We start from the raw sequence: 72,089 nt of genomic DNA, 5'->3' as shown, positions 1-72,089 counted from the left end.
GGATTACATACATGCATATGTGTGAATTTAGGTTCCAGAGAAGTGTGCAATCCACAACTAACTTCTGAAACACATAACTCTTTCTAATGATGACCACAGCTCGCTAAAAACTGCCTTAAACTTGTGTGCCTAGGAGTGGTATTGACACATCTACCTATTGTAACTCTATTTTGGAAGATCTATAAGATATCAATGTTGTGAAAAATGAGGTACAGATGACAGTGGGAACTATGAGAATGAATCAGCTACCTTCTAGAGTTTTCTGAAGGTCTGTGACAAGAAAAGCCTTGTAACCTACCCTTGAAGGCTCCCTCTCTACTCACTGGAGCTGCTGTGTACCATATCTAATTAAGCAATGAGTTAGTGCCATGAGTTTAGTGGAATACTCCACTTGGATGTTATCACTAAAATCATTCATCTTTGTTGGGGCATGAGTCACCATAGTCACAGATTGTGGCATCATACAGATTTCTCGTTGCTTACTCTTCAAGTCCATTGATTGAATTTGTGATATAATTGTTGTGTTTTGTTAGAGGACCATACTATACTAAATGTACTCCAAAGGGAAAAAAAAACAAACAAACAACAACACAAAAACCCCCCATAATGTAACCTCACTAAAAACATCAGTAAAAAAGTTTCTGAAGTGCATCTGCTTCCTAAAACAAAAGCGTAACATTCATTGCCAATATGACAAGAACAGTGTTGGAAACATTTGCTTCCAAACAATAGAAAAGGGAAAAAAGAAAACAATTCTCTCCATCCCATCCCCATCTCATAGAAGAGCTAAAAATCAACACTCTGTCACTGCGAGTAAGCAGGGTTGCTAAGAAGTCTGCCAAAAAACTACTCAGTCAAGAGTTTAAGAACACTTCCCTCTCACTAGTGACATTTACAGCAAATCCATGAGTTCAGAGCAAAACATGTGAAAATCATTTTCTGTAGCATCCCAAAAAATAGCTAATCCCTGAATGGCAGGAAGCTGAGCTGTAACTGGCAGACCTCTTAGCTGCTAAGTGATCAATTTAAAATCACTTTCTCAATCAAGGGAAAGCATTAATAAATTGTTGCAATAGTAATAATTGTTGCCTGCTATGTGGCCCATATTAATTGATGTGTCAAATTAATTAAATGAAACCCACCTACAGCATGCCAAACTGGTTTATTTTCTACAAAAACTTTTTGTTATTGAAGACTGACATTTCAGTCATTTTGTTTTGACCTTACATACACTAGATTAATCCAGAATAAGTAACAATAGTTGCTATGGACATAATAAAATAGAGTAGATAAGTAGAACCTGATTGACATAACCTTTTCTCCCTCAAGAAGAGAGAAAACATACTAATTTAGAGAAGAAAGTGAAAATGACATTATCAAAAGTGCTATGAAATATACAAAGCAAATTAATTAAAAATAGATGAGGGATAGGTTTTTCCTTTTTGTTTTTTGGTGGGGTTTTTTTTGTTTGTTTGTTTTGGGTTTTTGTGGGTTTTTTTATTTTTTTTTGTTTTTCGGGTTTTTTGTTGGTGGTGGTGGTGGTGGGGTTTTTTTTGTTTCCATTACAGTCATTCAACAGATTTGTTTGTAGTTTTTGATTATGGTTTTGGGTTTTTTGCTGCAGTAGGAGATAATGTTACTGGTACTCAACTGTTCACCCACAAAAAAAGGCATGCTGCTTTTGGTAAAATATGACATGCTGCACCTGGAAGAACCCACTGACAAATGAGGCTGTCATGCCCTTCATTTCCCACCCTTTCTTCCGTGACATGAAAGTGGTTCATTCCTGGATAGCACTCTGCAGTCCATCAGCTAAAGGTCTCCTTTTCTTCCCCACTTTCTGGATGGGATTATATACTCTTCAATGCCCTCTGTAAAATTATGGGGCTTGGTCTCACTAGTTATTGATATTTGTGAGACTTCTACCCTGGTTAAATGGTTTGTTTACTGGAATTTGATATTGCAGCTCATGAAGAAAATCATTCCGGCTCTGGTTTGGTGGAAGGATTAACATTTAACATCAGTGGTCTAAACTCACTTGTGAACAGTGAATCATTGCTTTTATAACAAGAATAGGCTTATTTTAATGGGATCGTAACAATCGCCAGTTTAATAATTACTCATTCAATTCAAAATATAATGGTTATATATAATTTTTTTGTAGGTAAAAAAGAAAAATCTGTAAGGAAATGTAATGATGTAAAATCAATCTCAAGTCTAATTTGCCTCTGAGTTACATCGGTGCAATCAACTGAAATTATTTCTACAGGGAGCTACTTTCAATAAAGAGTATCAATAAAGAATGCTTATAGACATTTTATATACCCATAAAAATTGTAAAGAATGTAAATATGAATATGTACAGCAACTCTGTTGGAGCTTATACCTACCTGGAGACTACACAGTGACTTTGGGGATAAAAGTGCTAGCTGACAAAATATAAAACATTGTGAAAACAAGAGATTTTGGCTAAGATACTCCACAAGTGTATTCAAACTTTGCTTCTTTTCTTTAAGTGCCCAGCGAGGTGCCCAACCTGACACCAAGATGCTGCACACATGGTGCAGCTAAGCATAACTGGTTCAAAGGTTAAACCAGACCTGCCAAGCAGATGTCAGTTTGCCAGTAGTGCCCTGGCTGCCTCCAGGGCAGCCAGCCCAGCAGCTGAGGACTGCAAACCCCTGAGGGTCTCCACTGAGGTCCTCTTGCACTGCCGTGCCACAGGCCTTTGTCTGGAAGAAATAAAAGTACCTGTTTTACCTCTAAGGAATCCACAAAGGAAATATGACCTTGATGAAATTAAAGAGATATTTTGCCTTTAACACTACTGAGCACATTATTTGATTTGTTTTTCACTAAGATTTATACCCATACTTTATGCCCACACTTTCCTCGTAGGGCTTTGAGCACATCAGCTGCATAACCTGATGCCTTTTTTTCTGTGCCTTTTTACACAACCATAATGATGTTATATGAGATTTTCTGCTGTAGTCTGTCATTTTGGTCAAAACTTTTTCTTTTTCTTTCATTGTTATGAGGACTCAGTAATGTCTATTTTGTTTATGGTAATAAGCACAGCACCCTTAGTGAATAGGAAAAAAACAAAAAATATTTGTGACCAAATTTTTCTCTTCATTCTAAAGTTCATTTTATCTTTTCCCTTACCTACTCTGTTGTCATATTATCTTTCATTCAATCAAACTTTACCAACTTACTGCTGTGAGCAAGTGCTAAGTTTTATATTTGGCAAGTACTAGGACTTTGGAAGAAGAGCACAGCTGGAGTGGATATAATGAAACAGCATTCTTCTGTACCAAAGTTATTTTGATGCTGATGAAAAAATCCAAACATACATAACAATATGGTGTATATTTATACCAGTTTAATGAGGCTCTATTCAAAAATCCAGCTGTGAAAATGTGATTAAGCTATATATGTAGTCTTCCAGTACTAGAAAGTAAATTCCTCATAGTGAAAACTGATTTCTCCACTTTTCAGTTTGTATCTTGTCACTTAATCATTTCCTGGAGAACATTCACAAGCATGTAAGCACACTTTGGAGTTTGAATATGCTGCATGGAAAGCATAGCAGCTACTAATAAGCAGCACTTCATCAGTAGGGGGCTGAGCATCCATATAATTCTAGTTCCTTAAATTCTTTGTTTATTTATTTATTTATTTATTTACTGGGGGAGGGGAGTACTCCAGTTTTCTGTCTTTATTTAATTTTTTTTCTTTCAATAGAAAATCTTTAAAGCTAATACTGAATTACTTCTGTAGGTGGTGCCAGAGATGTTTTGATGGTTTTGCTTGCTTAGATTTGACTGTGTTTTAAATACTTGAAACATTTGACTGGATGTCATATATTATAGTTTTGAATGTCTCCTTGCAATCTCTGAGTGTTTTTTGTCAGAAAATAAAAACAATTTTTATGCAATCTGGGAAGCAGTGGATGTCATTCATGTTCTCTGCACTGTGGTGGCATAGTGTACTTACAGAAGGAACCTAAATTTTTAAGCACCAGCATGGAATCTTTAGAAAAAGCCTCTAATATTCTAGGTTATCCAAATTTGGGGTTTATGTCAAAGTTAAACACAGACTTCTTCATGAATATAGCAATTTCACACATTCCATAGCTTGGGTTTTGTTTGGGGGTTTTCGTTTTTTTGATTGTGAGGTTTGGTTGGTTGGTTGGGGGTTTTTAACAGAGGAAAATGCTTTTCCTTGAATTCACATAGTAAGACACTGAAGGGTTGGGGGACTGCCTTAAGAACAAGAACAGATAGAGTCTGTAGATTCTATCATTATTTATTTGTATTATAACAGACTTGCTTGGGGCTCTGGGCATTGAGTTAGAAGAGTGACAAAGGATAAGATAATACCAACACATGATTGACAGGGAAGAGGAGCCAGAGGAAGCTGAAAGTAGCCACAGGAATCTGCAAAGGTAGAGAAGCCCGTGGCCCATGTGTTAAAAATGCTACAGGTAGTGGATCTCTCTCATCTCATGAGAGGACTCGGCACTGAACTGAGAGATCTGAGCTCCTTAAGCTATGCTTAAGAGGAGAGGACTTAGTTGTGCTGTGATGGAGTGACATTGTTTTCTAAATAGCTGCACAACTTTCAGGGGAGGTTTGGAGTGTATCTCCTTTCTTCACTCAGATCCCCATGGAACAAACTATTATTTGATGACTGAGGTCTTCTGTGGAAGAAGAGATGTTAAAATCCCCTCACTGATTTATATATCCAACCCCTACCCCAGGCAGTTCTGTCATTTTGTAGGATTGGTGCTCAAGTTTCCTACTTGGGAATTGTAGTAATTTTTCACTTTACAGAGTCATTGTGAAACTAATATATTAAATATTAATATAAAGCTTATTTAAGGAAGTTCTTATAAGTCACCTAGATAAACAAGAGTTAGGAAATGTATAATAGACCTGGAAAAGTAAAGTATGAGAAGAAAGAAGAAATGAAGACAGTCCTTTTTGTAAGCAGAAGAGAAAAAAAGGGGAGTGGGGAATAATGCCATATGTGAAAGAAACGTAAACTACACTTTCTCTACCTGGGAATGCAGGCTTGTAATTGGAGTTTTCTGGTTTTCCTTTAGAGGTAGGAAAAAAGAAATTCTTAGATTATAGTTTCCTCTGCACATTTGAATTAAACACCTTAATTCCCCCAAAACATGTCAGCAGGAACAAAGTCTGATGCTAAGAAGCTTTTTCATCAGGGAATGCTTTCTCTGTCTGAACATAGAATTGAAGATTGAAGTAGCATTTCCTATGGATGCTTGTTGCATATTTATTTTAATATTTCATCATTCACCTGGATATGATTTTGACTGTATTGACTTTGGCAACAGACAAGGAACACATCAGGCTCTACAATTTTATATATTTATTGCCTGTAATAGGATGATGAGATGGGAATAAATAATGAATAACCACAGGAATGCTAAACATAGACTACCAAACTGACTGCTTCACAATGGAGCTTTGTCACCCAGAGCATGTAAGTACATTAACAGTTTGTTCTCAGACACATCAGTGGAATAAGATATAAGTGAAAGGAAAGAATTACAGTAACAGCAGTCAAACAAAAGTAAGGAAATAGTAATCTGTTCGTTTTGCCACTGTGACACTGACATCAAAGTGTCTGATTCCAATTGTTTCAAAATGAGTATGTTGGAGTCTTCAGAGAAGAGATTGAAGCTAGTTATGCCATATTTTGTCTTTTCCATGACATGGTTCAGGAGCAAGGGGAAGCAATAGCGTTCCTGACACTGTGCTCTACATCAAGTTCATTCCTGTGAACCTGAAATAATTCTGGAATCTGTGAATTTATTTTCAAAGGTAAAACTTTCATTGCAGGACTTCAGCAGACAACAGCTCTGCCTTTATTGCCATTCTCCAGCAAAAAAGCTATAACCTCAGTCTCTCATTCCTCCCTTGTCTGATCCAGTAAAACACATTGACAAGATTCAATTATTTTCATCTGTAATTGGTACCAAATGTAAAATTTAGGCTTAAAGGCAGTCTGTCTGACCCCAAAAATCATATGTCCAGTAAGCCATTTATGTAAGAGAGGATCTCATAAAATCATCCAGGCTCGTCTCCTTATATCAGGGCTAACACTGAATTGGGGTTCCTCAAGACACTGTCCATGTAGGTATTGAAAATCTCCAAAGATGGAGACTATATAACCTTTCTAAGCAGCCTGTTCCAACGTTTTATTCCAAATTTAAAAATAAGAGGATTATATGACCTCTATCTCCTTAAACCACAGTTACAAAAGTCACCTTTTCTTCTCACTTCCTATTCACAGAGCATAGGCTTTAACATATAAAATTTGATATGACGTGAAGGCCATTGAGAGAGACACATTTGTTGCCCAAATTCTATATTTCAAAGTTCAGTGTTGATAGCTGTGACTGGAAGAAGACAATTCTTAGGAATATTTGTCTGTAAGCTGCTTGAGCAAGAAGGTTGGGCCAGATGACCCACTGTGGATCCTTCCAACCTGGCCCATTTGGGGATTTTGGGATTCTGTGATCAAAAGAATTTCAACTTCCTGATAGCCCAGAGACCACAGCACAGCTGCCACTGAGAATCCTGGTAAATGTTATTGGCTTGGTCTAGGTGCCATGGCACATGCATAGCTCTTCTGTCATACTTCTGTCACACACCCTGGAAGGTTACAGACTGGTCCGTGGCTCCCTGTTGCATCCTCCTCTTACTGAATATCAGAAGTTGTTCCCTGTTCAGTGGAGGAGTTGATGGCTACTGCTTGTTCCACCTGGCCTTGGGGTGGCTAGAATAGTTCTAGAAAATATGCCTTGATTTTCCTTTACATTGGAGGGACTATTAGCCTTTATAATTAAAAAATATTATTCTATTGCTATTAAATCATATGTATTTCACTTCAAATATATATTTCTATTTTCTTCACTTCAAAAACATATTTCTATTCATTCCATTCGCAAACGTCGTGGTTTGAAAGCAAAACAAATGAGAGGTTTCAAGTCAGAGATACAATTTAATAGGAAAAAAGGAAAGAAAGTAAAATAAAATGGATGCAATAATACAAAAGACCACTGACAGAGTCAGAATACAACTTGAGCGGAGTGATGGAAGCAGTCCAGATGAGGTGGTCTTCCGAAGCAGTGATCTTGTAGAAAGGTCTGGTAGCTCAGGTCCTCTGGGAATCCAGTGGGTAAGCGCCCCTCTGGTGTTCAGAGTCTCAGCTTATATCCAGGCTGGAATGCTTGGTTCCTCCCTCTGGGTGGAGCATCTCACAATGGGATGGTGAGTCATGTGATAAGGCCTGATGGGCCCATTAACAGGAGGTAGTCCAGGAGGGGGTTATTTATGAGTTGTGTGGCAAAGGTGCTGATGGGCCCATTAACAGAAGATAAGCTAGAGTGGAGGAGGCAGGGAGCACTGCCTCACCTGGTTTCAACAGTTCATGAAGATGGTGATAGAATATACTTCAACCCAGGACATTATCCACCCCTTATTCTATTACTATCTACATTATCTTAAATCAAAACCTTCCTTAAACTACACACACACACACACACACACACACACACATATACAATGAAAACTTACACACAGCTCTCACTTAAAATAAGGTCTCCTTGTCGTACACAGTGGGTTTCCCTATCTTTTTGCATCACTTACCAAGTGTAACCAGGTCTTTGAGCAAAGACAACTCTACAGATGAGTTTGCCCTTGCCTGAGGTGGGATTAATCCAAACAGTCTTTCCTAACATACCTCTCATGTGTACCACAGGGACCTTATCTCCATCTACTGTGTGCAAGGATTCAGACTGGGCAGGACAAGCTCAATTGATGGACCTCCGGGTATTGACCATCCAGGTGGCCTTTGCTAAGTTCAATTTTCAATTTTTGAAGGTCCCTCCGCCAAGTGCCTTAAGGGTAGTTTTAAGCAGTCTATTGCAGCGTTCCACCTTCCCGGCAGCTGGTGTATGATATGGGATATGGTATATCTATTCGATTTCGAATTCTCTGGCCCAAGTGCTTATGAGGCCATTCTTGAAATGAGTCCCGTTGTCTGACTCAGTTCTCTCAGGGGTGCCATGTCTCCACAGGACCTGCTTTTCTAGGCCCAAGATGGTGTTCTGGGCAGCAGCATGAGGCACAGGGTAGGTTTCCAGCCATCCAGTGGTTGCTTCTACTATGGTGAGCACGTAACGCTTGCCTTGGCGGGTTTGGGGAAGGGTGATGTAGTTAATTTGCCAGGCTTCCCCATACTTATACTTTGACCATCATCTACCATACTACAGAGGCTTCACTCTCTTGGCTTGTTTGATCCGGGCACAGGTCTCACAGTCATGGAGAGCCTGGGAGATGCTGTCCATAGTAATGTCCACACCTCGGTTACGAGCCTATCGATATGTTGCATCTCTTCCTTGATGACCAGAGGCATTATGAGCCCAAGGAGCTAGGAATAATTCTTCTTTGTGCTGCCAGTCTAGATCAACCTGTGATACTTTCACTTTGGCAGCTCGATCCACCTGCTCATTGTTATGATGTTCTTCATTAGCCTGACTCTTGGGTACGTGTGCATTCACGTATCGAACCTTCACAGCCAGCCTTTCTACTTGGGTGGCGATGTCCTGCCAAATCTCAGCAGCCCGGATGGGTTTTCCTCTGCACTGCCAGTTGGCCTTTCTCCAGCGGTCCAGCCATCCTCACAGAGCATTAACTACTATCTACGAGTCAGTGTAGAGATAGAGCCTCGGCTACTTCTCTTGTTCAGCAATATCCAAAGCCAGCTGGACAGCTTTAAGCTCTACGACCTGACTTGATCCACTTTTTCCTTTGGTAGCTTGTGCAACTCGTCGTGTGGGGCTCTATACAGCAGCATTCTATTTCTGGTTAGCACTTACAATTCGGCAGGAACCGTCGGTGAAAAGGGCATATCGTCTCTCACTCTCCGGTAGCTTGTTGTATGGTGGGGCTTCCTCGGCCCGTGTCACTTGCTCCTCTTCTTCTTCAGAGGATAATACAAAGGTCTCACCTTCAGGTAGTTTGTTATAATTTCCAGAATTTTAGGGTGATTCAGGTTTCTAATACGGGTGCGCTGTGTGATCAGGGCGATCTATTTTCTCCACGTGGTGTCGGTGGCGTGATGTGTGGTAGGAACCTTTCTCTTGAACATCCACCCCAGCACTGGTAGTCGAGGTGCCCGAAGCACCTGTGCTTCAGTACTAAGCACTTCTGAGGCGGCTTGGACTCTTTCATAAGTGGTTAAGATTTCCTTCTCTGTGGGAGTGTAGTTGGCTTCAGGTCTTCTTCTTCGGCTCCAGAATCTCAGTGGTCGTCCCCGAGTCTCACCCGGCACTTTCTGCCAAAGGCTCCATGACAGACCGTGGCTCCCGGCTGCAGAGTAAAGCACATTTTTCATCTCTGATCCCGTCCTGACTGGTCCAAGGGCTACCGCGTGAGCAATTTCCTGCTTGATCTGGGCGAAAGCTTGCTGCTGTTCTGGGCCCCAGTGGAAATCGTTCTTCTTGCGGGTAACCAGGTAGAGAGGGCTCACGATTTGGCTATACTCGGGAATGTGCATCCTCCAGAAGCCTATGGCACCTAGGAAAGCTTGTGTTTCTTTCTTGTTGGTCGGTGGAGACATTGCTGTGATCTTATTGATGACTTTGGTGGGAATTTGATGCCGTCTATCTTGCCACTTCACTCCCAGAAACTGGATCTCTCGAGCAGGTCCCTTGACTTTGCTCCTCTTGATGGCGAAGCCGGCCTTCAGGAGAATCTGAACAGTCTTCTCTCCCTTTTCAAAGACTTTTGTTGCTGTGTTTCCTCACACGATAATGTCGTCAATGTATTGCAGGTGTTTTGGAGCTTTACCCTTTTCCAGTGCAGCCTGGATCAGTCCATGGCAAATGGTGGGACTGTGCTTCTACTCCTGGGGCAGTCGGTTCCAGGTGTACTGCACGCCCCTCCAGGTGAAGGCAAACTGAGGCCTGCATTCTGCTGCTAGAGGAATGGAGAAAAAGGCATTTGCAATATCAATGGTCGCATACCATTTTGCTGCCTTGGATTCCAGCTCATACTGAAGCTCCAACATGTCTGGTACGGCAGCGCTCAGTGGTGGTGTGACTTCATTCAGGCCACGGTAATCCACTGTCAGTCTCCATTCTCCACTGGACTTACGCACGGGCCATATAGGGCTATTAAAGGGTGAACGAGCCTTGCTTACCACCCCTTGGCTCTCTAGCTCACGAATTATCTTATGGAGAGGGACTACAGAGTCTTTGTCGGTGCAATATTGCCGACGGTGCACTGTTGCTCTGGCGATCGGCACCTGTTGTTCTTCAACTTTCAGTAGTCCCACAGCAGAGGGGTCGTCTGAGAGTCCAGGCAAGGTACTCAGTTGTCTGATGCCTTCTGTCTCTAGAGCAGCTATGCCAAAAACCCAGCGGTATCCTTTTGGGTCTTTGAAATACCCATTTCTGAGATAGTCTATGCCCAAAATGCATGGGGCCTCTGGACCAGTCACAATGGGGTGTTTCTGCCATTCTTTCCCAATTAGACTTACTTTAGCTTTCAGTACAGTCAGCTCCTGGGATCCTCCTGTCACCCCAGAAATGGAAATGGGTTCCGCTCCCACATACCTTGACGGCATCAGAGTACACTGAGCACTGATATCAACTAGAGTCGTATATCTTTGTGGGTCAGATGTTCCAGGCCATCGGATCCACACAGTCCAGTAGATCCGATTGTCCCTTTCCTCTACCTGGCTAGAGGCAGGGCCCCCCTATTCCTGGTCATGGCATACATTGCTCTCTTCTTGTAAATATGTTTCTGAGGTTCCTTCAAGAGGATCAGTCATATCATCATTCCTGTACCGTCTGGAGTTCTGTGCACGAGAGACCGGAGCAAAATTGATTCTAGATGGGCTCTTTGTGGTAGGTGTTTCTCTTTTCAGTTCATGTACTCGGGCTGCTAAGGAGGAGGTGGGTTTTCCATCCTACTTCCTCATGTCTTCTCCATGCTCCCGAAGAAAAGACCAGAGGTTACTTCGGGGTGTGTATCTTCTCTCCCTGGCTGGAGGACGCTTGCTCCTAATGGCAGAGACTCTCATCGGCTTTGATGGGATATGGTAAATTTCTTCCTTAAGTTCTTTTTTCAGTTTCTGATGGCCTTCTTCAATCAAGCTCCAGACTTGCTCAGCCAGTCTTGTTTCCACAGGCGAGACATGGGTACGAACTGGGGCAGTGACAGTGTCCTCGTAAATTCTTAGTTTATTAGCTAAGACACCTACCCTGTCCTCACCTTCTCTCCACTGCAGTGTTGCCAGGTAATGTGAGTACATTTCTGGTCTAAGCCGTGCAAATCTCAACCACATCCGTGAAGTGCACTGGACATCATCTGGGTTTTTAGGAAATCTCTCATCTTCTGAAAAAATGATCTCTAACACAGCCAATTCTCTCAGGCATCGGATACCTTGTTTTATTGTGTTTCATTTTTTTTGGTACACTTGGAGGTCTTCTTTACAAAGGTATCTATTCTTCACACTTGTTAGCAGTTGCTGCCAGAGGCTGAGAGGTTCTTGGGTTTTCCTGATCTCCTGGTCAATGACTGCATCCCGGGACAGCGATTCCAGTTGCCTGGCCTCACTTTCATCCAAAACGGTGTCATTGGCTGCAGCGTCCCAGATGCGGAGCAGCCAGGTCAGGATGGACTCGTTGGTCTGGCGGGTGAATTCCCTTCGCCGGTCACGCAGCTCACCCAGAGATAGAGAGTGAGTGATGATTTCTGGCTCTGTCTCTTCTGCTGCGTGTGAAGGTCCTGCTGCACCCTCATCAGTCACTATGCGGACTGATTTGGTCCTTGATTTTCTTTTTCTGAACGGGGGCAACTGCTACTTGTTTAGGCTGTTCCGGTTCGGTGACGGTTTGTGTGGAGATGCTGATGGCACCTTTGGTCTCTTTCTCCTCTGTGACAGTCTGCATAGATGTGGACACTGTTGCCTCACTTTTGGCTTCTTTCTCCTCTGTGACGGTCTGTGTAGATGAGGACACTGTTGCCTTGCCTTTGGGTTTTTTTGCCTCTGTGACACTCTGTGTAGACACTGATGCTGTTGCTCTGCTTCTTTTTCCCTCTTCCTCTTCCTTCAGAACACGCTGTATCTCACCATGTCGTGTTTTGATTCTAAGCATGGTGCGGGCTGTGCAGAGAAGACAAAGCAGGACTAGCAACATCATGCTGTCCTTGGCATCCAGAGGGTACTCCATATTTTCAAAAACTGCTGTGACATGCTTGAAAAGCTGGAAAAAATCATTCTTCACCCCTCCCCATAGGGGCTGGGTGAGGTTGTTGAGGCCCCAGATGTAGCATCCTAGACCAGAACAAGAAAACAAAAGTGGGTGTATATTCTGAATGATGTTCATTGCCTTGGAGTTTATCAAGCAATGGACATAATAGACCACTAAAGCAATTTTAGTACCATACCCTGGTCTACGCAGGAGCATTAAGACTGGCAGATAGTGCCCCAGTTGTGGAAAAATATAGAGAGATAGATATAAGACACATGTAAGCATGTTGAGCATCATAGCGAACAGGTGTCTTCTTCAATACCAAATTGTAATTCTGACTTTTCTTAGTGCCTTGTGCCCCATGTTGGGCGCCAAAAAATGTAGTGGTTTGAAAGCAAAACAAATGAGAGGTTCCAAGGCAGAGATACAATTTAACAGGAAAAAAGGAAAGAAAGTAAAATAAAATAGATGCAATAATACAAAAGACCACTGACAGAGTCAGAATCCAACTTGAGCGGAGTGATGGAAGCAGTCCAGATGAGGTGGTCTTCCGAAGCAGTGATCTTGTAGAAAGGTCTGGTAGCTCAGGTCCTCTGGGAATCCAGTGGGTAAGCACCCCTCTGGTGTTCAGAGTCTCAGCTTATATCCAGGCTGGAATGCTTGGTTCCTCCCTCTGGGCGGAGCATCTCACAATGGGATGGTGAGTCATGTGATAAGGCCTGATGGGCCCATTAACAGGAGGTAGTCCAGGAGGGGGTTATCTGTGAGTCGTGTGGCAAAGGTGCTGATGGGCCCATTAACAGAAGATAAGCCAGAGTGGAGGAGGAAGGGAGCACTGCCTCACCTGGTTTCAACAGTTCATGAAGATGGTAATAGAATATACTTCAACCCAGGACAGCAATATATAGTACTGTATGTGTGTCTTTTAAGCATATGTGTAAAAATTCCACAAAAGAATGGTGCCAATTCTTCTTGCAAATTACCTTAATGGTTTCATGAGGATTGCACATCCTGTAGTTGTAACATGTCTCATACACCTATAATGCTGTGAGGTAATTACTTTTGCATAAATAGATCCAGAGTGAAAGCTAGTAGCAACATTGAGCAATGGCATTACTGTGGATGACCTATTAAAAGATACTGTGCAGAGAATGAAATGTCAACATAGTCTACCCTCAGAAGAATGTAAGTGATAACGAGTCTAGGAAATTAGCTTTCTTTATAGCAGTTAAATAGTTTGCAAATAGCATCTAAGGCACAATAGCGTGCTGCTACTTTACGTCTTTGCTTTCGCATTTGCTCTGCTGTGATGAGACAAGCCATTGTAGTTAGAGTGGTTTGCAGAAAACAGGGAAATGTCTATTTATGAGTTGCATTGTATAATACACACTTTATATTCTGGATGGCTGTAAGACTTGTGAAGCAATACTGTTCACACGGTTCCCTAAATAATTCTCTGTTGTGATGAGCTGACAGACTTAGTAGAGTGCATTACTTGAAAGAGTAAACATCAAGAAGCCTCCAGGGGTTCTCTCACTTCATTCATTTTGCATTATCCCATTTAGCAATTGTAGTTACATCTCTGCAGCCCTAATAACTGCTCAAGTGAAGTAATGTTATAGTTCTAAAAGACATGAACCTACTGGGCCAAACATAATCATATTCAAGTTCCAGTGATGGACATGCAGAGATGCTAAAATGTACATAACAGCAAGGGGATATGAGCTTGCCAAGTAATCAAAACAGACCAAAACTGACTCACTTCCTGATACAAACAGCTAAGACATGGGATTTTTAAAAACTGTATTCTGTACAAAATTATAAATAATTGCAATTCACATCAACTTACCCTGAAATGGAAGCTTTTCTGGCTTGGGATAGTTTTCTTTTAAGTTGATAGGGCCTTGAATTTCTAGTTTGTTTATTATTCAGACACAGTCTGAAAGGGTTCTTTTCTCATGTGCAGCTAGAAACAGAGGAGCAACACTGCATTCATTATTGGCACCCTCACTGAGGCAGAATCTCTAGAGAGGTTTGTTAAGTGCTGTGAGCCTGTGTGGCTCAGGAGAACTGGAACCAGAGTCCTTTCATCACTGTTGGCCCTGTAACACTTGACTCCACCTCAAAAATTTCCATTGCATTCAAATAGAATCAGAACTTCAACTGCAAGAGCAAGCTTATGGAGCTGAGCTCAAAATAGGGCCAAGACAGGACTGACTAATACATAAAGAGCACTGGATATTTTAAAGGAAGTTTACATGTATATAACTTGGGCTTATTTCTGTCTCTGTTCCTTTAGCTAAATCAGCTTTATCTGTAGGTTATCAGCTGTTCACAAGAATTTTATGTTGGAATCTTTCCTTTTATTCATTGGTGCTTAATCATGCCCAGCTGTCAGGTAAGGAAGGAGTAATCAGAGGAGGTTTGAAAAGGAAATCTGTAATCTTGGTGGAGAAACTTTGTTTGGAAAAGTCCCTGCAGTGGAGATGGCATATAAATGAGGCAAGGCAGAAGAAAGAATCACTGAGCCTGCAGTGCTGGATAAATAGGCTTCTGTAAATGTTAGGTTCATCTATCTAGACCACGAGTGTTCAACTCTTTATTTCGGAAAATATCACAGCAAGTCTTAAAGCATAGTTTGAACAACTTAACTTGCACCAGTTACTCCTCATCTCGTGTTTTCAAATCTGCAAATCAGATCCCGAAGCTCTGTCAGGCTGAATTAACCAATAGATCTGGCCCCACCCAACCTGCTGATCAGCACAGAGACTCACATATCCCGTGAGCTGGTCACTGCAGCTCTTGGCTGACCAATCATGAGATGAATTTTGTACTCTTTTATTTGTACCTTGCCTTACTCATTTGAGAAAGCACAGATCAAGGTTGAAATTAATGAAGTGAAACTGCACAAATCATGACACTTATTTTAATGGATTTAAGCTAGTATATTCACTTTAATTAAATTTATTATGGCCAGGTTTAGTGGGATGAGGTATCTGCTGATGTACCAATAGTACTGTATAGTTGAAAAAAAAAATAATTTATCCTTCTGAGGTTTTGTTAGTAACCTTAAGGGAAACTGTATAGAAAAAAGTAAGTTCTATTAAGAATAAAAGTCCATCTAAATGTGGACTCTGGAAACGTGCATTCAGAATAAAAACACTTCTTTGGATCAAACTGAAGTATTGTAACACAGGAAAAGAGTATTTTTACAATGTTAGATAAAAGCTAGGACACATGCACCTACAGTCTGCGCTTGAAGGATCAAACCCCAGAAATGTCAGCTTTGTTTCAAAGTAGGAGTATGAATGCATTCATGCAGATAAACTCAAATTCTTTGGCAAAGCCTCTCAGAGCACTGCTTTAGTATGAATAAATAAAAATAAGTCAAATGCATATTTAGAAGCTATGAAGGTGGTATCTTGGAAAAAAAAATAAATGAGAGGCAAATATCCTCAATTTTTAGTCCTGTTTTTAGTCACTGATATAGTCTTTGCCACTCCTATTTGTATGGAACTAGTTAACTGCAAATTGTCTTTCCTTTTAACTTATGTACATAAATAACTAAATATTTATTTCATACACTATAGCTCAAACAGTTAGAAAGGGATGTAAATAAAAATACCTTCTTATTCTGTCTAGTCTGTTATATTTAAGTAGTAGACTAAACTGGGGCTACAAAACGTGCTTTTTTGGAAGCTTCCGTCCTTTTGGGTGTACTATAATAGAGGAAGATAGATAAAAATACCCTCTAGTAAACCTAAATAATGTTCTCTTTTCTGAATGATGGGTTTTGACAATTTAGAGTCAGTCTTCAACCTATGCAAGTCTTATGATCATAGTAATTGGTTCTTCAAACTCAGAAGGCTACAGAAATGTTTATCAAGTCCTGATGATTAATTAATTTTTAAAGATTGTGATGAAATAACAAATTGATAATACAGTAGTATAAACCAGGGATCACTTTTTGTTTGTTGTAGAAGATTGATGAATTATTACATCATTCACAATACTTCTAAGCAAGATGCCCACATTCCAGGGTACAAAATAGTGGATAATCAGTGGATTATTTATCCTTTACTAAATGGATAAAATAATATGATGAATAGAGGAAGACTACAAAGTGCTGAGTTACTATGGTGATAAAGGTGACATAAGGACTTCTATAGAATGGTAGAAGATATAAAAGCACAGGGAATTTTTCTTTTTAAATATGCACTAGTCAAGCTTTCTGCTTTGTGTTAGCTTGCTCACATGCAGTCTCATATATTCCATTTTTTAATGTCCTTTGGGTAATTACTTATTTATTTCATACAAATCATCTAAGTAAACACAGGTTTAATATAACTAGTTACTGAAGTTTATATATCTCTTGGGCTTTTAGTGTTGTCTGATTAGATTAAAGAGAAGAAAAACATACCAAAAAATCCTAGTTTTCTCAAGTTTCCCCTTGACTCCTATAATTAAGTCAGTAGTGTGCATATTTAATAGCACTTTGCTTTTCTATGTCCTCATATATTCTTGAGTCAAATTTCATAGATGTATATTTTCATTAGATTAAAAGAAAAAGGGAAAATGTAGATTTTCACTGCATGTATTAAGCTCTTTCTGTTAAGACTGACATAAGAATAACCCGACGCCATATGGGACAAACAAATCTGGTTTTAAATACTAACTCAGGTTTGAATATTTATCCTGTATATACAATTGAATTGAATTCCTTCTCATATCCAGCATATCCTAAATTAGAGTGAGGTTATTCTCTGAGGTTGTGTATATCAGTAGTGGTGTCATAGTGCATGTACAATAAACTGGTTGTCAGAAAACTGGATCATGAAAAGCACATATAACACGTTATCTTCACTCATTCTACTGCAGCCTGCAGTCTTACTCAGCAGGTAAATATACCTGATCTGATTTTTCATCCTTCTCCCTCCATCCTGTAAAAAAATCAAATGAAGCAATTACTAATTTACCATTAAGTAATTCACCTGTTGTTCTCTCAGACCCTGTTTGATTCTCATTTCTCCTTTTTGCCATTACTCTTCAATCCCAGTTCTATAGTTTCCTCTTAAATTTTGTGTAGCTTTACATTTTCTCTTAGAAATTAGCTTTTAGAGATTATTACCACATGTTTTAAAATGTTCTAAGTGAAAACTTTTAGGCTTTTATTTATGTCCTTAAAGAATATTGCAACATTTGCATCTTGAATTTTTTTTCAATTAGTATTGCAAAAAAAGTTCCTGATCTTCCATATAGACTTAAGTAACTCTCTCTCTTGATTTTAATTAGAAAAAGTCTATTGCTGTACTGCCAATCAAGTGGCTGCTTAGAATATCAATAAAGTGTTATTATATTAGTAATACATACATTTTAAATGCAAAAATAATATTAAAATATTTATATTATTTTTGAACACGCTTAAATATGAAAGGTAAAATAATGTAAAAAACCGCTAATATTTTGTCTTGGGGTGACATTATGATGCTGAATTGTATTCCCATTTGTCTGTTTAGTCCAGAAATAAGCTCTATGCTTTTAAAATTAGATCTGAGAGTGAAGGGGGGGAGAAGGAGAAGCAGTGAAATGTCTGAGGTGACTGTGTTCAAAAACAGAGATAAGAGCTTTAGCTCTCTCTCAGTGTGTGTTGTCTGCAGCACAGACTGCAGGAGACAATTCTCCTTTGCTTTTAGTTAGTTTTTTAGCTAGCTGAGGCAGAGAAGTCCCCTGGTCTGTGGCTTTTCTTTTTCTTGGAACTGATCAGCATGCTCTGAGCCGAAAACCCAGAAGAACACTGGGACCTCACACCTGTGGCCCACCAGGGCTGGGCTGCTGCATTTTCCAGTGAAGGAGGGACTGATAAGAGACTGACTGAGCCAAGCTACAACCCACGACAAGGACTTTCTGAATTTACCATCTTTTCAGAACAATGAGAAGTTCCATTGTTTAATATTATTCATTTTTTCATGTTTGTGAGTACTTTCTTGTTAAATAAACAGTTTTTTCCACTTTTCTCAAAGGAGGTTTATCTCCCAAACAGGTGAGGGGAAGGGCCGCTGAATTTTGCCATTTAGGGAACATCCCTTTAGAAGTTCCCTTCCAAATTTGTCCCAAACCAGGACATATATAAATACAAGTACAGTCATTAAAATGTTATTTATGGTAAATATAATGATAATTCTATCATGGTGAAAAAAGAAAACATAAACACAGGTTTTTGTTCAGTTTGGATGAAGACATTGAAGACAAGCTTAGAGACAAAATATTTCTATGTCCTTTGCTTTTTCCCAAATTAGCATTATCATAGCTTTTTTTGATATTTCCTTTTTAGAATCTAAACATTGCAAAGAAAAATAGCAAGAGAGATAACTGAAAATTACAACATTTTATTCCCAAAATATGTATAGAAACCTGAATTTCAAATAGAGGAATTACAGAATTTATCAAATCCTCTTTCATTAAATTCTCTGCTCAAACCTAGAGTTGCAAAAACCTAATCTAGGAAGCTGTAGGTGGGTACATGATTCACAGTCCTAATAAATCAGATTTTCTTTGCACTTAGTTTGGGAACCAGTGCATTGCATCTCCTAACCTTGAGTGAATTTGAATATATCAGGCTTTCAGATGTACCTCAAACACTTGAAAACAAAAAGCATTTCCTTTCAAAGTTAAATCACTGCAGTATAGATCTCAAAATGGTTTTCAAAACCGATTATAACTCTGATAAATCAGAGCAATTTCAAGAGATTTTTTAAATGCTAAATTTTATATCACCTTAACAGTTTATGGCAGTGTTGTTGAAATATAATCTGTTATTAAGTGGATGGAAAGTAAACGGATGGGTTAAATGACTCACCGGAGCAAGTATGTAGTTTTGGGGTTTTTGCATGTGCCATAACCTTTTAACAAACAGTTCCACCACTGAGAATTTGTTGGGATAAGCAGTCTGGTTAGCCAACTGAGCTTCAGGCTTCTAGGCACTTATTACCTCTTTCTTTGATTAGATTTTGTTTTGTTTACTAGGTTAAACTTTTTAATATGGATTAGCAGTAAAAGAAAAAACGTAAACAAATCATGATGCTCATGAGATTGTGAGGGACAAACACATTCATCATTTAAAGGACACACAACCAGTAACGCAGCACAGTGTGTGACACATAAACGATAGGGAAAAATTACTGTTACATTTCACAAGGACACAGACGCCAACTTCTTGTTAAGATTTTGAAGCAGTAGCATATTAATTTGCTGTTATGTATTTATTAAAGCATGACTTGGTGTCTTCTTGACCTCAGTTACAATTATCTTTAAAATATTCACCTCTGCTGCATTCCTTGGGGACTCATAGATTTTTTACAGGTATTTAGTCATGCAGTTTTTATATTTATTTACCTTGATAATCTCATTCCATCTAATTCTGGTGATAGAGTTGAAGGAAAGAGGCACATGAGTAACCTCATGAAATCACAAATTCATAGAAAACATAGTCTGAAATGACGCCAAGAAATCATCTATTCCATATTCCTGCTGTCAGGCAGCCCTGTCTGAACTTGTTTTACTTGTTCACCCCAAAACTTCCAAAAATATGAGTTAATGTATTTCCTGTAGGATTTCCTAATTCAAGCAATTTTAAACAGTAGTTATATCTTGCTTGTAAAATACAAGATAGGGTAAGATTTTCAAGCACAGGAATTGTCACATCGTGGTTACTGCAAACAAAAGAATTACTGATATCCATTTTCTCCCCATACTGTAGATCTTATTGGTCAGACTACAATTCCAGTCTTACCTGGAATTCTCTATACTTCATAGATATGAAAGCCTTTCCTTATAAGTTACAGGATTTAATGCTGGATAACACACCTAGCAGCAATCAAGATACTGACTCCATTCAAATGCATGGTGGAGCTTGGTGAAGATATTGCAGTCAGCCTTACTGGGAAAACCATCAGAGAGGGCTGTCAAAGGCACTGAGAGCACCACTCCAATTACAGCAGTTACAACAGTGATGTTTTAGATACCCAAAGGTATTTCTTTGCCTAATAGTAATCAACCATGCCAAGGAGAATTTAGCTTTCATAACCTCCTGTGCATAATGTTTTTAAATACAAGCCCATGGTGCCCAACTCTTAAAATCCAAATTACCTTTAAAAATCAATAAATAATAGTAAATTAAAAATAAATTAAAAATAAATAAATAAATACATACATAAATAAAGGGCAATTGTGTAGAAACAGTACAGTGCAAGCTTCCAAAGACTCACTGATTTAAGGGGAAAAGTGAAAATCTGAGAGAGTTTCTTTATAGAGTATTTGCCTTTATTTGCTCTTTTAGGTATGTGAACTACTGAACAGTTGCCTTCAGTCCTTCTTTCCTGCCCCTGCAAAACATCCAAGATAGATGACAGATGGAGTAGTGGTATCAGGTAGGACTCTCATTCCTAAAGCAGGATTACGAAGATTCTTTCCCATTGGCTGTAAACCCAGGATTTTTTTGCACACAAAACAGTACATACAAAACCTAAAGGTTCAGACATTATTTTTCATTATGTGCCAGAGTGCCAGGCAAGTTCTTCAAAACGAGAAAAAGAACAAGCTATAGTCCCATAAGGTAATGCATCCTTCTATACTTCCAATACAATCAACAAGCACTGAGAGAGAGCTTTACTTCTTCTCTTGTGCTGAGTTTTGAAAATCTCTAGGCTGTAAGCTTCCTGGAAATGGATTAGCATCTGAAAAGCATGGGTGAGTGCAGAATGAGCCTTTTTCAACTGAAAAAATCCCACAGTAACTTTCCTAAATTCTCAGCTAGCTTAAATTAGTATGTCTATCACATAAAGGGTGATGCCAGATGCTCACAGGTAGGAGGCTTAGGTAGCTGGGTCTGCTCCCACACAGTGAATTTAAAATATAATAAGATTCTTTCACATTTATTACATTTTCAAACAGCCACGGAAACAAAATATTTTTCAAAAGTGGACGTACACTTTCAGTATTATTTTGAGCTTTCCAGCCAGGAATGTTTTCATCAGGCTGATTAAATTGCTTCCCAGCAAAACTATTCATCCCTTTAAAAAATTATACGTCCCATGATTATGAACTCCTGGGACTTGACTCTGACCATATGTGCAGGAAAGGCACAAGCTCCCTGGGCTGGATGCAGCCACAGTGGTGACAGCAGATCTGAGTGTGACACTGAGCATATGCCTTGCCTATAAGGCATATGCTGGGACTGTTCTCCCTTCCCTGCCCTGGTAAATCCATCATTACATTCAAGCCCTTTTACTTCCTGAGGAGTGGTCCAAATGGGTTGCCAGTATTCACACCAAGTACAGTGGCTTGCTGCAAAAGAAATGTTCAGTTATTTGTGAGGATATCCCATGCCTTATGCTTTAGGCTTTACATTTTCAGTGGCAACAGAGCTAATCCCCAAACCTTATTATGGAAAAAGTTCTCTTGAATTCAATAGTAGTTTTGCCTGGATTATTTTATAGCAATTGGTCTTATGTCCCCAGAGATACCATTAAACCTTACAGCACTTCTTCAACCAATTTTAGGGACAACAGCTGCAGCATGACACCCATCAGCAGAGAACCCTGGAGCTCCTCTCTGGTTCAAGGCATGCCACAGGTGTATAGCCATCCCTGCAAATGAATCTGCAGCTCTAAAAGGCCCTTCAGGGGTATGGCTAAACTTCTGCTGTAAAGAGATTGGATTCTCTGGCCCTAAGGACAAGTGACATGGAATGGCTTGCATCCATTTGGATAAAACTTTATCTCCCCCACAGCAGAGTAGCACTGCTCATACATCTCCCTGGAAGAGCCCAAGGCTATCCATGGGCTGAGCTCAAGCACTATGGGAAAATGATGCCTGCAACAGAACAAAATTATACCAAGTAGTGCATTAGCACTAAACACTGCAGATACCTGCTAGGCTAGCAACTGAGCCTAAGTCCTGTCTTTGTTTATCTCACCACACCAATACCACCAAAAAAGCCCAGTTTACTTGTACACACTCATGAAGATTCATTAGTAAGCTCCAGATTCATTCAGTTGAAGCTAAAAGCTAATTATGTGTGTTTATATAAAAGTTATATGTGACACTGAAGAGATTAAATATTCATTATGACAGCATGGAAGAGTTTCCTTTATGCCTAAATGAAGCCTTTAAAAATAAATGAACAATGTATTCTAAAAATTAAATACCTGTTTTCTCCAACCATGTCCCATAGCTTAGTTATGCAATTGGGAATGCTTCATTTTATTTTTGTGAATTGATTTCAGATGGCATTAATAAAATATTTCCTTTTACTGTAAATTATTAATAGAATTTGTTAACACTGACATGCACCTGAAAACTTACAACCATTCAATATACCACCTCACCAAGAAATCAACAAGATTATTTCCCAAATGGGCTAGTGACAGACACTTCTGCTAAAAATCTGCATTTTTAATTATACAATAATTCTAAATTCTTCCAGAACACTCCCCTCTCCCCAGAACCAGCCCAGTCACATGTATTTCTTTGACAGATGAGGTCTCTGGTTTTCATTGGATTAAATAGTGCTTGCAGGGAATACCACCGGCTGAAACAATAGCAGAGGCTGTTCCTTAATTTCACTTAGTCTGCAATACTTTCATTCATAAGTGTTGAATTGGAATTGCCAATATTAACTTACCAAAGGGCTGGCGGAAAAAGTTTATGTGCTATTTATCCTCAAGGGTCCAATTCAACCGCATCCCTGCAAAATGTCACTGATCCACTTCATCAGTTACTGAAGGCAGGTGTGGGAGCTTTACATTCCTCCTGATTGTACCAGACAAATAGACCTTCTCTTTTTTCCTTTATGTGGTAAACAGACTGCTCAAAAAATCATTTTTGTAAGTTTCTTTGCATTAAGTTCTTCTTCTATCATGCTTAACCACAGACTTAAGAAAAAGCTGGCCATTAAAAGATACATGCTGAGAGACCTTCTAGTAGCAAACTACAGAAATTGTTGAGAGTCTCAGCAACAAGGACAAAATACAGCTGAAAAACTTTAGAACTGGAAAAATCTTTAGAAACAGTTTAATTTCAGTGTTTTGTATTGAAAAGTGATACCGTAAGATTTTGTGACTTCAAAGTTATGAAGATATTTTCTCATCAGATAGGCAGATATTTTGTGAAGCATACATGCCTCCAAGGGCGAGTTCTGGTGACTATTTGCTTTTCATAGGGTAATGCTGCTTTACACATATTATTTAATAACAATTATTTCATATTCTGATTTTTTGCTCCAAGGTTTCAAAAGTAATGATTTCTATTCAAATGCTGATTACACTGCAAACAAAAATCTCTTGCAGTTAAATAAGCTGCTCCTACCAGCTGGAGAGTAACGAATATTTTCTTATAATGTATCATAATGCTTTTTCCTTCACCTCATCTACTGGAAAGATGACACATTCTGATGTCATTTTTATTCCTGTAATTTTAGCATCTAAAAGAAAGACATGTAGTTCAATTTTATCAGTGACACTTAATGGAAAGACAAAAATGCATTTCTACAGAGTAATTCCTGCCATCCTAGGACACATGGTCATTCTGTCATTTGGTGATTATCCTCCCTTATTTCTGATCTGCTGCACAAAAGTAATCTCAAGCGATGTGACAGGTATCATCTTTTTCCATTCCCAAATATTTTGTGCACACGATCCTGAACATGCAGTCTCTTCCCTGTGCCACAGGGGGTGTCCCTCAGGTGTGTACTGTAAGAGCAATGCAGCCAGTCTGGGCTCCTCAAACCAGCCATGGAAGTCTGCTCAGGAGGAACAGCTCTTGATGCAGCTCTGGACTCACTTATGTGACCCTGAGGAGGCAAGAACTGTGTTGCTGATGGAGCTTCTTTGGACAAGGGCAAGATGGTGCATTGCTTTCATGAATCTGAGAAAAAAAAGTTGGTTTAGCCCAATGATGGGGCAAGCTGACAATCACATGCAGGAGTTTCATTAGTTAAAATAACAGCCTCTGAAGAAAAGTAAATGTTAGGAAAGAGAAGATAAAAATGGGGAAAGGAAAAAAAATAAGCAGTGATTTATTGATGAGTGGCATTGATAAAATGGTGGGATTTTTCCCCATGAGCAGATAGGCAGGCTGTTCAACAGCAACTGTTAGAAGAAATCTACTGTTCATGGACTGGACGAGAGAGTTTTCACTACTGTGTATTTAAGCACTAGGGGGGTCATGTTAAAGAAACAAATTATGTGTGAAAAGCTCTGGCTAAAAGACTGGTAAGTCAAAGAAAAATTACTTTTATGAACATACTGTGAAAAGTACTATGTTCTACATCACAGTTGAACTGAGATCATAATGATCTCTTCTGGTTTTACAGTCATATGTGACATATAACTGCTTAAAATATGTCCAAACTATTTCTTGCAATTTACTGGGAGGAGAATTTCTATGTCTACTTCAATTCCGAGCAGTTTTAAATTCTTTTAAAAAATGTTTAGAACATGGAACTTAAGTTACTTCATTAAAAGATTTATGTACTTTTCAAAAAAAGCTTAGATTAGAAAAGCAGTTTGGAATGTTGGGTTTTTTTTTTTCCCCCAAAGCTGAATTTGAACATTTCTAGTTGCATTGTAGATACACATTTTTGTGAGGCAAAGTAACTGACACAGCCTGTTTCAAATCTTGATGTATAAGGTAATGAGAAGGATTCATTTCTAAGGGCTAGTGAAAGCAAAGCTGCTTATACTGTAAAAATATCTGCTTCTAGAAACTATAGAAAGAGTGCTTCCTAGGAAATTAGATGGGCACTCTTAACAGTACGAAAGAAACAGCATGCCATTGAAGTGTAGGTCCTCTTCCAAAATTATTTTGAGTGGGGGGGGAAGTAGCTATAAGAGTAAAATAGACCATCAACAGCAAAGGAAACAGTTCAAGTCTTATTAGTCTAATTTCCTTCCAGAAGGGAAAATCTAGAGTAAGCAGGGATATCAACTTTGAGAAGTTCAGTTGTCCATCTTAGTGAGCAGAAGGGAGTTCAATGGAGATCATTCTCTGACTACCCCTCTGATCTCTCTTTCATCCATCATTAACAACAAACACTGTTCTCAAAGTTGTTGCTGTAATTGCTTTTGAGGATCCGTTTCTGTGAAAGGGTCATAGCTGCAAAACACCCATCCCTGTGAGGTGCAGGCAGCAGATTGGTCTCAAGGTGTGAGCTGCCCACAGATGAACCTGGAAGAGGACACAGTAAGTTATAGCTGCTCAGATGGCTGGTATCCACTTACACAAAGCTATAATTCCTCAAAAATGTATTATATAATCTAGTTCACCCCTCTTTTGAATGGCTTTGTGAAAGATGCACAGAAAAGTGTAAAATATGGTTAAAAGTTTTTGTCCTGAACATTGAATTGTACATAGAGAAAAATAGGTACTAAGAAGTATTTCTCTTCAAAACTCTTTAAATATCTCAGTTTCTTCATTGTTAAGATCAAGAGACAAAACTTGTTCACAAATTCTGGCCTTTCTTTTACCAGATGTATCCCACAGGCAGACAAAAGAGCTGATGCAAAAAACTGAAGGGAGGACATGTCTCCAAGGAGAAAACATAACTGACCAAACTATTATTAAACTGCTTTTAACTGTTTTTCAATGAAAACAATAGGTATTTAAAATCTGTAAAACAGGAATAGTAACAGGCCAGGCTGTCTAATAAAATCTTTGGGGTTAGAGTAGGGTAAAAGATTTCCCCATAGCATAAAACATGGCAAAAGCAAATATGAAGGATGACTCTTCAGAGTCTTTGAATGCCCGAGAATTGAAGGTACCTGAGCCAGCAGCAAGCAGTGCTAACCCTTTACCTACTCACTGTGCAGCAGTTCAGACTTTCTAAGTGATGCATGTGCATCAGTGCAGGTCTGCTCTGAGGATATTAAACCTGCCTTTGAGTCAATGCCTGGGGAGTGAACATAGCCCTGTCACGCTTCCTCAGCTTCCAGAGTCAGTGCTGTCTTATGCAGAGCCAACAGAGGATTCCTGCTTCTCACAACACCAGACTTAAGGTTTCCAGCATGAGCTCGTTTGTAATGCTACCGTTCCTGCCCGCTGAGGAGAACTGTCCTGAACATCATAGTAATACGATGTGGCAAACTACCTGCAACACTGTACAACTTTTAATTCCCATTTCTTTTAATTTTTAGTGCTGGAAACATGAAACCTGAAGGACTGATTATCAGATGCAATACTTTCATACAGCCTTGTTTATGCTGTGACCTGCATAGACATGAGAAAAATGTTATCCATGAGTAATGTAAATGTGACTGCATATTGTATTGTGGTCTTACAAAATCTATTTTAACTGTTGCGAGTCCCTTTAGTGTGCCCAAGTTCCCCACTGAGGTTTTCCATCACCTAGAATATGAAAGAAATGATGGTCATTTTTGTGTACTTAGCTCTGACTAAGCATTTGTTTTTATTGATCCCAAAGATCTAATAAAATAAAAAGAATAAGCAAATAAAAAGAAGAATCACTTCTGAGTGTGTTTCCAGACACTTGATGAATCAACATTATTATTTCTACAATGTCCTAGGCATATGCAGTGCTTTGCAATGGTAACAGCAAATGATCTGTCTTTGCCCACAGAACTCAGGGGAAAGTGAAAAGGTCAACACTGACCTCTGGCATCAGATAGGCCATGGAAAGAGAAGGCACTCTGTGAAACAAATTAATATAGTCTTGTTAGCTGATGGGGAAAAAAAATAGCTCCTGCTGGTTTTGTCTGAGAGGCGTGTAAAACAGTGGTGCTGTATCTCTTAGGCCTGCTAAAGTGTTATTCTTGCCAATGGAAACTAATCAGTACCCCAGAGTCCACTGTACACCCATGCTGGGACTTGTTACAATCCTACCTTTTGAGCAGTTCTAACCAGCTCCTTTCTTTTACCATCTCTTCTTAGAGTCTATAGCTCATTTCAACTTTCTGTCTACCTACAATTTTCCCATCAGTGCAGAACTCCAGTACCTGAGTAGAGCAACACTTTTTGGGAGAAACACATCAGAAGAGGAGGGTTTTTTTAACATACCTAAGCTTGAGCTTGCGAATTGAGTTCAAGGATCTCCACCTGGACTTTATTAGACAGAACCAGCAAGAACTGTGTTTCCCTTGCATGCCCCATCCTATGCTCCATTGGAAGCAAGGAAAGTAGAGATATAGTCACTGCTGTGAGGCACCTTTGGCACTTCACGAGCTTCTGAGATGCCATTAAATCTTTTTGAGTCTTGCAGGAACCACGCACTCTCTGAGACCTACATGCCTTCAGAAAAATTATTTTGGTTCTTGCAGACAGAAAAGTCTGCAAATGGATTTTCCTGAAAGTGAAAATAGACAATATATATTACTCAGGATGTCTTTTTATCTTTATTTGGATTAACTTCACCTCAGAAAGGGCTTCTATTGTAAACCTTTAGCCATATATCATATTTTTCTCAGCTATTGGTCTAGACTGAAGGTGCCATCCTCAAAATAGTTCATTCCAGTTATAAAGCTGTAAGCAATTTTCATACTACATTTTCTACATTAATCCAGCAGGGTATCAGACATGAATGATGGATGGATTAAACTAATCTGTTACAAATTCTTAATGGTGACAAAGAAGAAGGGGAGGAGGGAATTCTAGGAGAAGGTGTTAAATTAAGTTGTTGGTTATACAGAAATATGAAGTCGAGACAAGTTGAATAGATTAAAATACTTGTAGGAGAAATGACAGAAGAGTCTAAAATAAATAAATAATCAATATTGGAAAACAAAAGAGAAAAGAACTTACAACAGAAATTCAAGGAAAACAGTGTTAACAAGGTTGAGAAAACAGAGGGCTCAAAATAAGATACTACAGGAAGAGCTAGAGTGTTACGACAAAATCATGAAAAGAATGGAAGGTCAAAAGCAGAGAAGAGAAAGTGAGTCATGAAAAGAAGCCAAGGTAGAAAAGCTGATTAAAAAGAAAAGAAGCCAAGGTAGAAAAGCTGATTAAAAAGAAAAGTTCTGATCTCTCAGTGGTATAATTTAAAACTATAGTCAAAAATATAAAATTGAAGCTAAGGGGGCTTCCACCAGTGCAGAGGAGAGGATCAAGAAGTGAAGAAAAAAAAAGGCAGAAGGAAAAAGCTAAAAAATTAAGGAAAATTTAAAAAATGATATAGTGGAGTGTGGACTCCTATATGTGTGTCATTGTGGGAATTTTTATTCAATACATACATCCGCCCATGGAAGCAAGGTGGGAAAGATCCCAAAAACGTATAAGGAATTCTTTCAAGAATCTCACTGTAGGAAAATCTTTACCTTCATTGCAGAATTTGTCTGCCACCTCAGGCCCTCTGTTTTCTTGCCAATAACACATCTGAACACTTACTTTGCCTTTCTATTGTGCCAAAAAGTCATTTTCTTTTCCTGTAGCAAGAACATAGGAACTGATTTCATTACAATAGAACAGATTTCTATTGTTACATTGGAAGTTATATTATAGCTTAGGGATAGTTTCATAAAATGAGTTTCCAACAATGGCTAATTGTTGATTTTAAACTTACTTCTTAAGAATGGTGTCTTGTCTTTCTATGCAAATAAATATGAGTTCTTCCTTTCTGTCAGTTAAGTTATTTGATTTTGACATGAAAAAAATTAATAAGAATATGATAAAATGGGATCTAAAAAACCTGAATAATTTATGTCCCATATGGGCTCTTCTTTATGGGATACATTGCAAATTAAAGAATTTTAAAAGCCATTAGCTACTTTTAAAACAATAATATTCAAATTTGACAGCTAGGATCATAAAGTATTTGAATATTCTTAAAAGGAGATAATTGTATCATATCTGCAGCACCTCTGCGATATTTTACATAGTTTTCATGCCACCTGGTGGTCAAATTTCTAATAGATTCACCCTGGGCAGAACTCCCCAGGCACAGACGGTCCCGGGGGGAAGGTGGGTACAGCCGTGGTGCCGCGCAAAGGGTGGCTAACTGGGGCAGGCTCACACAGGGAACAGCTGACATCCACACCAGCTTTCTCCAGGCCAAAGAGAAGGACTGTGGCTACTAAGATTCCCAGACAACAAGGGAAGTGGTAGATGGTCTGTCTGGTGCCTCCAGATACGTTCGGGGTAAGCTCTTCTTTCTGCCTTTGTCACTGTGGCTTCACTTCGTGTGACTTGCATTGACACAGGTGACTCCCACAAGTCATCAATTAACCATCGGTCAAATGTTTAGTTTCTTCCTGAACCAGGAGAAAATACTGTAATAGCATGTGGTATCTTAGAGTTTAATACACATTCCTGAAGAGATAAAGACAAGAGTTCTCTTTCTTTTGTAAAGGCAAAGTGTCTGTTTGGGACAGATGAACATCAGCAATAAAATCAAGTTTACCTTCAGGTCCATAAAAATACAATAATTTCTGCATAGGGTCAGACCAAGGATCCAGCTGATCCAATGCCTGTTTCTGGGACGGGATAGCGCCACGAGTTAAGCAGTTTCATGTACTTACATGCTGAGAGCATAAGTCACCTACCTGAACATCTCTTAGAGACTATTCCAGATCCTTTGCTTTAAACAGATAATCAATTTTTTATGGGTTAACCCCCAAATTAAGTTTTCAGATGATTCTAGTGCTTCCCTTTCCAGAACCAAGGAGGCCTTTTAGCTTCCACAAGCCTACCTTTTAATACAAATCAACATGAGAAATGCTCAAGGAATGAGCAAAAAGTATAGACTGATTTTTTTCCTTGATATATCTCACAGCTCTAGAGAATTTCTGAGCAGGGGGTTACGTAATTTCCTTTATATCAGTAGACTATTTCTACACTGCTGGGATTTTTTTTTCTAAAATTTTTTTGAGTCCTAGAAATGGCTTTTTCCATAAAAGTTCTTAAAAGATCATAAAATGATGATCCATTCAATTCCATACCCATTGAGCTCCTCATCGCTGGGGACTAAAGGAGTATAGTTTGCCTTAGAATTCTCACAATGTCTTGAAGTTGGCAGGTTGTAAAAGAGAAGAAAGTGCAAAAATATTTCATAACCCAGAAGATTTTCTGTTTGTGGAATGATAGTAATATTTTATATTTGCATACTGCAATTCAATCTTGTTCAGCAATGTTAGTTTAACCTCCTGTCACTCCTCATAGTATTAACATACTTTTTCTTATGTCACAAATGAGGAAACAAGCCCAAGGAGAGTAAATAATCTGCCTTTAACTATTTTGGTGAACATAAGAGAATGAAAGTTAATACAATGCCTCAGTCCCAGTCCTGTGCCTTACACACAGGACAGTATTCCAGCCAACAATAACACACAATCGCCATTTTGCCAGGCTTTTTATCTGACACATACTATGTGTGAACTCTACTAAAACTTGTAAATCTTAGTAACTGAAACACTGGTGTCAGCTATGCAGGTCATTGTCTGGTGATGGCAAATGAATGCAGTACTTGTCTTATAATAGTTACATGCTACATTCTTTGTTATGTTGGTTCGTATGTTGTTTCAGCTAATAAATCACAAACACCATCTTCATCTTGTCCTGCTTGTAAAGCTGGTTAGGTCCTCAATATCAGCAGCTTTTCAATAAATACTCTGTTATTTGGCATTAAGAAAAGCTGCAGAATTGGCCAAAAAGGACAGTAAGATAACTGCTTTCTGAGCAGTCTGGACAGATACCTCTGTCACTGTGCTTGAAGAATACATCCAAGTTTATGCCACATGAGGAAGATTATACAGTTTAAAAATAGGATACTCAGACTTAATAAAGAAGTTTATATCCTTTTTCCACTGTCCTTTTGCTTAAGTCACTAATGGTAGATCTTGTCTTTTTGGAGGCAGCTTTCTGATAGATAGTTGTCTCAGTGTCACAGGCACATTCTTGACATAGTGGTGGATGGCAAACAACAGAGGGACAGTTAACCAGTTCCCTAAATCGAGAACATATACTTACTTAATTTAACTTCTGGTGAAGTGCCACCACCAGAGCCATATTTGACGTGGCATTGTCTAAGTATATAGAGTGTTCAGATGTCAACTGTCATTTGCTCAATTGTTAGCCTTATTGCTGCAGTGGAACTTCATCATCTGAAACTGTTGAAAGTGGTATATTTTTATAGATGTTCATAGAATTTCAGGAAGTTGTTGCTTCATAAACCCATAAAAATCACAAAATCACATAATCATTTAGATTGGAAAAGACCTCCAAGATCATCAAGTCCAGTCTTTGACCAATCACCACCTTGTAAATGAGACCATGGCCCTTAGTGCCACATCCAGCTGTTTCTTGAACACCTCCAGGGACAGTGACTTTACCGCCCTGGGCAGTCATTGGATTTGCAGGATATTGGATATTGGAGAGAACAGGAAATTCAGTGTAAAAACTGTAAACCTCTGATGTTTAGGGCTAGGCATGCCAAGTCCCTGTGAAGTTTCCTGATTGTTCTCTTGTGAGGGATTTGATTGTCTGTTTGACTGTGGCTGTCTTATACAGAGCATTTTTATCAGATTAAAACCACAGTGGTGAGTTGTGCCATTTGTGCCAGTTGGCACCTACAGTAATGGACGGTGCTGTATTTATATGAGTCAGCAGATTCAGTTCTTACCTTGAGCAGCATCTTGTAAGAGCTACATAAAAAAATTGCTGGAGAGGAGATTGTTACATCAGTTGCCTTCATCTTCAACTTAAAAATAGGTATAATTTCTGAACATTAATAAAAATATCATTAAAAAAAAAGATAATTGCCAAGTTATAAAGTTAGAGTTGAAGGGAGCAAAATAGCTTGAGAGGGAGCTGATATCTAAAGATTCACTATTATGAAAGAGGAGACTGGTGTAAGACCAGGCAATTGCAGATTGCAGTAATAGCTTCCTCTTAGTTCCCAACCCTTTGTAGTTCAGTTGAAGAAGCTGAGATCATAATGATTCTGCTGATAAAAGCTGCTGCCATGAAATGGACCCAGTCTTGATATAACCTCCCACTGTGGCCATGTTTTATCCCTTTATTTCAAAATGTGATCACCATAATCCAACTTGCTTCTCACAACCAACACCCAGCTGGCTCCAGGACACATTCTAACTCAGGGATTCAAAATACTGGTGATATCCTAGGCTGAAGAGGAGAATAACACAATAACCTTATCTTCAGCATACTTTCCCAAAATTCCCACTAAAAGTTAAAGATATTTTATTTATTTCCATTTAATGCAGAATTGATTTTGTGTGGGAAGATAGAGAATTAGCTATCCAGACAAATTACTGTCACTCTAAACCTTGCAAGAATGAATAATTGTCTAAAAATGCGGAGGCTGTGCTACAACTAATTCATTTGCCACTGCCATCGTTATACTTTAACAAATGAATATGTTAAGATAAATCGGGCACTTCAACATGCCCTAGCTAAAGCGAACTGTTCTGATGCTCCTCAGACATTTAATTCATCACTGAACTTAGTTCTGCATTGCTTTACAATGACCAACTTAGCTTTCTTTAAAAACATGATCAGGCCAACCGTGGGCTAAACAGAATTCAAATCCCAGGAACTGTTCAAGAATTAGGACCTAGTATCTTACACGTTCCCAGATTCACTTGGAAACCTCTAACAATCCAAAATTCTATACCCTGAGGCCATCAGCTTCCAACCAAATATCACCAAAAAGAAAACTGGACAGAAGATATTAATCCTTGGCTTTGCTCATTTGCCTAGAAAGAAAAGAACCTAGTGCGACCACAGGTAATTCTGTGTGACCCCAATGTCATCTGCATCACTCTTGTACGTCAGTGTAGGCTCCAGTCTTTTCCTAGCCCACGTCTAACCTAACTCACAGGTTATAGTAACTCATACTGAAAACTATTCCAAGGTGAGCCTGAAAGTATAAAAACGTGAAAAGATTATATTCCCTTACTCTGTTCCAACATCAAATGAAAAAAATACATCCATTGAACACAAAAACTTTGAGAACATTCAATACCTAATGAAATAAGAGAAGAAAACTAGTGGGTACTATTTGTCAGCTGAAAGCTACTGGTGAAACTGACTCCTTGCTGTTACAATGACTGCAGATCTTTTCTGAGGCCTCCCAAGGGCTTAAATAAAAATGTCACAAATCTATTTGCACCTAATATGTCACAAGGAAAGGGAAAAAAATCAGAAATATGGCAAACCTATATCTGATGTGGGAATATTTGTGCGAGGATAAACATTCCAGTCCCCTTGGCTAAAAATTACTCCATCCAGTTGACAGTACTGGATTTTTCAAACTGTATTTGTGGCAGTTTTAATGAGTAAAAACATATCCTCACGTATGTTCAGACTGCATTAAAATTATACATCATCCAAGTGTGAGACAAGTGAGCTGATATTGTAAAGATTAAGCATGCAGGTGAACTGGTCAGGTACACATGTGTCAAATCACCTCAGAACCCTTCCACAGAACCACAGAACCACTGATGTTGTGTGGCACCTCTGGAGATGACCTGGTCCATCAGTCAGACCAGGCTGCCCAGGACTGCATCCAGATGGGTTTGGAATTTCAAGGACAGAAACTCCACAACCTATTGGGGCAACTTGTTCCATTGTCTGTTCTCCCTCATGGGAAAAACAATATTTTCTTTTGTTTGAAGAGTATTTCCTGTGTTTAAGCATCATGGAATCATAGAATACCCCAGGTTGAATGCTTTATATGGCATAAGTGATGTTACATCCCAGGCACTCCTGACTTTGCTAGAGACTGGCCCTGAGAAGGTACTTGACACCCCTCTTCAATTTTTTGCCAAATGTGGTCATTTTTCACATAAATTTTTTATATAGATGGGAAATCCAGGAAAAGTCACAGCACTCTGTAGCTTTGTCTGGCCTCCCAGTTGTCTGTCCTGGCCAGCAATGTTTCATTTCATAGCCAGTAGCTCTCCACATGCCTTTCAGTCAGTTTAACTTCAGCTGAAGACCTTGTCAGAGACCTCATCACCTTCTGGCAGCCCTAACACATGCTAAGGAGAAATTTCCAGTATTCTTAATATGAAATTTGAACTGAGGTCTGTAACAAACAGCAATAATTTTTCTGTCTCCTATAAATTAACAAGTCCCATTTATACCCACCTCCTCAAAACTATACAAATCCAGGTCCTTAATTTAATTCAACTGATTTCTATTTTCTCATGTTTAAGGCCAAATTTGTAGGAGATGTAAGAGGTGTGTTATACTCTGCTTCAAAAAGCTCATCACAAAAGTTTCAGAGTTTCTTCCCTATTCTTTTAAAATGAAAATAGAATAACACAGGGCTATAGGAACTTCTCTGCTTGGGAGGTGTTGGGGTGATTTCTTTTGTTGTAATTAAATGTGCTTGCATGCAATTGAAAAGGGCATATTTTACCCTATTTTCTTCTGCTCCTGTGTTTTTGCCATTATTCTTCATGTTTTATCTCTTTTTCAAGTAAATATACTGTTTCAATATAAGGATTTCCCTTTAACAGATGAAAAACATTACAGTATTTTCAGTAAAAAAGACAAGAACAAGTTTTTATTTACCACTATTTACTGGACAAGAGGGATCAGAAGAAGGCTGAGAGGTACAGGATATGTGACTACATATATCACTTTCTTAGAAAACTCAACTAAAAATGACATAATATATTGTCATTGCAGCTGTCTTCTCCCTTTTTTTTCTCTATCACTCTTTTTTAAATCAAGTTTCCTGTTATCCAAACTACTGCTGACACTAAAATACATGCTATCTACATTTTCTTGTAGCCAGAACTGGAACTGAATGAGTCATTCCGTTGACTCATCATAACTCTTTTTCTGCATACCAATGTTACAATGTACTGAACAATTTAACATAAAAAGTGGAGTTGTCCCCCTGTTCTGATAGAATCTTTTTGCTAGAGATTGAAATTACTCTCTTTCAAATTATTTTAACTTATGTTCTTCCTGGGATTTTGCTTTATTAGCAGCAGAAACAACAGCAACTAAAGTTTAAAAGCTCATATTTTAATCTTTGTGGATAGTCCTGATGAAAAAGACACAGTCCCCATACATCGAGTGATATTCTAGTTTAAAATGTCAAGAGTTATCAATAATTAATTTCTTTACACTGTTCTAAGTCTTAAATGAATGCCTGGATTAAGCACGCTTTTAATATTCCTGCACCAAAGAATCTTTTCTCAGCACAGTTATCCAAGCAGTACAAACTACAAGAAGCACTATAAAGCCTCCAGTTCAATTCACAGAAGTCATACACCAGCTATCATTTCTTGATGAAAGTCTATATGGTACCCCTGGGACACTAACTAATCGTGAGATTTGTATTCCGATGCCCTGCAGATACTCAGGAAAGCAAAAATGAAAATAAATCACCTTCAACCACTTGGATAACTTAGAAGATCTACTCAGATCAGGAATTCAGGTCCCAGATCTGATATTTTCCCCATAGTTTCCTCTGGAGCATTATCACTCCCAGCTACTTACTTAGAAGGATATTTAACAGGAATTTCCCTCTGGAGGTACTGCTCATGACAGCATGTGAGATAGGAGACATTTGAATGGTGGTAAAGAGGATTAATCTATGTTGAGTGTACAGTATGAGAAAACAGAAGTGCTTGGAGGACACCAGAGGAAATCACAAAATGGTAGGAGGTGGTAGAATGAGTGAGCTGTTTTCCTCAGTGCACAGATTACTAGGGCCACTTACAGGAAAAGGGTTTGCTTAGGTAAGCAAACACTCAGAGGTATTCAATGACTGTATTTTCTCACTACAATGAGGCCAGAACTGTCCAAAAGCCGTGGGTGGTAACAGACTATGAAGCATGTGCTGGGAAGGAAGTGAATGAAGCATTTGCAGTGAGTCCTGCTGCAGGCAAGTTACAGCAATCTAAACCACATTTTCTAAACACTGTACATACAGGTATGGAGACTGCTTTTATGACCTTAACCCTGAAAATGGCAATGCATTTTTGTGTGTCACTAGGCAGAGCCACCCTGCTAGCAGCTGAAAGACTTTTGAGAAATAAGTTGTTTGGTATATGGTATCCCATGAGCACAGTCTTCCGGTGAGATGTCTGATGAAGGCAAAAAGCTTATTAAGTAAGCTCATTTAAACTGAACTAAATAAATGCACTTCTAAATAAAGTTCATATAAATAAATCTAAATAAACACAGCTGTGATATTTCAGAGAGTAGTGTTCTTTCTATGCCTCCTTAATGTATGAGACGAGCATATCAGTGTCAGAGTTTAACCTTTTCGTCCTAGATAGCAACAGTTTAACCAAAGGTTTAGCAAAACGTTTTTTGCCAGTTTTGCCATGCCCCGAGTGCCCCATCTGTTGATGTATCTGCTACATTTCCGTTATGGGACATGGGCAATTGTCCTTTTGACTGCTTTTTCTAGGATGATGTCCATGGTGCAAGTTCCTCCCACTGTAGCCAACACAGTGCTGGGTCCAAGTTCCCAATTCCACAGGGAGGTGGAAGATATTCAGTGGGGCTTTCAGACACTGCATGATGGCAGAGGAAATCTTGAACAGGTTTGTCTGAAGGGTGGTGAGGGTGTCTCCATTGCTCGACAATACAGTGCTCTGCAGCTCTCACTCACTATTTGTACTGCATGATGCAACTCTGAACTTTGCAAAACAGCTAACCATTAGTGTCATGCCAGCCAGAAATGCTACTCTGATATAATTCATTTTATTCTTGGAATAAAATGCTCCAAGTGATAATATGCTTGCTGGTTTTAAATGTCACCCAAATGTCCATAGCATCTTGAACAAGCATTCAGATATCATTTTCATTCATTATAAAGGAAGCTTTTCCATAATCATTTGGATTTTAGAACCTGAGTCAGATAAAATAACTGTAGATTGTATTTGCTGATTTAATTAAAAAAAAAAAAAAAAAGGCAGATTTTGGGTCTGAAATTGCCAAAGGTTTTCTTGCAGTCTTAGTATGTAATGTCCAGAAAGCTAGTTCAAACTTCCTGGATATCGTTGATGTTGAGCCAAAGATTCACTACACAGTTTAATACTCCTGTCCTATCCAGATTAAAAAAAAAAAAATTCTAATCTTCTTGGAAACCCAGGATCTTTGTAGCTGTAGAGAAGGTATCTCCCAGGAACAGTGTAATGGTAGAAAATATTAATCCAGCCATCTCCTGATTGGCCGACAGAATACTTAATTTTGAATTAAGCTTTTTTTGCTTTCTCTCTGAGGTATTAAATAATATCAAATTAAATTTTAACAATTACAGTGCAGAGAATGCACTATGGATTTCCAAAGACCAAATAGCTGAGTGATTTCCTTTATTTCCCACCTCTCAGAAAAGTTCATGGTTGCTTGACACTTCAGCTCACTTGCAAGGAACAGTTCAAATGGGTTATCCAAGTAAGCATGTTAAGAGAAGAAAGTACCTTGAGCTTTTATTTGAAACTTGCCAATACCATTTCTGTGTATTTCTGTCTACTATTACAATACATGGGCAGAAATAGCCATAACAATAACACACCACCATCTCTCCTAGCTTATAGCCAAACAATCTGAAAATGTGGAGTTGGTCTCACTAACAGGGATTGCCTTCCAATTACATAAATGAAAACATGCAGACTTCAGAGTAATTAAGATCATGTCATTTTAAAACCCACAATACTTTCCAGAGTCCTCTTTTCCTCTGGCACCCATTTTGCTTTTGTACTTTCTCAGGCTTGGTAATGTGCTCAGAGGTCTCTTACACAAACATTTAGGAACATTAAAAAGTTTCTGTGACGGAATTACAGAGGCCAGAAACTGTTTCTTATGTGAGTAATATACGGACATGGAAAATCTCCAGAGAACACCAGGTTATGCATAAGTTGGAGAAAGCCTGAAGGCAGAGAATCTCTCCCCCATGATTTCATGCACCATGTATCCCTGAGGGTAATGTCACAAAATACTACTGTGATTTTCAAGTGCACCAATCTTGTCCGCAGCTCCTGTGTACATAGGGAGCAGTGTGGCAGACCAGAGTGGGTTAAGACTACCAGAATTTGACACTGACCCAGTGCATTAGGGATGGGAAGGTTGGTAGAAGGTCCTCTAATTCTGAAAAACCTTCTAGCTGCCAAGAATACCATTACCCAAATGTTAAATATTGCCAACCCTTTATCTGTTTTCCATGGAGAGGATCATGTTTATGCCATACATTTAAATTTCAGCTTTCCCCAGCTAGGTATTCAGGTATAAATTTCATATTTCTGTCAAATAGAAAGAAGAAGAAAAATTAAATTAGACAAGAGAAGGACATATGATGTCTGAAGGATAAATGCTGGAGGCAACTGAGTGAGATTGTTTCTTTGATTTATTAAATAAATCAGCTGGTATTCCTAACATAAGCACTATTTTTACTATACTTGCTCTGTCTCATATTGATGGGTTCGCTGATTTTTCTGAAATACCTCCCATAAACCTCCCTAAAGGTTTAGAAAGACCACGGGGAAATAAATCAATGACAACATGCCAAAGTCCATCAAAATGGCTGCTGTTCTAATTCATTTGATACAGGTCAGCTCAGATCATGCAGTTGGAAAGCTGACATTGATTTAATTAACTGCAATACACTGTATTGTTCTAAAAGGAGATATTGTTTCCATGTTTTAGATATACATTTTATGACATACCCAAAGCAAAAAGCCACACTTGGAACATTGGAAAAGAATAGAGAAAAATTGAGTCACTGAAAAAAAAAAAGCTGGTTCCAGTTTAGTCTGATTGAAGAAAGAGAGGTAAAGATGGTCTCACTGAGAGCTAAAGAATCAGAAAATAGCAGTAAAGTGATGAATTTTTGCTTCAAACTTAAAACATGTAGAGCAGAAGAGAGTACAAAATCTCTGAATCTAAAACTACAGAAGTCAGGAGTAGAAAAAAATTCCTTCTTTAATCAAAATATAGGAAGAGAATTAATTGTGATGCCCAGCTGAACTTGAAACACCTGTTTTTCATTTATTTAAACTGTTGAATTGATGCTCAGCTCTGAGCCCAGATTATCTGGTACCACTCTGGCACTGGCTATCCTTAGCATTGGAAGAAGTCGGTGAGAGAAGTAGCAAACATAAAAGTGCAACCAAGTCTCTAGCTGTGAAAGCCAAAAGCTGATCTCAGCCAGGGAAGAGCCCTGTGACCCTCTGACAGGATGATGTCCTTCAGTATGGGTCCACTGCTTCCATGCTGTGAGTAGGTACTAGTATGGGATCACAGAATCATAGAATTGCTTAGGTTAGAAAAGACCTTTAAGATAATTGAGTCCAGCTGTAAATCTGACACTGCCAAGTCCACCACTAAACTATGTCCCTAAGAACCACCTCTACACAACTTACAACACAACTTCCAGAAAATTTAGGAAATTTTTCCTAATTTCCATTTGTCCTACTTCTTGCTACCTGAGAGGAGACCAACACCCACCTGGGTCCAGTCTCCTTTAAAGTAGTTGTAGAGAGCAATAAGGTCTCCAGGATAAACTCAGCTGCTTACCATTAGATTTGTGTCCCAGACCCTTCATCAGCTAATGAGATAAAGTAATAGTGAGGGGCCCAAAACTGAACACACCGTTCAAGGTGCGCACTTATCTGTGCTAAATACAGGGAGACGATTCCTTCCCTGACCAGGTAGCTGTCCAGCTACTCTTCCCAAGCCAGTAGCATTGCATCTTGGGGTTACTGAGAAAAATGTATTTCTAGAGCATCTAGAGCAGCACCTGGAGCAGTGCAGGGCTCATGAGCTGCTTACTGCTTCTGGAAAAGCTGCAGGAGATACATGTGGTTTTCCCTCCTTCTCCTCTATTTCCTTTCTGCCCACCCACAGGAGTAAAAGAAGACAGAGCAGAAATGAAGCCAGAGCTTGCATATGTTCACTGTGTATTTGGCTGGGCACAACCAATCTGTAGCCAGGCTCTGGCTACAGCTGCCAATCTGGAAGTTTGTGTTCAACTGGTGTGTGAGGTGGAGCACCCTTCACATTCCCATGACCCTGCCTTTACTCCTCAGGGTCACAACCAGCTGCTACTCACTCTGGATGCACAGCTGGTGTGGCAACCTCTCCTCCCCATGACGAGGCATTTCGAGGTGGTCTGACAACGCTGCAGCAGCATGATTGCACCGCTGGTACTGACGTACAGCTCAGAGACAGACTGACTGCCACCCGCAGCGCACGCACAGCGCCGCCCAAGACCACAAAGCACGAACAAACAGTTCAACAGGTACCTGGAGGAGCAGAAATAAAGCTGTGCTTTAATCCACATGGATAAAAAGGAACAATGACGTTTCTGCAACAGAATCCACATGCTGGTCAAAATTAAATTAATGATTCAAACCAACCATTATAGCTGATTCAAACCAATATTTTATGCTGAAAATTGGATTCTTCCCCAGACGCTCCATGGTTCTAGTTCTATATACCTTAGTACTGTGAGAATCTGAGTGATTTGCTGTGGGATTCCCTTTCTGTTTGAGAATGTATGTGAGCTAGCCTCAAGCTCAGATTTTGTCAACACCTGTGAAACGGTATTTCCTTTTTCTATTCCCTCTGCCTTAACTGGAATTGTTATTCCTAGTGTCCCTGGGGCTCATTCACTCACAATTAGGGTCAATAAAGAGACGTGAGGAGACTTCAGAGTATTTAGACTTTTCTATAAAGACAGTCCTGAAACAAAATAATTCAAAACCAAAAAAAAATTTTGCCATGGCACCTTTCTCCCTTCTATTTTTCTGAATATTTTTGCTTTTAATAGAATGTGCTTGATTCCCTTTTGCAAAGATTTTCAATTTTAAAATATAAGTGTCCAAAATAACATGTACTGCAGAAGAAAAAATAAATTCATACCAAATCTAACAGCACCACCCTTTCAAAATCCACACACGCACATATATGCACATATAGAATGTAAATCTGTATCTATCAGAAATATATATCAGGGCATATTGGATTTTTTACATCAGCATTAACACAGTTCTACACTGATGAGATGGTAAACAAAATAAACATGAAAAATGCATAAAATTATGAACTTCATTTTGATCTCAATGATATAACTTCAGGCCCAGACTTTTTAAATTGATAGAGACTTATTCCAGATTTATACCATTTTAATGGATCTGTAAGGGCTGATGATTACTGCAGCTAATTACTCAGACTGGAATAATCAGGATGCACTAAATTCAGCAGCATGAAGTAGTCTAGTCTTGACTTGGCTAGAGATTGGGCTCCAGAGTGGAAGTAACATAAACAAAGAACATTCAGACTTAAATTATTTTGGTATGTAACTTTCTTCTTGGTCTCCTTGAAGAGAAGCCATTTTAAGCAAATGAGGAGGAACAAATGCCTAAATGAATTTTTGGGAGGCATAACAGATACATGCAACAAAATGGAGTTTTGTCCAAATAATTACTTTGTTTCAGGTTGGAAACACTTTTATTAATGTGATAAAAAGCCTCAAGTTGTTTTAAGCCAGTATGTAACAACTGATAACTTTTAAAAATTTAAAGACTGCCAGAGCAACAGACAGATTTCATAGCATTTAAATTTCAAAAGCTATAAAAATAACATGTTTAAGAAATATGTTCAAGACTACCTATCAACTATGAGATAAAAAAGAAATAACTAAACATATACAGCCCATGCTACCTACATGTACAGCATTTGACAAAATATTTTTATCATATGGTAATGTGTTAGAAGGAGCTGATAAAACAAAACAGATGAGATTTATTTCTTTGTTCTAGATGTGCAAAGACTTCTGACATTTTGATAGCATTGCAAGTCCAACTGTAAGTCCCTGGTGCTCTTCTGCATGTAAAATAAAATAGACAACAATTGCCACTACATGCAATGCTTAAAAGAAGAAAAATTACCATGGTGTATGAACTTCTATGTTTCCTGTCTCTGGGTAGAGGACTGTGTTTGAGACTTCTCTTTTGGGTCAATAGCCAGGTGATAGATAGGCCTCAGAAACAGCAGTGCCAATATCCAAAATCTAGGGAGCTGGGAAGCCATTAGAGGTTTTTGGGGGAGAGACTTGACAGAGTCTTTAGAGCCAGGCGTGTACTTTTGAGATAAATGTGCTCTCAGTTACTGACTGTGATAAGAGATCAGGCTGCTAGAAAAGCTGGGAAACTGTCCTGATCCTTCTTCAAAATGGCAAGGGTTTGGCAGTGTATTATTTCTGATACAGAGGGAAAGCAGGATTAAAACAAAACAAAACAAAACAAGAAAAAAAAAACCCTGAAAAATTCTATTTCTCCAAAAACATGATTTCAGGGCATCCAGATTATTTAGGTCCTTTTTCTATATAATCCGGATTTTTTTTCCTCCCATAGTTTAAGTAAGCAACCCAACTGCCAGAAACCTTGAAATTCTGGTAGAGGTTAACTATGGTGTTTTTTCTAATTTATTTGGAGCAAGAAACATCCCAAACAAAAAACCCCAGTATTTTACCTTAATTATTTTTCAAAAATACTTCAGACTTAATGAATTATTTTTTCAATGGAAATAAAGGGGATGTTTTAATCTTTTTTGTGCTATATTTAATCTTCTAGTGACACATTACTTTCTTTACCACAGAGAATATAATATCCAAAGCCCAAGTGAAGGTGTGCAGAATCTATGTATAACAGAAAACACAAAACACAAATACATGGTACAAGAGACGTAATCAGATTTTTTTTTCTCCTACATTAACTCAACAAAATATTTTCTCCCATTTCTCACTCTTCCTTAAATCCAAAATCTTGTGCGAAGAATTTCAGAAAGCACAGAGAACTGTTATACCACAAGCCAAGTATTAGGAAGGTGTTAGGTCTGAAACATTCTCCGAGTAATTCACTGCTTTACAAGAAAATGGCCATTTGTTGTGACAAAGAAATAGTTTGTCTTAATTGCATTCTCTTTCTAAAAATAAAAAATGGTCCTAGTTAGATATTCATTTTCTCTTATTCAAATACAGGGCAGCAGACAGGATCACCAAACATTGATGAGGAATTCCTGATAATTAATACAGTCAAAGTAATTTGAATCAGTTGAAAATTTCAATTTGTATTGCTATTTATGACTAATATGAGCAATCACAGCCATTGACAAACTTTTGCTAACTTGAAGTAAGGAGACAAAACAGCAATATTATTGCCTCTGGTCTCTTCTTTCCTTGGTAAAGGTGAACATGGTACAAGACATAAGGACATGCCCAATTGCAGTGAGTGCAGAGGAGGGTCATGAAGATGCTTAGAGCGATGAAGCATCTCTCCTATGATGAGGAAATAAATATGAATTATAGTATTTAAAGAAAAAGAATAAGAAGAAAATATCTGGGGGGATTTTTTTAGAACTTTGGATAGAGGTGATCTGAGAAGAGTATGATAAAGGAGGCAGCCAAAATTGTAACTAGGGACAGAGGTTAAAAGTTTCCCTTTAAAATACTTTCAAATTTTAGCTACAACTTATAGGAGATTTAAGGGAGTGATTTAAGAGATTTTGGAGTGAAATTACTGAGCTCAAGCTGACTTCATTAGAGCTACTCATGTGAGGAAAGTGAGCAGGATTTGGCCACAAAACAGAAAGGCCTTTGACCTTGTTTTCATTGCCAAGTATTTTCTAATTGATACTGCATGTAAACCCTGCCCTCTGCTAATACACTAAATAATCAAAGCTATCCACATCCATGGGTCATTTTCCGCCTAAAATGATTTTGTTGTGATTTTGTTTGTATCAATGCCTCAGAAATTATGAGGGAGCCAGGAAGGGGCTGTGTCTTTGGGTGGCTCCCTCCCCATGCTGCACCGTGTTTGTGTTATTCTGTGCTCACTAATGGAGAGGTTGTAGCCCTCTTAGCTGTAGTCCCCTGGTAAATCCCCACCCATCTGTAATCCCCTGCACCTTGAAGAAGATGGGATTCCTCTGCTTTTTTTTGAACATTGAATTCTGTCCATGAAACTACCAGCCAGCTTTATAGATTGATATCCAAATCCTTACAAATTTCATGTGACCTATCTAACTAATTAGGGACAATGTACTCTAGGGGTTGGAAAGCCACAATGCCCTCAAGACAAATAGGGAATACTTTGGGTATCTCAAATAATTTTGGTAAACTGTAGTATAAACTCTAAAACAGCATTAAAATCTTACTAAAGAAACATGTTCAACTTCACTGAATAATGCAAGAGTATTTTCACTATACAAACTCATGACTTAAGGCTGGTCTCTGAAGTCAAATTTTGTTTCCCAACAGTTGCTTATGCTAAGGTAGTATCCCTATATATTATGACACCTGATGTAGGTAAAAGCTACTTTAATATTACAATCACATCTCAGGATCTGAACAAACCATGTCTCGTGCACAGTTCTTGGTGGTCGTGCTTGATGCTGAGTCTAGAAACTCACTGTATCAGGCACTGGTGATAGATAATGACTTGTGAAAACAGGTCTTTCTTTTAAGATTTTCCTCACTTATCTTCAGGTATTATTGAATAATTTTGTAATATTTACATTTGTTTCACAGGTGGATTCAAAATTTAAGGAATTACAATATCAGAAAGAGTTTTTCTTCAATCTAACAATCTCCTATCAGAAGGAGACTTCCTAAGCATCTTTTAATTAATTTTTGTTTGAAGTGGAAAGATCTTAAAATATCCCAAGTCATGCAATGTTGGTGAAAAAACACCCAGATACTGACAATGTCTGTGCATTTCTCCTATGATAAGTCATCCTTGTAGAAAAAATATACACCTTATTTCGTATCTAATTGTGACTTCCCGCCATTACAGTTTCATTGATTGTTCTTGCTACATTCAAATGGTTATTTCCCCCACCTTGTGTTGCTCTTTGGTAAGTGAAACAGACAGAGTGCTTTGAGTGCTGCACAGTAACATCACTTCGTTTGCTTTCTAATCATTCTTCCACGAACACTCTACAGTGACGAGCAGTCAGTGTGGACCACACACTCCAAAACAAGACAGAGGGGGTGGGATTGCTCTCACTTAAAATACAACCCAGACGACTCCCTGAAAGGTAGACACTCTAAGCTCTTGTTATAGTCAGTGAGGGCTTCTTTTCATGTGTGATTCACAGTGTGCTTTGTACATTTTAGATGAGGTGAATCATACCCTAAAAATGCCTATTTGAAGATAATGACATCATTTGGATAAATTCTTCTGTTCCAGAAGTGGCAACAGCAGTAAAATTACATATGGAAATTTTTTCCTCCTACACAATTGCCTTAATTTACCTACTCAGCAGTGACATTTGCCTATTCGTCCAGTGTTTCCAGAGTGTGCTCCATCCTTCTGATAATCCTCATGGCCCTCTTCTGGACTTAGTACAACAGGTTCATGTCCTTCTTATGTTGGGGGAACCAGAGCTAGAGCCAGTACTCAAGGGGGTCTCATGAGAGGAGAGTAGTGGGGAAGAATCACCTCCCATGACCTACTGCCCATGCTGCTTTGGATGCAGCCCAGGATACAATTGGCTGCCTGGGCTGCAAGGGCACATTTCCAGGTTGTGCCCAGCCTCTCATCTACCAATACCCCTGTGTCCTTCTCACCAGATATGCGCTCAATCTGTTCTCCACCCATCCTGGATTTCTGCTTGTGATTGACCCAGCCCAGGTGCAGCCTCTTGAACTCAGCCTTGTTGAACTTCATGAGGTTTGCAAGGTCCCACCTCTCAAACTATCCTCTGGATGCCTCTGGATGGCGTCCCTTCCCTCCAATCTAGTGACCACATCACACAAAGCTAGGTGTTTTCATACGATGTCAGTCTCTCTCTGTACTCTTCCCAGGTTACCCGTCCTAGATTCCATCCTCTATAGGCTTAACACAGACATATACAGAAGCTGATATTCCTTCACCTGTTCAAACACAGAATGTATTCACATGCAAGAGCAATGTTCTGTAAATGTGAATGTGTGTGTTGAATTTAAAGTCTCAGGACAAGTTTAGTCTCAGACTTCAAAGTCTGTGGATTCCATTATCCAAAGAAGAAATTTCTAATGTGTTCCTAGATCTTCTGATTTGTTATCTAGGTAATCAAGAGTATTGAGTCATGACACAGCCATGTGTTAAAAAAAAATGTCCTGAAGACAAGGTTCCCATCCAGTGTCTACTGTTAGTTTCAGTATGCTTTCATTAGAACAAAAGGATTTTTTTAAAGTGAAATTAATTTCTAGAACATTAACATTTGTTCCATTATCTAAACCAAGAAATGGTTTAGAATACTCTTGTTAGTATTTTTTTCCTTAGAAATACCAACTTAACAAAATCGATACAGTTTACCAGAAAGGAAAACTCGCAAATTTCCATTTCCACTATTTGCATTGTTTTTTGAAATGTTCTGTTACAACATTTTCTCAAAGAAAAAAGACTGCATTTTTTCATGATTAAGATAATCTTATTTTTAGAAGCTAAGGAAAACATTTCATAAGCCTTCTAATAAACAGTTTTTTTCAAAATTAGCAGAAGGAAACAATCTATTTTGATATTAATGTTCATCTAAGTGCATTTTACATATGATAAACATAAAAATGCAGAAGTATATGTTTGTGTTAAGTCATATGAAAAGTATTGAATAGCATATCCTTAGGAGAGAGTATAAAAGCACATGGAGTTTTACTTCTTCAGACTATATTTTGAACTGCAGGATTTTGTTGGTCAACAACAACCAAATATTTAATAAACATGGATAATTTTTTTACAGAATGCAATTTTTTTAACATGTGCAAATTTTTTGCCTCTACAGCATCTTAAAATGAAGCATTTAAAGTGTAACTATGCATTTTATGCCACTTGCAAATTTCATTTCATGCTCCCAACATTTTTTTCGTTTGAATCAATGAATTATTGCCTTTCTACCTTCTCAGCAGCTATCATAGACAGCCATGGATATGTTTCCTAAGCTGAAAAGCCCTTGAAAACTCTATTTATTGTTTCTTATACAAAATCTGTTCTTTATCTTTTAATTTCAGTTCTTAAACTCTTTTGACAGTCCAATTTTTCATCCTGGTTTAGTCTGGGAAAAAATGTTGATATATTAAAAAATGGTTCTTTGGGGATGGGAAATCATTTTCTGTCCAGCTCTAACTTTCAGTTCCATTTTAATATCAAGAACAGAGCATCTAAAATCCACAAACAAGTACAATACATCTGGAAGCAGGTACTTCAACACTGAGAGATTCTTAGACTATGAAATAAATGTAATCTCCTTGATGTCCTCAGGTGATTTGTAGCCACACAACCTTCTTCTATTTTATTTTCATTAAATTTATTATTAATAATTATTACCATCTGTTCAAGTTGAGATCTGATTTGTAGTGCTATGAATTAGAATTAACTTTGCATAAATCAGTCTGATTTTTGCTTTCGATTATAAACTTGGTCATATTCTACTGTTTTTATTCATGCCTGCTACAACTTTATAAACAGTAAAGTCTGTAGAAAGAAGTTGGGATAACCTCAGAAATCAAGTCACTTTAAGGAGTCAGAAAATTCCCAAAGGGCAATAACATTTATAGACATCCAAATTAAACATGCATCATTAGGAAATATTTAGTACATTTACATTTCAGTTTATGTGTATAAATTAAAAACCAAACAAAGAAAACAATGATAATTTAAGAAAATCAAATGGTCTCATGCTGTGATTCTGCAAACTTCCAATTCTGGCCATACCAAAGCTGCTAATGTTAGTAACCAAGATGATTCTAGATGTGTTATGTACCATGTGCATAAAAATTAGAAGTTTTTATATTTCTTTGCTTAGGGGAGAAGCAAAATAAGCTATATATAAGACAAAGCAAATTGGCTGAAAGGGAACACCTGTAGGAAAATTAACTGAAAAAAGTGAATGCACGTGCTGTCTCCTGATACCTTCAAATCAAGGATATGTGCCTCTGCAGAAGCCATTTTTCACCAAGAGTAGGTCACAAGACATGGATTTAACAGTCACTATGCCATAGTGATCATTGCTATGAAAGACATCGACCCCTATAACCTGGCCTTATTTGCAATTTTGAGGGTTTATCCATAGGATAAGGCATCACAGGTGTCTTCATAGAATATGATGGATTGAAATGCACCTCAAATATGGATACACAGACAGAATGACAAAAGCAACAAAATGACATTTGAAATAAAGAAGAAAATTGGGAAAGAAATAAAATATTTTGCATAGGAGTAGCATTGGATAGACTAAATAAAATATTATTGAGCAACTATTTCTTAGTTGAGCTCAACTAATTAATCCACAGCTTATTTAAAAATATCTAATTTTTTGCTGCTAATTTAGGACTATAGGGCAGTTGATTTCTAATGTATAAGAACTTAACATTCTAGTAATAAAATACTTCATCAGAGAATTTTTTGGTGCATGCAACTTTGCATCCTTGCTGTATTTTTTATCACAAAAAGTATTCAAGACAACGACCAGCTCTGTAATTGTAGTTAAGACTGGCCAACATATCAGAAAAGAAATTCTAAAATATTAAGGATGTAATTAATAAGTAGTCTTATTAATCATCTGTCAAAAAAATTACTATTACTCTATACCAAAGGAAGCATGTATTGCAGAAAAAAATAATTAGGCAGCATACTGCAGATAATTTGACAGCAATTTTACTGAATCAGCTGCCAAAGAAATAAATTAACTTTTTTACTATGAAACTCCAGTGAGAGCAGAAGAACTAACTCACCAAAATTATGGGGAGAAAGTGTACACTGTTAGAATGAGAATGCAAGGCAGGTTTTATTCTGTCTGCCACATCAAATACAATTTCAGCATTTCAGTTATCCTCAGCCATAACACTTTCCTTATTTCAGTTAGAAGAACTTATTTTTTCCATCTTTCCATGGTAATTTGGGGGTCAGTTTGATAGCTTGCTTCCAGATCCCACATCCAAGCTAAGACCTAATTCTTTTACATCAAACTTCCAGAATACAGACTTCCTGTACTCCATGTCCATCACTTCATGTACCCAAAAACCTAGTTCACACAGAAGTTTCTCTGTTACTACTGTTCAGCATTTCATTGCATTAACATCACTTATTGCAGCCCAATTGTGATGACTTGCTGGAAGGAGCTGTGTGTCTGTCTCTTAAATCATAATGTACTACATAAGTTCAAGGATCCATTTGACAAAATATGCAATATCACAATAAAATACACTAATATGCATACCAAAGAGAAATACTAGAGATCAAGAGGAAGTAAAGATAGTACTAGAAGCATACTTTTGATTTATTTTTTTTTTAATCAGAATTCAGTGGTAGTCTATAAATTCTATATGTATTTACATTGATATTACAGGCATTAGTATATCCATCAATTCTTTTTTATATTAGCATATGCACCCATATTCCTTTCAAAATCTCAATATTCTGCATGCTAACATATAATCTTGAAATAAATTTTAATATAAAGTTTATATTGTTAATATAAAAAATATTATGTTTAATAACATCCCAAAGTAATTAAAAGGCCATTGGAGGAGAGTGTAAAGGAAAAAACTCACATCACTGTTGTGGGTCAGAAAAAATTCATTAAAATCTTGCCTGTTTTCAATCAGGAAAACAGGAAAAAGTCTTCCACAAGTGAGATGCAGAAACATTTTCCTCAGCCTGAAAAACCCCATTTTCACTTTCATATTCTGTTGTTCACATGATGGCTCCACCAGATGTTTTCTCATGGAGCAGCAGACCACAAGCAAGCTGTGAAATTCTGAAAGCTGTTGTAAAACAGAATTGCCACCCTCTGGTTGGCTTTTCTGCCTGCGGGACATCCACAGGAGGGGGGCAAAAAAACGGACAAGAGGGAAAGGATATACCTCAACACTGCAAGTCTTTCTGCCAATCATGAAACCATTTTGTCCTAGTTTGCATTTAGGAAATCAAAATGTTTATTAAGTGCACAAGGTGAGCATTACATTATGTTAGGTTTCAGCAGAGCTACTGTATTAGTTCAGTTGATTACACAGCATACAAGCATCATGTGCCTGAAATATATACATATTTGAGAATGCTCTTTTAGGTAAAAATATCTCATCTTGTAAGACAGTTGTCTTTTCTGGGCCACTGTTACACATACCTATGCAATATGTGACAACAATTGGAATAGTTCGATTACTGCTGAGCAACCTAAACCAAAGATATGCCCAAGATATGCCCTTGTGCTCAAATTCTGGAAGCAGTAAAGGCAGGTTAATGTGTCACTGGCTCTTCTCACAGCATCTCACTGGGACAGCAACACGACTACACCTTTTGTCTTTCCAGATCATGTTCACCAGACCCTACAAAAACTGATACGCAGGCTAAAGTCAAGCCTTGACAGCACTGAGTTTCGTTTTACAGATACATCTTCTCTCAGTTCTTGTACAAAAATAATAAAAAAAGTGACTGAGGGTGACATGATTTGGTGTGATCAAGTAATTAAATTTTTAAAGGGCTTATGGCACATTTGTAATACTGAAAATGATTGAAGGGGTGAGATGAGGACACGGGTGGAGTGGAAGATGAGAAGCAGATTCCTTAATTCCATTTCACATCCAAGTCCTCTCCAGGCAGCAACAATGGTTTATAAAAGCTTTTGCATAGACTGTGCAGCTGCTTGTACTGGTTCTTCTCTTTTCACAAACTGTTTTCTATCTCCTCTCATAAAGCTCCTTTCGTGTGAGTTTCTACTTTCAAGAAATATTAGAACTTCATAGAATTTCATCAGGATAATGTGCTGCATTCCTCTTCTCCAAAGTAACCTGATTTAGAAGGCCTATAAGAGTTTTTTATTTAAATGCTCTTTTACTCTGATGAGAACAAAACAACAACAAAAAAAAGATCACAGAACATTCTGAGTTGGAAGGTACCCACAAGGATCATCAAGTCCAAGTCTTAAGTTAATGGCCCATATGGAGATCAAACACACAACCTTGGTGCCATTCGCACCATGTTCTTAACCAACTGATCCAATCTCAGGGCAAGATGATTTAATAAATAGAAGGAAAGAAAACATGAAAAATTGAGTTATTTTAGAACACAGAGAATGTGGAAGAGTATGAATAGCAAGGATATATTTGCTTCCTTGAATAGCTATTTACTTAATTATATTCTGAAAATCACAGCCAGGGAGTGAATAAATCCACATAGTTAATGTGTGATATTTTAAGTCATAAACCTAGACTGAGGAATAAAGAGATAACTTACATGTCAGGTTTTGAATTGCTACCAGTAGCTAACATTTATGAAAGCTCATACCTTTCTCAGAGTGGGATTCACTGCTGCCATCCCACACTGTACTGCTGAAACTTGCAACTTGTGTAACATCCCACATTTTGCCTGATTCTGAATGCTTAATTGTCTGTGCTACTGGGAAAAGAGAAACAAAACAAAAAAAAAAAAAAAAAAAGAAAAAAAAAAAGAAAAAAACAACAACAACAACAAAAAAGTATTTGCTGGAAGCAAAATGACCAGAAACACTCTAGATTTGGGTCCATTTTGTCATTTGGGAAAGTTTCTGTGCATTCTGTGTGTGTGAAAAAACTGGATATTCTAAAATTATACTAGATACCCAAATAACTGACAACCTGTTCTCAAAAATACAAAATCTGGATTTCACCTTAGGGCAAAAGTCACATTATTCAACCTAATGAAAATAAAAGTCATAATGTGGAGGAGTAAAACATCTCTCAAAAATTTTAAAGCCATCACTCTCTAAGCAGTCCCTTTTAGCCCTGTTTCTAAAGAGAGATAGCTATTTTCAAGATGTCACTGGAATATTTTCCTCAGCAGCAACTCACAGAAGACTCCCTAAATGCAACACACATGTTCTCATGTAGTCTCCAGCTATTCAAGTCATGGATCATAACAGATTATGAAAACTGTAAGACTCCTGATGGAGATATTTTCATATAAAAAACCTTGGACTATTTACCTGCCTTCTGTTGTGTGACTACTAATGTGATAGATCGCTGGACAAGGGTTTTTAGGGCAACACAGCTGGGACAGTTGATCGCAATGGACCAAAGGGATAGTCTATAATTCATGGTGTCAAGCTCTGGAATAGAGGGAAAAAAGGGTGCTCATGGTAATGACATTTGCATTCCCAAGTATATATTACAGGTGCAAAGCTCTGCTTTACAGTATGGGACTGGACACTTGCCAAAGGTAACGAGTAAATTAATTCCTCTTTTTCCTTGGCTTGCACACACTCATTTTGCTTTCCCTATTAAAATATCACTATCTTCATCCATGAGTCTTGCCTTCATTCTGTTTTCATCCTGGCCCTCAGGAAAGGGGAATGAGCAAAAGGAGTTGGGTGGGTGTTTGAAAGGGTAGCTGCAGCCACTTTACAATGTTAAAATATGTTATATAGAGACTTTTCAGTGAATTACTTGTTCCTTCAGATTTTTTTTTTACATCTCAATTTTCACCCGATGCCAATTGTTTTATCTAATCTGGAAAATTATAAAAAAAAATTCAACTGCTCTAAGATGTAAGGCTTTCTTCAATCCCAGTGTTATTCACAAGTATGTCGTAAAAGTAAACCAGAGATTTTAATTTGCAATCATGTGCTATGAAAATATAATCATTGAACCATAAAGTCATAGAATGGCTCGGATTGGAAGGGACGTTAAAAATCATCCAGTTCCAATCTCTCTACCATGAACAGGGATACCTTTCACTAGACCAGATTTCTCAGAGGCCCCTCCAACCTGGCCTTGAACACCTCCAGGGCATCCATAGCTTCTCTAGACAACCTGTTTCAGTACCTCACCACCTACAAAGTAAAGAATTTCTTCCTAATATCTAATCTAAACCTACTATCCTTCACTTTGAAGCCATTTCTCTTTGTCATGTCTCTACACTCCCTTGCATAGTCCCTCTCCAGTTTTCTTGTGGGTTCACTTTAGATACTGGAATGTCACAGTTAAGTCAGTCTGAAGTCTTCTCTTTTCCAGGCTGAACATTTCTCTCAGTCTTTCCTCACAGTAGAGATGCTCCATCCCTCTGATCATCTTGGTGGCTTCCTCTGGTCTCAATCCAGCAAGTCCTTCCTGTGCTGGAGGACCCAGAGCTGGATGCAGCCCTGAAGGGTCTCATCAGAGCAGAGCAGAGGGGGGTGAATCTTCCCCAATTTTTTGCACAGCTTTGTTATGATGTGAGAGAAGGTGTCATCAACTTATATCTTCAGCAGGCCTAAACAGTCCTGACCCTGTGCTGAGGGTCAGTACATGAAATACATGGCTGATGAGAGTTCAGTTGTTCATGTGTAACCATGCTGATCTCAATCAAGATTCCAAATGAATATACAATTCTTTATTGTCTATTTATCTTATACCGACTCCAAATTTTCAGCAATACAGAAGGCCTACAAAGGAAGCATGTATTTGTGTAAGATTACTAGGGGGCAATTTTTGTATTTTTGTAGATTTTTGTATCCTTATATTTGAGTAATAAGACTTAGAAAACTTGCCTTTTATAAACTTTTCACTTTTTTCCATGTCATATTTTGCATTTTAACATAAAAAGATTTATTCCCCAGACATGATTTATAAGCAGTTAAAATAAACAAGAAATTCTCAGTCATTACAATATCCATCTGTATCCTCCCAAAATAATTGCATCTATGCAACTTCTGCATATTTTATCTCAGTGAGTTAAAAAGACCTATACCTTAAGTTAGAAAATCTATTATTTTGTGAGAATTCTGAAAGTAAAACCCCATATGTGTAATTTGTAAGCAAATCCCCCCCCCCACCCCCCCCATTAATTGTAGAAAAGAACAGCTTAGAGATTATCTTAAAGTTTTAGTCATCAGAATGTATGTAATGAATAAATCTGAAAAATAACAGAGTGGAAACATCCAAATATAAAATCTGTTTTATTTTTTATATATGTGGTTGTATTTGAATAACAACACCAAATGAATGGGATTTAGGTACCTAAATCTGCCAGTGCCTCATGAAAATCCCATCTTCATTGATGGACTCGTAGTGAGCAAACTGCAGTGTCCAGCACTGCCCTCTGGAGACCCCCAAAGACCTTCACCTGTGACTGCCAGATGACATGACTGGTTCCCTCAGTACTTAAAACCAGGCACAAATAAAATGCTTATATTGCGTGGGTTAGGTCACACCTACAAATAATGTCTTCATATATGTCGAAGTTTTTCTGATGATTGTTCACACAGCACAGATATCCAATGGCAAACAGGAAGCTGAGAAGTGTTTGCTGAGGACATTCAAAAAGTCCTTGGAAATAAAAAGGTTCCAGACTAGCTCATCACAAGTTCATTAGCTACAGGAAACTAACCTTTGAATAAATATTATTAAGAAAGAGCTATTTGACCAGGTGTAGCTTGCAGGTGGATTTAATTTCAGGTAACAGCCTGAAAATGACAATAATTATCCATAAATTATTTGCCTGTCTAAATTTTTGCTTGCAGAAAATAAACAATCTAGAAAAGAACCACTGACACCTTTACAGTATTTCCTGCATTTATCAGCAGTAATTCTTGTTTTAAGCACGCTTGTGGTCTAGTTTTACTCAATCTATTGAGTCACTGAAATTTGCATTTATCTCCAAGTTGTTCAAAGTGACAGTAATACTCAGTATTACTGATAATATTCAGTATAATATGGAAAACTGAAATATGCTGCCTCATTTCCCTCTACACTTCTCCTTAACCATTTCTTTTTACCCTTCCTATTTATTGACCTTTTCCCCCCTTTGACCTTTCCCCCCTTTATAGGGCTAGATACTTTAATTAATTTTTTGCTTACAGTTATCTGTGGAAACTTTCCTTGCTTATCTTCCTTTTCATTTCCCAGTAAAATGATTCCTTTTTTTCTTTCTAAATTTTTTTTTGTTTTGGAGCCACTCAGATCCCTCCACTTTCAGGTGCCTTCTGTATCTTTTCATTAGTCTTCCTTATCCCTTTGTTTCTGCTTCAGCCCAATCCTGCTGTTCCATGATTTCTTGGGGATTTGCGGGGGTTTTTTTTGGTTTTTGTGTTTTTTTTTTTTTTTTTTTTTTTTTTTTTTTTATGGTTGATTTTTCTTTTTTTTTTTTTTAATTTGGGAAGGTATTTGTCTCTAACATTTGGGTGGTGCAGAAAGTGCATGCCTTTTTTCCTGTTCATATCTCAACAGAATAGAAAGAATAAAACCCTGTGTGTTGGGTAATGAAACACCAACCTAGGAATCATTTGCACAAGAGATCAGCAGACTTTTTATTGTCATATGGTCTTGGTTTATCAGCAGGAACATAACTGCTGATCTGATGGGATTTATGTTGGGTAGCACTTTCACACCATGGCACTTTCCAGAAATATTGTAAGGTTATATATCCAGGTGGAAGAAAACCCTAAAGCAGGATGAGCTGCTGAATGTGTGTTATAGGATTTAGACTGTAAACTAAGCAGTTCCTTGGTGTGGCTGGGAGAGTAAGGATAGTGATTAAGACTGGTTGCCAAATGGGTCCCACTTGTGCAATTGAACAGTTGACTTGCTGGAATTCCCTTCTGTCGTTCTTGCTGTTCCAGTCCATGGTACGAGTAATTGAATGTCCTGGCAGTCATCTATTTAATTTCCTGCTCAATTTAGCTTTCAAACTAAAAAGAAGTATGAATTTTGTAGTGAAATGGAGACACAAAATGCAATGCAATGAATTGGCACTCAAGTGGACTCTTTGTTGCTTCCCTTATCCACATATAGAGAAAGCAAATTTGGAATGAAAACCTATCAATCTCAATATCAGGGTGCTTATGAGCTATTTTTCTGCCCCTCTGTTCCACTACCGAGGTTCAGGCAAAGTACTGTACTATGGCAAACTGGCTGCTAACAGCTGTGAAGTTCAAATCTTCCAAATGAACAAAGCATATGTACAGAGTTGGCACATGTTTCCTTCTGTATAGATTGTAGCAGGACATAGAAGAAAAAAATCAAATCTTCCCAGGTCCAAAACCGTTTTGTTTGTTTACAACAAATTTTAGATTTTCAATTGATCACATTTCAATATTTACAACAGAGAAGGAGAGCCACTTGATGTATTCTGGAAAAATTACTGCTGAAAACTTGCTGTGTTGTGAGAGGAAAGGCCAAAAATTTTAAACCAAATAAAAATCCCACCTCCAAAACCAACCAAAGAAAGGAGAAGTAGGTAGAAAAATCATGGAATTATTCCTTCTATTTGATAAACTAATCCTTCAGAGACGGAAAAACCCAGAAAGTTTTCTCAGCCTATGAGTCAAGAAAAAGAAGGTCTGAATATTACCAGAGAAAAGAAACTGGGATAATTCTTATCTAAGTTACGAGTTTGATCGGTTATTTCTACTATAGGTTGAATTAATGTAACTTTGGGAATCGTGTCTGGTGTTTGTACCATTTCTCCATGTTATACTGGAATGCCCTCCACCACAACATTTCTGCTCTTTGTATAGTCATTCTGAAATGTCTGCGGAAAACTTATAGTGTATCGTTGCCTTTAGTAAGTTAACCAAGCCAAAATTTTAAATTCTTTGGCTAGGAGACACGTTTTTCAATTCACTGGTCATACTCGTAGCTATCCTTGGCAGCCTCCAGTTTTTAAATCTTATCAAAACAGTTTCTGTATGTTCTGAAACTGATGTATTAGAGAAAGATTCCATTTATCCAAAAACAAGTGGGTTGTTTGAATAATGTGTTTGGAGTACACCTCTGCAAAATTTTGTGGGAAATTAAGCTGATTAAAAATTGAACATCAAAATCACTTTGGAAGGAAGGGACATGGGTGGACTCCCCAAATGCTTTTTAGAAACTGTGTACAGAAAACTAAGCAAAACTTGCTTATGTGGGAAACATACAAGAAGATACAGCATGATTTGAAGAGAGTTATTAGTTTTAAACATCATAACAATGTATTTGGATAATTGTCTATAAATGGATATGATATGTCTATAAATGACAGTTCATGGTTAACTCCATGCTTTGGTGTTCACACCACAGAAAAACCACTGCCCATATATGGAGATAATCAGAAACAGTTAGAGAAACAACTCTAGTATAAATGTGGGGCTGTGATCAGGGCTTTCACACTGCACTTGATAGTGCTAATTAGGGAGCTTTCTCCACCTTCAAGAATAGGTGTAAGGAGAACCTTACACATCACTTAAAAAAAACAAACAAACAAACAAGCAAACAAACAAAGCATGTGGTTAGTGTCTAATGCAGTGTAAGTATCAGATTGCGGGATTCCTTAAAGAAACTGAGTTGCTAAGCAAGTTTTTAATGGCTTACAACTCAAACAGTTTTAGCATAACAAATCAGAAAGATGGAACTTATTTACTGATTGAATTCTGTGGGAAAATACTGCAGAAATGTTATCCTTGGATGTGAAAGGTTAGCATTTTTACAGAATATACAGAAAACCCATAGGGAATTCCAGAACAGGGAATACAAGCTCTCTTACTTATGACTTGGACTGAGGGAAACTCTATAAAAGCACCCAGTGAATGCTCCAGGCACTCTTGCCTGTGCTCCTAAGCAGAAGAAAAAAAACCCCAACCAAATCTCACAGATTTAGTGACACTAAATGAATTTATTCAAAGTACTAACATCTGTTGTCTTTCACTCAAGCTCACAATTTTCCCAGTCTCAAACTCTCATATCATTACAGTATGTTGATATGCATGGGGTTTTGAACAAGTCCCTCTCATGAACAGGGTGCATGAGATGTGGAATAAGGTACTGGTCTAAAATTGGGAATAGCTCAGACTGTGGTTTAGACTGCTGCTATATGCCATTGGGGCTCAGACATGTCATGTCCATGTGTAGACCATCAGACAGTAACTTATGACTCCCATTACTCACTGTTTTGCACTTCTACAGTAGGGCTGCTGAAATATTTTGAGTGCCTTGTGAAGTGCATGAGCAGATCTGAGGTACAGATCAAGGTCAGTCTTCCAATGAGAGAAAATTAATGATTAGAGTTAATTATGTACCTAGGATTTTTTTCTCCACAATGTGTGACTTAAGTTATTTATGGAGAGGTCAGCTTCTCTTGAGACAGCTTAGGTTAAATGAGGGTAATTATACATCAAAACAATGCTCAAACCTCAGCAAATCATACACTTGTCTCCGGTGTAATCTATCACTTACTTCAAGCTATAGAATCCCATGTGTGCCCAGATGTCAGATAAGAGGCAATACAAACAACACCCCAGAGTAATTTAGCACTGGAAACGAGCCCTACATCTTGAATAAAATTATTACTACGCAACTTTACATGTTTATGAGAAGATGAACTTCTCTGGAAGTGGTGGTTCTTTTCCATTGAATATAAAAGGAGTTTAATATTATTACTTTAGACCTGGACAAAAGATTTTAAATTAATTTAAATTTTAAATTTCTAAGATTATTAAGATAAATCTGTCTCCTGAATCATAGTCTTCAAAGAGAAATGATCATAAATATACATAATTAGAATAATCCCAGCAGAATACAAAAACTTAGTTCGAAAAGGTGTTTTTAGGAATTTGATGAAACCCTAAATCTGAAATATCCACAGAGTTGCTAACATCATAACCTTCTCATTGCTATGGATACAATTCCAGTGGGAAATAACTGCATATTTCTTTTTAAGTGCCAGTTATTTCTAACAACATAACTTCAAGTCCTCAGTTAGTGGAAACACTGTTCACAATTATTTTTAATCTGTTGTCACATTCAAAGTGTCTGGTCAGTTTATTCAAGGAAATAGGTGTCTTCATACAGATGAATATGCTAAATATAGCATAGGTGAACTTCATATAGATGTGACCATAAGCTTTGAAGATACAAACATAGAGGTAGAACTAAAGAAGCTTACTAAAATATGGATATATTGTTCAGGAAAGATGTTCTACCATGCTCTCTCTAAACCCAAAAACACGGAACCAGTGTCATAAGTGGCTAAAAAAGGTGAATGAAACATGTGACCAATCATAACCTGGAAGACATAACTGTAAACAAGTCCAGCCAAGATGTGCTGTAACAGATTTTGCCACCAAAATACGTATCACAGGAAAGCCAGAACTACAGCAGCCCGATATAATTTTAGAGGTTGTGCCTATAGATTATAGATTCTATAATGAAAATTTTCATATCAATATTTTCTTTAAAATAGCACAGAATCCAGCTGGTCACAATACTAGAGCCAGATCAATATTTCCCTGTCTGTCAATAAAATGGACTACTCTTCAACCCTCCCCATTTCACTGGCAGTATGGAAACTACTTATTCATTATTATTCTTCCAGGAAGAGAGTTTTGTTATGCTCTAAAGAGTTCTTTATATATTTGTCTGGGTAAGTACAGAAGTACTTTCAAATATATGACAAAGTTGGGATTAATCACCAATTTAATATTAGTCTCAAAGTCAGTAAATAGAAAAATACCCTCCCCAATAAATTTTAAAAATGACTTGGAGAGAGAGAAAAGGCAATATTAACGAAGATGCATATTTAGAACACAAAAAGCTTGTGCAGTGGTGAGAAAAAAAAAAAAACAGGAGCAGTTGAATAAAATAATCATAACACATGGTATAATGGCAAATATTCACCATGTATTTTCAGAGTAAATATTTATATTCAGGGGATAAATTATTTTTCCTTTTTTTTAAGCAGAAGAATAAGCAACATAATAAGTTAGTACAAGTCCACAGAATTAATCACAAAAGAATGATAGAAGTTATAAAAACTTAGCAAAAACAGGGTAGAGAAAAGCAATTTGAACAGCTTTTCCAAAATAAAATAAAACTGTAAGAAAACAGCCTTACAAAATAGAAGACTAGAAAACAAAGTAGTCTTGTATCAAAAATACACCTGGTAATTCATTAAAAAAAGTATTGCAGAACAGTCTATTCTTAATTATATCCGGAAGTAGCTGCTGAGCATCTGTACCAATGACGTCCGTTCCAGTACGTACTTTCCTTGGGGACAGCAGAGCACAGAAAAACAATGATGTGAGCACCACAATATCTTCCCACTGCAATGCTATGGTTTGTTTGTCTGCTTGTTTTTAATAAAACTGTAGTGATTTCTTCCATTTTCTAAGGGATCTCATAGACTCCTGGCAGCAGATACAGTATTAGCCCAACAGCAATCTGTCTTGTTTGGGATATGAGGAAGCATTTCATAGAAACATAAGCATAAAAAATAGATTTGTTTTAAGTGAAATTTATTTAGAAGTTGGTATTCGGCTGAATGTTATCAATTTAATATATTTGTTCAGACATCCACCCCCTCACTGTACAGATTTTAGAGTGTTGATTCACAGATGAAACGGAAGAGTATGCATCTTGTGAAGGTATTTTCACAGGTTGGCCACTATGTTTTTAATCAGCTGATACCACATTCTCCAAAACAAAGCCACCTGCCTTGGCCAGCTGGCTCTGAGAATTGATGGAGAAATACATGGAAGAGGAGGGTACTCAGAGAATTTTCATTCTCCACACTTATCAGAAAGTGAGTTGATGAGAAACTGTTGTTTAAAATAGCCCGCCATCTAACTCAACTGCACTCATAATATATGCTTAGAAGCATAAGAAGTCTGTTGGATTTTATAAAGTAACTGTAAAGTCCTGGCAGACCTCCTTACCAAAGAAGAGGGCCTAGTTAAGTAAATTTAAATGAAAGTCTTGTTGGCATTTAAACAGAGTTATCCTGTTCATCAGAAAATGGTTGACCTCAAATAGACCACACAGTGTCTCAGACATAGTTCCTGAAGAGGTACGGCATATACTGGCTTGCACAGGCACCTGCATGACATCCAAAGCTGCCAGACTAGGAAAACCCTCTTCATAAGCAAGGATGCTAATTCAAGAATTCTACTTCAATGCTAAATCTCAGTCAAGAATGTTGGTTTTTAAGAACTGAAAAATGTTTGAATTAAAAATTAAGTCATTCATTTATTTATTTATTTAAAATAGAAATTAGTTAATTTAGTGTTCATGTGAGCTGTGTGTGGTGGGTTGAACTTGGCTGCTCTCTCACTCTCTCTCCTCAAAAAGACAAGTGGGAAAATCAGATGAAAAAGTTATGTTGAGATATAGGTTATGAGATAAGCTACCTTCAACCATCATGGGCAAAACAGATTTAACTTGAAGAAAAACTAATTTAATTTCTTGTCAATTAAAAAATGTAGGTAGTGAGGAAAATAAAAAAATATAAAATATCTTCTCTCCATTCACCCTTTCTTCTCGGGAACAACTTCAGCCCTTTATTTCCAACTCAGAGCTCTAACTCCTCCTCAGACACAATGGTGCAAAGTGGGTCCTCCCTATCGTGGGCTGCATTCTTACAGTATAAACCTTCTCCACCATGGTCTCTCCATAGGCTGCAGTTCCTTAGAAAATATCCACCTGGCCCAGTGTGGGAGTCCTCCTTGGGCTATTGTTGTGGCTTCACCTCATTCTTCAACCAAGTAACATGCAGCCAGACTCACTCCACCCACCCCCATCCCCTTCAGTACTAGGGAGAAAATCAGAAGAGTAATATCTAGAAATCTTGTGGGATGAGATAAAGACAGTTTAACAGGGAAAGAAAAAACTAGGCTTGCAAGCAGAGCAAAACAAGGAATTCACTGCTTCCCATGTATCAAGCAGGTGTTCATCCATTTCCAGGAGAGCTGGGCCCCATCACAGGTACTTGGGAAGACAAATGCCATCACTCCAAATGTCATTCCCTCCCTTCTTTTTTCCTCTACTTTATCTGCTGAGCATGATGTACTCTCTGGAATACACTCTGGTCAGTTTGGGTCACCTGTCCTGGCTGTACTTCCTCCCAACCTCCCACTACAAAAACATCTCTATTATCAACCCTGTGTTCAGCACAAATACAAAATACAGCCCCTACCAGCCACTGGGAAGAAAAGTAACCCTACCTCAGACAAAACCAACACAATTCTGATGTGAATACCTGCTCCAGCATGGTCCTCTCCACAGGCTGCAGGGGAATCTCTGTTCCAGGGCCTGGAGCAGCACTGCCCTCTCCCTCTGTTCTCACCTTAAAGTTCATGGGACTCTTTCTCTTATCTACTCTTTCCTCAGAATCTTCTGTGTTGTGTTTTGCCCTTTCTTGAATTTGTTCCCCTGAGGCATCCCCACCCCCCAGGTGTTGGCTCAGCTCTGCAGTGGGCAGCTGGATCTGGCTGGAACCAGCTGTGTCTGGCAGGAACCAGCCGTGTCTGGCAGGAACTGGCTGTGTCTGGCTGGAACTGACTGTGTCTGGCTGGGATAGCCCCAGCCTGGGCACCCACACCCTGTACAGAATTATTGAGTAGAGAATGCAGTACTTAATCCACATGGTGCATGTGCTGCCAGTGGCTGTGATGGAAGCATTTCCCCTTAACCATCATTGTTGTTTGAGTTGACCCCAGTGGTCACAAAATTTGAGAGCCGATATCGTTCACCACAGTATACTTAGCCTTTAGCTTTTCAATTGATAAGACCAACAGGGATCTCCAATACTAACTGTGGTTATTTCAAAAATGTCATGCTGGGACTGGACCAGCTGTTTCCACAGAAGCCTGTGGGCACCCATAGGGGAGCAACAAGGGGCACTTGCTGCCATCCTGCCCCCGACAGAGAGGCTGCATCCGCCCTTTTCTACATGCTGATCCATTGAGTCATCCTGTGAACCCAGCCTCACTATTTTAAGACTCCATTGAGCATACCATGGGCCATAAATAGAAACATGTCTGAAGGCAAATAAATACAAAATAAATTGCTCATTTTAGCTCATTGCAGAAACTGTAGAAAATAACCGCCCTTTCAACAAGAAAGTCAAGGCAGTTTTTTGCCATTTTTAGCGAACAGTTCATCTGTTTCCTTTGAGTTAAAGCATATTTCTGTACTTCGAAAGTTCTGTAATCTGAATAAATTAGAATCTATTTTGTCTCTTTCCAATATCTTAACAATTTTCCTCTTCTTTATTTATTTCAAATAATTTCCATTTTAATTCTGTGCAGATGATAAGATTCAAGTTTTCAATTTCTGGAAAAATTAGCATCCGTTTTGGCTTCTGATGGCAAGAACTGATGAAGTATGCAGTCACAGATTACACCTGCTGGCTTTGTCTTCCCTCAGGTTTAAGTCTGCTTTACCCAGTATCAAACAGGGGTTTGCTAACACCATGTGAACATGACTCTAGCTGGAGTTGACTGAGGCATAATGGTGTTCAGGACAGATATCTGATCTGCTGAAAACTCTGTATTTTGAGGAGACAAACATAGGTGTAATTTAAAGATATCTCTTTTCATACTATGCAAGATCACTTTCAGAACTTTAAAAGCATGGACAATTTGGTGGTGTATGTCTGCCATGGTTTAAACCCAGCAGGCAACAAAGCTCTACAAAGACTTTTGCTCAACCCTGCTTCCACCTCCAGGTGGGATGGGGAATAGAATCAGAATGCTAAAATTGAAAAAAATCATGAGTTGAGATAAATACAGTTTAAGTAAAGCAAACAAAATCTGCAGACACAAGCAAAGCAAAATAAGGTATTCATTCACCTCTTCCCACTTACAAGCAGGTGTTCAGCCATTCCCAGGAGAGCAGGGCTCCATCATGCGTAACAGTGACTTGGGAAGACAAGCACCATCACTGTGAACATCTCCTCCCCCCGCCTTTGTCCTCCTTCTTGCTCTGGCTCTACATGCTGAACATGACACCATATGTTGTAGCATATCCCTTAGATCAGCTGACATCAGTTGTTCCAGCTGCATTCCCTCCCAACCTCTAGCACACCCTCGTCCTCCCAACTGGTGGGCTGTGGTAAGAAGCAGGAAAGGCTTCAATGCCATGCAAGCACTGCTTAATGATGACAAAAGCAACTCTATTTTCACCACAAATCCAAAACACAGCACCATACCAGCTTCTAGGAGAAAAAAAATCATCCCAGCCAAAACCCGCACAATGGCAAAAACCTGCAAGATTTGGACAGGCTGAAGTGTTTTAATATCTAGGTACACAGCCCCAATCTGTCAATGTGACAGTTTACGAAAACTGAAGTTCTTTAGTTCTTTTCCTCAAGGAGAAGCAGAAGGACCATATTAATTTGTAAAGAAGGCAGTGTTAATTATGACAGGCAACAACATTACAGCAAATTTGCAAGGTGGTACTAGAAGTCATGCAATATTGTCAGAATAGCAGAAGCTAAAGCTCTAAAGTTAATTCTATATTTTGTTGGCCCAAAAGAGCATGTTACACAATTCAGTTGGAAATCCACCAGAAATATCCTTGCCGCGGTATCCTTATCTGTTTGTTCACTCTGTACTTATTAACAACCCAAAGCTGTCTAATTATTTTAGGTGTCATCTTGATGAAGACTGCAGGGAAACATGCACACTCCTGCATGCTTGGTCAAGGTCTGACAAGCACACTATATTTTTACATGACCCACAGTTTTCAACATTCAAAAGACTAGGTGCCCAGGCTTGGGCATCTTCTTTCCAGTCGGAAGAGCTTTGGTTTTAGTCTTTGGTTTTAGTCTTCCCAGGGGATGATTCACTCTAGCCCAGGGGCAGCAGCAATGTCAACATCAGGTAAGGGCAATCCATAACTCTTTTGGAGAAGTACTGGAATTAGAAATGCGTAATGAATTTGGGAATCACAAAAAAAAAAAAAAAAAAAAAAAAAAAAAAAAAAAAAAAGCTTTGGGAAAAGATTTGAATCTGAGCAAAACAGAAAAAAAAAAGGAAGGAAATGGCATGAAGGCAACTAATGATTTTATATCATGACTCTCTCTGATGAAAGTGATACTCAGGATAGGTAATCTTTTCACGTAAAGCTAAGGACCCACTTAACACAGAAGCACACAAAGAGGCAGTTAAGAAACATCCAACTAAACTGGATGGTCGCATCCAGAGAGTAGTTGTCAATGGCTTAGTCCCTGAATGGAGATCAGTTATTAGTGGTGCCCCTCAGGACCTGTACTGGGACCAATCCTGTTTAATGTCTTCGTCAATGACATAGATAGTAGAACCAAGTGCACCCTTAATAGGTTTTCAGATAACACCAAAATGAGTGGTTTGGTTTGACATGACTGAGAGACAGGATGCCAGACAGAGGGATCTGGACAAGCTTAAGAAGTGGGCCCATGGGAGTCTCATGAGATTCAATAAGGTTAAGTGCAAGATCCTGCACCTGGGTCACAGTAATTCCAAGTACAAATACACTTTGGGCAGAGAACTTGAGAACAGCCTTGAGGAGAAGGACTTAAGGTGGATGAAGGATATGGACATGACCCAGCAATGTGCTCTTGTATCCCAGAAGGCCAATCACATCCTGGGGTGTAGCAAAAGTAGTGTGGCCAGCAGGTCAAGGGAGATGATTCTTGCCATCTATTCCACTTTCATGAGACCCCACTTGTAATGCTGTGTCCAGTTCTGGGGTAAAGAAAGATGTGAACTTGTTGGAGTGAGTCCAGAGGAAGGACACAAACATGATCAGAGGATTGGAGCACCTCTTCTATGCAGACATAGAAGGATGACAGGCTGAAAGAGTTGGGATGGTTCACCCTGGAGAAGACTCCAGGGAGACCTCATTGCAGCCTTTCAATACTTAGAAGGGGCTTATAAGAATGTTGGGAACAGACTTTTAACTAGGTCCTGTAGCAATTGGACAATAGTTAATGGTTTAAAACTAAAAGAGTGTCCTGGGTTGTAGTATAGGATGTGCACAAAGTATTCTATCACCATCTTCATGAACTGTTGAATCCAGGTGGGGCAGTGTTTTCCCAGACCCCCTCCCTCTGGGCCATTATCTTCTGCTAATGGCCCATCAAATCCCTTGCCCATGACTGGTAGACAACTCCCTCCGGGGGTTATCTCTGTTTAATGGGCCATCAAGGACCCCCTGCATGACTCATCATCCCATTCTGAGATGCTCTGCCCAGGGAGAGGAACCAAGCATACCCACCTGGATATAATCTGAGGTTTGGGACAGTACTGGGGGCCATTACCCATTGGATTCCCGGAGGACCAGAGCTACCAGACCTTTCTACAGGATCACTACTTCAAGAAGACCACCTCACCTGGACTGCTTCTATCACTCTGCTCAAGTTGTATTCTGACTCTGTCAGTAGTCTTTTGCATTATTGCATCTATTTTATTTTACTTTCTTTCCTTTCTTCCTATTAAATTGTATCTCTGACTTGGAGCCTCTCATTTGTTTTGCTTTCAAACTACTACAAAGAGAGTATATTTAGACTAGAAATATGGAGGATTTTTTTTACATTGAGGGTAGTGAAACACTGGAACAGGTTGGCTAGAGAGGCTGTACATGACCGATCTTAGAAACATTCCAAGCTGGGTTTGACAGAGCTATGAATGACCTGATCGAGTTGAAGATGTTCCTTCTCACTGCAGGGAGATTGGACCTAGATGATCTTCCAAGGTCTCTTCCAACACAAACCATTCTGTGATTTCGGATGATTAATGAATATTACAGCATAGGGGGTCCATGGCATGACATGCCATCTTTCCTCTGACAGTGCTGAAAGTATTTTACAGTTAAATAGCTGTGATTTTTTTAATCAAAATTAGAGACAAATTTGAAGGATTAAATCTTTGACAACCTCTAATGCACCACCAAAAATGAACAGAATTAATCTGAATAGGAACCCTGAAAATGTAATTGGAGCGAGAATCATAAATCACCTTGTTAAAATCATATGGGTTTTTAATGGATAATAATGGTTGTAATATTTGAGCTAAACAGTAAATATAGGATATCCAACTAAATTATTGGTACTTCAGAAATCATTTCAAACAACCCACTAAACAGGCAATTATGAAATTAAATAGACACAGGGTAAGAGATAATGAACTTCCAAGGTGAGATGTTGGTCAGCTTCTAAAATAAAGATATACACAATCTACAGATTTTGGGGCCTTAAACAGTCTTTTCATATACATCCACAAAATTACTTTTCATCACACAAGGAAAAAGAAAAAGGGAAATCTAGATACCAAAAAAAATATTCCACAATATTAAAAAACTAATCCAGAATGCTGCAAATTGTCAAAGACACTATTTCTTGGGAAGTTAACCTTGTTAAAAACAGATTCTAGTCTTTGTGCAACCTCTTGAAGACTTCATAAGCAACTTATTGGGAAACAAAAAATATTAGAACGTTGACATGGAAAACTGATCCATGTGAAAGATTATTACAACAATGTCTTAAACAATGCATAATTTAACAAGTCTGACCTAATCACTTCGAAAAAATCATTGAATAGTAGAGTGAAGTTGTAAGGAAATGCACATAGTAAAAATAACAATCATAGACACCTCTCTATTAAAGAAGAGCCTCAACGATTATAAAATATATAGAATAAGGGTTAACATTTTCTGATTTTAATTACATCAGCATGTGTAATTGCACAGAAAGGAACATAAGACAGCATTTGTTTACAAATGGTGTAAATGACCTATGTAATTGCAGCATGGTGTTTGACTGTATAACAGTATTAAAAGAATGTTTATATGGAGTCACCACAAATGAAATAACTTATAAGGGGAACTGCTCTTATGCTTCAGGGCATAATCAAACGAGGAAACAATGGAGCTAGAAAGAAAGTTGCTGTTGGGGAAATAATACTTATGTCTGCTAAGTATATCTGGGCTTCCTGCTTCACACATTCATAAGTTTTTGTGACAAAATGTTGTATGTTTTCTCACATTACAAGCCAAAAACACTGTGTCTGGCTAGGTTTATTGTTTGCTTTGTTCCCAGGTGAAACTTGTTTTTTGTAACTCTTTGGTTTCCTACATTATTTTAACAGCTCAGCTGGGCCCTGGAGGTCCTATGTCCGGCATCTCAAAACACCATCAGAGCTACACGATATTGGTTGTTCTTACAGAAATTATTTGACTTCACAGGATTCCTTTTTTTCCAATTTCTTACTTCACGCTCAATATGTCATCGCTTTTATTTGCTACTATAAATCTGCCAGTCACTTAATCTCTAATTTTAATCCCTCTACTGTTTTGGGGATTTTAGAGTGTGCAGAGACCTCAGGACTCTTTTCCACATGTATTCTGCCTGTTATACAGCCCTATGCCACCCAGAATTATCATCCCCACTAGCCAGCATTATATGTTGAAGTGAAGTTGAAATCTGAGCACCCCCAGATCCATCTAACTATCTATCTGAGCTCCTGAAATTGAACACATTAAGTTGGAGCCATTATAAATTGCAAATGATGAAGAAGAGACAATCTCTGAATCCTTTTCTATTAGCCTATGTTCAAACTGAAGCCTCTTGTTTTCCTTTTCTCTCGTCAAGTATTAAAGATCTTGACTAGGTGTGTTAAACAGTGATAAAAAGTTTAGTTTATCACTGTTAGACAGTGATAAAAACTTCTCAGTACTGGTAGTGGGCTGACCTCTGTTTAGTTACTCAAGAAAGGGCACATAAGAGGCCTGGAGTCTGGCCATACTTACAAGACTAAAGAAGCTGTAAGTCTGGTGTTTTAAAGCTTTTTGGTCTTCTCTTGCTGACAATTAACTGGGCAGTAGTTGTCTGATAACACTCTTTTCTTTTGTACAATGTTTTATTCCAGGAGCTGCTAGTTATTTTTGAATCCAAATAAGAAAGTCACACATTTACAAAGAAAATAACTATTTTATTAACATCCCAGAAAATATATACTAAATTACAAAATGTTATGCCCATTCTGATTCTGGAAATGCTGCGATGACACAGCATCTGAAAGATCTCTGGCCAGGGCATTGCATGCAGTATATAACCTGTCCATGGGGAAGTTCACCAGCATTAAAGTCTTTATTAGGTTTTCCTACAACAATTCTATTCATCATTTCTGCTGTTGAGCAAAAGGATGTTTATATGAAAACATCCTGTTTCACTTTGAGATAAAGACAAGGACATGCTGGTGGCGTCATTACTGGTGATCCCACGTCAAGAGATTTGTGCCATTTAGCACAGCCCTAAAGGCCAAGCACTATTTGGAACCTACTCAGGTCAGCTGCTGTATGGATCAATAACTCCTCATCCTACAGCACTCTTTGTTAAGGATCACAACAGAAGTCACAGTATCTGGAACTGAAAAATCAAGCACATTGCCTTCTTGGAAGCCCATTATAGGATTGTGGTCCTCATAGGACTTGGGCATTTATTTATTTATCTATCTAGGTTCCTCCATTGAAAAAACACATTTTGTTTTAAGGTCTGAAGAAGAGCTATGCCTTTCATTTTATTACACAATCCCTAGCTGACAATGTCCTTCCACAGTAAGACATAGAGACTTCTGGAAACTTACACTTTCTGATAAGTTCTGTATAGTTTTCAGTATGATATCTGAAATTATAGATACAGCCAGATGGAATACTTTGCCAGTGAACACTTCTTTACTGAGATCCTCTGGACAAAGTCTTCCAGTACTTTTGAAATGGAGCAGGGCATGGAAAAATTCAGTACAAATATGACTTTTTCCTTGTGAGTTTTAAGCCACCACCTAAGTGATGATCAGGGACTTGTGATTGGTTTCACTTTAATAAGAAGATGCAAATTCTAACCCTTTGCCTAAGTTACTTATAAGCCTTTTAAATCTCTCCTAAAATCAGAGATTCTTGGGGTTAGTCTTCTGTTGTCTATACATACAGGACATCTGTTGTCTTTCTCCTCTGAAGTAAGTAACACCGAGAGATAATGACTTTTTGCATCCGTATACCCTCTCTCCTTTTGTCTGTCATTATATTAACTAAATGATATCTTTTCCCTTGATTAGGATTATAAGATCATAGGATAACTGAGGGTAACAGGGACCTCGGGAGGTTTCTAGTTCAACCACTTGCTTAAAAGCTGGGTCAGCTCAGATCAGGCCAGGTTGTTCAGGGCTTTTTCCAGTTAGGTCTTGAAAAACTGCAAGGGTGGAAGTAGCAAGTGCTAAGTAGAGAGGGATGGGCCCTTCCCTCAATGAGCTGGCTATGCTTCTGCTAATACAGACAGGAGATGCTCTTGGCCACCACTGCTGCTGGAGCTCACTGCTGGCTCAGGCTTAGGTCGCTGCCCACCAGGAACCCCCAGGACATCTTCAGCAGAGTTGCCCTGGGCAAGCAGGCCCCAGCTGGAATCACTGCAAGAAGATTAATTTCATTTGATGTACTGACCTGCAGAGTCGTTCTTATTGTGGAAGAGGGATTTTAACAATTTACTGACTCATCACAATAGCATTATCCATGAAGCATACAGAAATTTAACCATCTCCCTACAGTTCACCAGTCTCTAAATGCATATCTTCGTGCTTACCTCAAAGTACATGGTGATAAATGGATTCTTGTTTCAGTGCTTTTCCAAAGGATTTTGAACCACTTTACTACTGCAACTGGTAGTATTTTTATATCTAATATTCTTCAATAGCTCTGATGTCTGAACTACACATCTTTTATCACTCACCATCAGGTAAGACATCTATGTCCCTTAATATTACACTCTATCACTGAAAATAATGTAAAAAGTTTTTTCTTTTGGAGATTTTTTTTTTAAAGTTATTTCCCTTGCTATGGTATTTTCAATCCACCCTTCAGCCAAATTCTTGTACACAGAGTACTGTTAGTGTTACTGATAACCATGAAATCTTTCTATGTGTGAATTACTTATATTCTGGAAAAAATTTTCTTAATGCATAGTTTTGGTTTGTATCCGGCATTATACCTGAAGACCCTTCCAACTGGGAATTTGCTAATGATATTCTTAATGTTGCCTCAATTAGCACACCTTCCTGTCTAACAGTTCTGTTTTACCTTTGTATATTTGATAGCAGCTCTCATTTCATTAGAAACGATTGCCCTTCCACCTAGTATTATTTTAACCATTGTGGATTATTCCCATGCATGTAGAAGAGACCACAGCTGGATTTTCCCCTGGAACTTTTTTAAAGAAAATCTGTGAACTTCTTAACAATTCTTATATTCTCAAAATCACAAAGTTTGGGAAAGGAATATAAGTATTCCCTGCAGTTACTCCTTCTTCAAGAGCAGACCATTTCAATTTATAGTTATCAAATTGCTTCCCTTTTTTCATTCATCCAAGGACTGAATTTATTTTGCTTGGGCAATTTATTTTACTTCATGGTGGTAATATCTTGTTTCTTTCTCTTTATAAACAGATTGTCTGATGTTTACTCAGAGTGGCCTTAAGCACTTTCATTTTTCCTGGTTTTATTTATTTTATTCTTTTTACCATTGCTCCATTTCTATGCCACAAGCAAAGTTTTCTTTTTTTCTTTTTTTTTTTTTCCCCAAAATAGGATTTTTTTTATAAACTTAATTTTTTAAGAATATGTTCAGGTCAGCTCTAATACTCTCATGGGGCATATGAGGAAAAAAAAAACATGGAAAAGTATAAAAAAAAATTGAGACTGATACTTCGGACTTAAATATGGATTCTGTATGCTGTGATGGAAACCTAACATTTTCAGGGAATCCATTGCATATACTAGAAATCTGGTTCAGTTCTTTTGGTTTCTTGAGCTATGTTTTTTAGATTGATATAGATAGCATTATGTTCTATGTAGTAAAAACTTAGGATTCTTCTAAATTTACACAATGAGAGATCACGTCTCTACTCAATTTACCATGTTCTGACCTTGGACTAGTCACATGGGATCACACGTATATTTCTGGCTTTCAGTAACCCCAGTTGGCCCCATTTCCTTTTAGATATCCCAGTCTAATAAAATTTACCTTGCCTTCTTGTGTAGAATTGTCAAACCACCTGTGATCCTGTGATCTTCTAAACAAGGGCTTTAAGTG

The sequence above is a fragment of the Chamaea fasciata genome, unplaced genomic scaffold (genome assembly GCF_029207755.1).
Source record: "Chamaea fasciata isolate MVZ Bird 193981 ecotype frontalis unplaced genomic scaffold, bChaFas1.0.hap1 SCAF_3, whole genome shotgun sequence".
Taxonomy (NCBI): domain Eukaryota; kingdom Metazoa; phylum Chordata; class Aves; order Passeriformes; family Sylviidae; genus Chamaea; species Chamaea fasciata.
Note: the sequence above shows the minus strand (reverse complement) of the source record.